General features: G+C 31.4%; 1 protein-coding gene and 1 long non-coding RNA gene across 2 annotated transcripts; both read right to left on the bottom strand.

Annotated features, from left to right (window-relative positions):
* Positions 1–40,526: 40,526 nt before the first annotated feature.
* Positions 40,527–44,192, bottom strand: LOC127705344 (uncharacterized). The gene is made up of 3 exons (XR_007983842.1): positions 43,361–44,192; positions 42,236–42,341; positions 40,527–41,149 (listed from the first exon to the last, which is right to left on the bottom strand). It is a non-coding gene; the product is annotated as an uncharacterized LOC127705344 (long non-coding RNA).
* Positions 44,193–45,993: 1,801 nt separating this feature from the next.
* LOC127705603 (low-density lipoprotein receptor-related protein 1B-like) lies at positions 45,994–62,630 on the bottom strand. The gene is made up of 6 exons (XM_052209935.1): positions 62,482–62,630; positions 56,608–56,691; positions 56,119–56,296; positions 51,040–51,267; positions 47,142–47,263; positions 45,994–46,253 (listed from the first exon to the last, which is right to left on the bottom strand). The coding sequence occupies exons 2-6, from the start codon at positions 56,666–56,668 to the stop codon at positions 45,994–45,996; spliced, it is 849 nt and encodes a 282-aa protein (XP_052065895.1). The 5' UTR covers positions 56,669–56,691; positions 62,482–62,630.
* Positions 62,631–72,089: the final 9,459 nt, after the last annotated feature.

The raw sequence follows: 72,089 nt of genomic DNA, 5'->3' as shown, positions 1-72,089 counted from the left end.
CCAAAAGCTCAAACACATCAAACGAAAGGAAAACAACTCTCATATTCCTGACTTGGTACATGCATTTCTTTATGTAGAAAAAATAGTGTATTAAACCTGGTTGTATAGCTAGCTTAAACTGCCACTTGTATGATAGTCGCAGATGATCTCTCTACTTTCCACTCCACTGGTATTTGGTACCCGCACCAAAAAAATCTAGTTCAAAGGTTCCAAAGTCAAACTTCTCTTTGCCTTCGACATTGTAAACGTGCATTGCTTTCGAAAGTGTCAAATTAACATCCAATATATTTGCTGCCTCTGAAATAGCCAGATCGTCAAAATAATCATCATCAATTGGAATCGACTGCCAACTTCATATCATCTTCGATTTCGGTTCCGACTTAAGATTAAACTAACTTATGATTATACATTTTGACAATGTATTTTAATTTAATAACAACAGCGTGTATTTTTGTAAAGAACGTAATTCTTGAGCTTACTGCTCCTAGCCGTGTATTTAAAAGTAGAAAAAACAAGCGTCACCAGACCGTGTTTTTTTTATTTTTTATTTTAAACATAACACACCCACTGAACGCGTAATACTATCCAATACACATTTTTCCATGTGTTCACTTTAAACCAATGATATTTAGTTTATACACAATATGATAAGTAGCTTTAAATAGCCAGCTACACGCACATAACTAAAACAATAAAATACTGATAATATAAAGGACCCTATTTAATGTTAAGGGAATCATAGCAATTGCACAGTGTTACAAACGGTTAGAACTTTTATTTGAGAATGAAATATGAAATTTGCACATGCTATGTTTTTGTGCTTGAATTTAAGTTTAACACAGGGAAGTTGAAACACATCCGTGTTACTTAAATACATTGGCAAAATACAAACGTTAAAACTGACAATTTATAAGTATTCTTTGATTATAGTTTTTTTTTGTTATAAAGAGTGTTTCATCTTACATATTACATGTATTAGTCGAATTCTTTTTGAATAAAATAATAGACGCACTTCTTAATTTTTCTTTCGTTTGGCACATGGAATTCTAGATTGGAAAATCTGTAATTGACAGGATGATGGTATGCCGATTTACTCTTTAACGGTAATTCTATTTTAAATTATTATTTAAGAAAAGCGCTCCGGACGAATGAAATTTATAACGTGCTACTTTCATGTTTTAAGCTTAATCAATTAATATTATTTTTTAATAAAAAAAATTGTGTTGTATTCAATTATTCCTAATAAACGGTTTATTTTGAAATTTTGTGACCTCATTAGCACAAAACTACTTGTTCCCCTATGTTTTCAAGGTTGATGAGAAGTTTTTGTTGAATAAATGAATATCATTTAGAATTGCGTTTGTGAATGTATAATCATGGTGATTAGTGGTTTCATCTCCTATTTGTTTTGGAAAAGCTTTGGGATCATTATACCGTTATAGCAAACGAGCAATCCATCTTATTTCATCCTTTCTCGGTCGACTCTTTTTTTCATATTTATAATCTTTTTCAAATGGATGTCTTTTTACTTTATTTTTTTTTCTGCCCATTATAAAATTAAAGACGCCTTTGAACAGTTAAAGTGTATTTGAATTATGATGTATTTGATATAGTAACAATCGATAGAATAGCTAAAAAAGGGACAATAAGGGTTCAACAAGTAGATTTTCGCAAATGACTGCTTTCTTCTTTCCAATGATATTATTCAGTGTTTTTTTCTAGTAAACGTATTCAATGTATGTGCATCTCTATAATATTTGAGTTAACCGACCCAACTTCCATTTGCTATGTGTTTTTTTTAATTTATATTTTTATCATGGTTAAATTTCTCTGTATTCAATTATTTGATTTTAAAATTGAAGTGGTACCATTAATTTGTGTTATGCTTATAAAACCATTGATACATATGTATGCAGGTTTTCATCACTTTCTTTATATTCGTCTTGAGCGTACCTAGTAAAGGTAAATCCAGAAAATTCTTCGAACGCATGAAATTTATGAAGTGTTGTTGTCATTCTTTATAAAGGATATCTACATTGTGGTATATAAAACGCAATTGTAGGGCGTCTAAAGTGAATTGTGTTAGGTGATTTTTTTTAAATATTCTGTTTGGTCAGTACTGCTAATGATATTTACTGTCTTTTTCATTGTTTTTGAATCCTTAAATCTAAAGTCTATGAAATATTTATAGTCACTATTGGGAAAAATTGTCTCTAAAACGTCGTGTATGATGCAATAGGTAATAATGCATGCTTATGGAAAATGTTGATACCTTCTATTGAGTAATATCTATAATAAGCCAATTATGATGCAATGGGGCATACATGCGTTTGGAAAATGTATATATCTTTTATTGAGTAATGTCTATAATAAGCCAATTATGATGCAATAGGTCATGCATGCGTATGGGACATTGAAATAGTTTCTATTGAGTATTGTCTATAATAAGCCAATTATAATGCAAAAGGTCATGTCATTGATACTGAATTGCTTTATTATGTTTGTCTGAATATGTTACAATCCTGTCGCTGCTACAGCTTTTACTTGTTTTATCAACAAGGTACTAGTACCATGACACATACGTGATTTCCAACATAACATACTTTAATTAATGTAAAGGTGTTTTGTAACGGAATTGACTTTTGTAATTCGTTTCGAATAAACGGGAGTCTGATGGGATAAAAAGAAAATGATAAATGGGTATAACGAATTTATTTTCCTGACGATTTGATAAGTTTTGAATAAGAATCAAAAGATACAGTATTTTCTTAAAGCGTTTGCTAAAAAAATAACTTTTTTTTATCATTTATCATTCTTCGGGTCAGGAGCCTCTAGTTCAGTGGTTGCCGTTTGTTGTATGTTGTGTTGTAAATCAAGCCGTTAATTTTCATGTTTGAATTGTTTTGCATTTGTCACTGTGGAGGCTGTTGATGCTTTCTATGTGGTATGGTATTGTTTATTGTTGGAGGCCGTACAATAACATATATACAAAAATTAGAATATGTGATATTAGTTCCAATGAGACAACTCTCCATCCAAGTCACAAAGTGTAAAAAGTCAACAATTATAGGTCAATGTACGGCCTTCAACATTGAGCCTTAGCTCACCGCGAACAAACAGCTAGTATATAGTTGCTAACTTTAACGTCATTTCATCTCTGGTATATTCACATATTCAATTTTGGGTATACTTTGGTAAATATGAAGTTTTAGTGTAGTTTTGTTATTCATGTGTTGTTTTTATAAAAAGATATCTTAACTGAAACACATACCAAAGTTAAGATAAGATTAGTGTCGTTATAATCATAGTCTCCAATGTTGTTGCCACATTAATGTACATGTGTCTCTCAGCTATATGTTCTGATTAAATATTTATGTGTGTTTTGCCCTATCGCATGGCGTTAACTTTATAAACATACTGCCTTTTGATGAAGGTGTTAGGGTAGATTAACACACGTGGGAAAACAATATCACCCAAGACGAAGTCGCGGGTGACATTTTTTTCACCGAGTGAGTTAATCACCCTAACACTTCATCCAAGGGCAGTATATGTCTTTATTATGCTGAATGCCTTATAATTCAAGTATGCACTATGTTTTTTGAAAGGACAATCATAAATTAAAATATTTTACTAATAACAACAACAAAGCAATAGAAATGATGTAGAAATAAGAATCGGTAAACCTCGGCCTGAGCGGGTGTTAATTGTTCCGGATCGACAAACTTTATTATTACTTTGTTTAGGCATTAACACCCGTTGCTTAAATTATCACATGTTGCTATGGATGGGCGGGGTTTATGAAAGGTTAGTAAAAATTAACAAATGTCGCGTGTCCAATGAAAGGAATAGATGATATATAAAATGTGCATAAAGTATAATAAATCCAAATTAAAACGTTAAGATCTGCAACTACATTAATAAAGTTGTGCTACTGACAAAAAAAGAGCAGATTTAAGACGAAGAACGACATAAATCGTCTAAACATAAATTATTTTTTCAACTTAATCAATTTATTTTTTTTTTTTTGAAACATGATGTTGATTTGTATCCAATGATCATCCGCTCCATACTGATACTGTAAATTAAATGTTCAGTGTGTTTCTGGTTCGTGTTATTTCTCCTGTAAATATTGTAATTTCGTTAGTCGTTTTATCTCATCACTGGTCGCTATGTAAGTTGACGCAGTGATGAACTCATTGATTTTTATACGATCTACGACATACAATTTTCAGGAAGGCTATGACAAAATACTCCTCTGTCTAGTTTGACACTATAAGAGGTGCAGTTAAAAAACGAAAGGATGTAACTGTACCAGTCGCCCCTTCCGGTAGTTGCTTCATGTGTGCATCTTTGAATGCTCAAATAAAAATTTGGCAGTTAGGTGCATTATAAATGTTGCCTATGCATTTATAAATGTTCTGGTCATCTTCATGCAATTTTTTGGTGTTTATATATTGACGGTCTTATAGTGAGGTGTATGTTATGAAATGAGATATCTTGAGTGTTCCTGATTCACAATAATGTTGAATGGTAAATTGCCTCTATCGTTAGCTATGATGTTTTCCCTTAACTCTTTTGTAGTTTACAATTCTGTATAAACGTTGAAACATACGTGATAGTTCTCTAAAGTCTCCTTAGACTACTGAAATCATTTAAATTGAAATCCCGATTCTTTAATCTGTTACTGTGTAGATGTTAGAAGTGACAAAGTTGGCTTGATATTACAATCCACATTTGATGCTGCAACGTAATTGTATTATCGTTCCAAAAAGGAAATTCGGTTTTGATGATATTTCACTTTGATCTTGATTCGTTGTTTTAAAAAAGGTATCTTTAAATATAATTCTAATTTATAAGTTTGCAAGATACATGCCCAGCGGGCCATTTTTGTATCGATGATTTTTAACAAGTTCTTAAAATTTCATTCAATCAATTATCAATATATTTCTTCACGATTTGTATCGACATATTCCATTAGCTAGTTTAGCTTTTGTTATAGCTTCTATTAACTCAAGTTTGGATAAAGTTATTTCCTTTACGCATGATTAAGGTCTACACTTGTTTCTTAATAAACAGCGTTGATTGATATTCGTCGACAATTGAAGTGTTCTGTATAAGTATATAGGATCATGCGCGTATGGACCATAGAAGTGTATTCTCGTTTGTTTCTTAACGGTGATTATTTGACAATATACTTATTTATAGAACATGCATAATATACATAAACCAATGTGTTATGTTCATTTACTCTACATGCGTGCTTGTTAGTTAGTAAATAAGAAATAACAAAAGTTTGCTCAGAAAATAAGAGAAAGAAAAAATAACTTCACAAATTGTGTTCATTAACCGAACCATACGCGTATAAATAATTATGTTATACAATATTAGTATATATGCATATCGCTGGTGGTCGGCAATGTTGCATATTTGGAAAATATGATAAGATTCTGACGGAAAAAATCATAATCGGCGAAAATTTATTACGAAAGTTTTAAAACGGTTCGACACAATCACTTCCATTGCTAATGTTTCTCCCTGTTGTGATTCCAATTTAATAACCGCTTTATCAAAGTTATGCGCATTCATGTTTCCCTATTCAACGCAACCAGGCTGACAACGTAATTTACCTTTGATTTTTCGTTAGCTAAGCTAAATCTTCGAAAAAGACAAAGTATGTGAACCTTCGTCAAGTAGTTTTCGAAAACAGTCCGGTTTCCTGTCCTTGTGAAATTGCTGTTTACATCAGATACATTTTGCATGTGCAATGTTGATGAAGTGTAAAATATGAATGTGTTATTATCTTCTTCTTCCATATCAACTGATGTAATTTTCTCCTATGTGTGCCTTGTCTCTTCTTTAAGTGTTTTTTATGTTGATTATTTCACGTACGGCATTTAAATCTAGACCAGCATGCCGACATTTTTTTTTAATTTTCGAGACAAATGAATCAGCATTGTTCCTGTGTATTTAGAGAATAGCGTTATGTATGGTCTTCACTGTTCGTAGATTTAACTGATGTGGTCAGAGTTTACTTCTACATTTATAAACACACCACATGCCATTTAAATGCAAATGGTTGCAATATATACATGATCCAGTTATCAGTCTTGTATTCATAGCCTTGTTTTTATTTCTCCTAATGTTGTGCGCATGTTTGCTTATCTCAACAACAACACTGGTGTAAAAGAAACAGTAGTTGTTTTCAGATTATCGTACATGTTATCATTACATGAGCCTGCTTTTTTCTTATGCTTCTTACAGCAATTTCATCAATCCATTATTTTTTTTGTGTTCCCGTTCTAAACTTTCCCTTATTTCCGCGGGTAGTTTTTCCAAATGTTATGTGTATATGAAGGGATAAATATGTAATATATAAAAACAAATCAGTATTGTATATCTCTCTCACTCAGGATTGATCAAACGAAAGACCGACCATAGGGAATTCTCACTTTGACCAATCCTGACTCCCAAAGGTGCGTTATACTATAAGAAAAAACATAAAATATGCATTATCTGACTGTTATACCGTCAAGAAATACTATTTTTTGCAAAGAGTTGCAGGATTGGTATTCTATTTTACCTATCATTTTGGAATGGGTTATTCTTTTATTATGCGTATAGGTTGAAATACGCCCTACGGCTCATTTATAATGTGAAATAAAACTCAATAATTAATATAACTAAACATTTCTAAATATATGTCCAATTACGAAACAAATAATAATAATTGTAATTGCATGGAGCCAGAAGCAAATGAAAGTCATGTTGTAGGTATTTTATTATATTAACTTTATAAAGGGCAAGCTGTTGGTTTTTTTTTCTCTTGTTACCTGACATTTTTACCACGGAAATGGTAGTTTTTATTTTATACTTAATTATTCAAAATAACTGTTTTCTCTATTTGAGCTAGTAGTACATCTGGGATAAAATGTTATACACCCTTCCCTATTATAAAGTTCTGGCTGGCCCCAAATGAAAACGAGAATAGTTCGTCATTTGATAGAATAAAGGAATGTACAAATTATGAAAAAAGATAAGAAATGGCACGAAGTGAGCACAGAATTTTAATGAACATGTAACATGCAAAACGAACATTATTTTGGTATTTCAGTCTAATAAACGGATCGAAGAATCTTTCTGTCTTAAAGAAGGAACATTCCAAAGTAAAACCAAAATTGAAAGCAACACACGACACGAAAACTATCAAATGAATTAATTAAATTATTTAGGTAAGTTTGCGTTTTAATTAGGGATGCTTTGAAGAACATTTCATATTAAGTTGTTATCGTCCGCATTGATTCTTCAAAATAATGACATATCATACTGAGAGAACTAACTCCATATAGGTGTACAAATTCTCAAATTCTGTATTCAGCAAATTTATTCTATCATCTGAATCTGTATGTCATAACTTATTTTGTGTTTAGACATTTTATACTGTGGATTCATTATTATTCGTTGGATACCAATTTTCGTGGGTTTCGTGGGAACAGGTGGTCCACGAATTTAAATGTTCAACGAATTATACATTTTCTGTTGCCTTGTACGTAGACATTGGCAAAACCACAAAATGAAATATCCACGAAAATGCAAGTTTTCCTCAATCCACGAAAATTGATATCCACGAAAATAAATGAATCCAAAGTAGTCAATTTGGCTACTATTGGGCTTTAAATTGTTCTGAGGAAGCGGTATACACGGTTTAGTTATTTTGTATAGTTTGATTAATCATTCACTGTCAAGTACATAAGAGACAAAATATACCAAACGGACAATCAAACTCATAAGTCAAAAATAGACTGACAACACCGTGGTTAAAAAAGTAAAAAACAAACAGACAAACAATAGTACACAACATAGAAAACTAATGACTGAGTAACTCGCATCCCAGTAAAATCTGGGGTTTTGATTAGATTAAGCAAAAACAAATCAGAGTAACAACCTAAACCCGAGGGAAACACATCAACTATTAGAGGAAATCAACAGAACAACAGAAACAACAAAGACATTGAACTACAACAGAACCGAACGATATCATTCATAGAAACGGACAGTTGATAACAACTGCCATATTCCTGACATGCTACAGGACATTTTATGGAAACAGTAATAGGATGAACCTGGTTCAATGGTTAGCCAAACTTCTCGCTTATACCGTATGGCAATAGTACAACTACCGCATAAATGACAACACTACGTGATAGGAATACAGAACAAACACACGCAAGACAACTCGGCACATAGACATTAATAAACACATAGTTTTATAGTACATTACAACATGTCAACCACTGAAGTATAACAGACATCTCCCGTCCAACATGTACAAAATGCAAGTACTCGCTAAGCGTTTTTTATACGTACCGGCCGACAAAGCAGCCAACACTGTGGTGATGGTATGACGTAAAAACTACATGGAATTCCTTTAGATTCAAATTACACATTTAACTACATTCAAGTCGGTACGCTCCACAGAGAGTCATATGGCAATAATAATGTCACTTCCACAGCTCAGCATAGCCTTCTCTGAACATTTGAAGTTACCGACGATGTATTGGTTACCTCAACTACACAAAAAACCCATAAAATATCGTTTCATATCGGCCTCTAGTTAATGTTCTACTTATATTCTTTCTTTGCTTTTAACGAGTTCCTTAACTACCAACAAAGAACTTATCGTTAATGAGTGTAAACCTATATGAAAATAGTGGAATTAACATTTTTGTTCAGTATAAACATTCTTTGAATGTTTTAGATAAATTACGTGTTCTTGGTGGTTCTTTTGATTCGGTTGACAGTAGATCAGCAAAGACCCTTCGAAACAACATCTGATTTAAATATTTAATAACACGTTTAGATATTTAGATGATATATTGGCTCTCAATAATGACGACTTCAGTATGTACACTAAAGAGATTTACCATGCCGAACTGATTTTAAATACAGCTAATACTAACAATGAACGCTGCCCTTTCCTGGATTCTGATATTTTTATCTTTAACGGGAAACTTAATACCAAAATTTATGATACAAGAGATGATGTTTCATTTCCTATTGTTAATTATCGATTTTTAGGTGGTGACGTTCCTTTGTCGCCATCTTGTGGTGTTTATCAATCTCAACTTGTTCGATTCGCTCGTGTATGTAACAACGTATTTGATTTCAACGAAAGAAATCTCTGTATTACTGAAAAATTATTACACCAGGGTTTTCGATATCACAAACTCAAAACATTTACTAAATTTTATCATCCGTACAAGGACATCATTCGTAAATATAAAATCAACATGCAGACATCTTATACGTTCAGGTATTTTACATCCAATATTGTATGATAATATTCTTTACAAAGCACAAAAATGTCGGCATTCACCTCAAAAGCTAACCAAACCTTTAAACAGACTTATTAGAAAAGCATATAGTTACGATACTGTTGTCAAATCATTAAGGATTGCATACTTTGGTATTAATATTGATTTGCTCATAGGGTCTTTGCATCGGAAATAAACACATTTATTCTAAAACCAGTTGTTGGCATGATACGGGTTATGTTCTTCTCATATATTTTATGATGGTATGATACTAAACCCCTAACGATAGGGATTGTACTTGGTTTTCTTATGATGAAGACATAATCTTTCAATCAGGTTAATTGAGGTTTGGAGCTGGCATGTCAGGAACTGCTAGTAGTCCTTTGTTCATTTATGTATTATTGTCATTTTGCCTACATTCTTTTGTTACCTATTCTGACACCGGACTCGGACTTCTTTTCAACTGATTTTTACTGTGCGTATTGCTATGTGTTTCCTTTTCTACATTGACTAGAGGTATAGGGGGAGGGTTGAGATCTCACAAAACATGTTTAACCTCGCCGCATAGTTTTACGTCTGTCTCAAGTCAGGAGCCTCTGGCCTTTGATAGTCTTGTATGTTTTTTAATTTTAGTTCATTTATATGTTTTGGAGTTTAGTGTGACATCCATTTTCACCGAACTAGCACACAATTTTATTTATGGGCCAGCTGAAGACCACCTCCGGGTGCGGGATTTTTTCGCTGCACTGAAGACCCAGTGGTGGCCTTCGGCTGTTGTCTGCTCTTTGGTCGGGTTGTTGTCTCTTATTGACATATTCCAAATTTCCATTCTCAATTTGAAATTTTACTTTCCAGTCTTTATACTACACTTCCATAAAATCTTATCAAACAAAAGGTCTCCATCTGATATTATGGTCGCTTTATAAATTGGATTGATAATTATTTCCTATATCTTATATAAAGCCCTTTGAAAAAAGGAAAGGTAAATATGCTAAATATTTTTACTGAAGGTGTGATGAGATGGTAAAATCTGAAAAATTGTAATATACAGCGTTAAACTATTATTTGACATATAATTATGTATTTCAAAACAAAATTTGTGTCAATACGGATCACCTTATCTGAGATAAACCTTATACTTGGAACATGGGTTTAATCTTTAGTAACTATCTCTCTTTTAACACATGTCATTTTAAATTGTCAGATTGTATCTTGCATGATAATTGTTCTAAATTATTGCTTACTGTTGTAATAATAGGCGATACAATATGTTAACTAATTAATTTTGTAAATCTCAAAGCTTTTTCATTACCATATGTGCACGACTCATATTTTTCTATTGTCGCTTTCTATTTTTTGGTTTTATTCAGTAGACTAGTATAAATTTTTATTTAATCAATATAGTTGTAAATACATTCGTATGTATTTTTTAGTCTTCAGCTTTAAACTCAGAATCAACATTTAGTTAGTTAAAAACAAATTTTATGTCAGTACGATTCACATTATCTGAGATAAACATTATACATGGATCATGGAATTTAATCTTTAGTAACAATCTCTTTTTTGCACTTGTCCCTTTAATTTTTTAGATTGTATCTTTGGGGGATGATAATTGTTATAAATCATTGCATACCTGTAGATTAATATCAACTTAATTGTATTAATACAAATTACAATAGGTTAACTAATGCATTTTGTTATTTTAAACGCCTTTTAATTTCCATATGTGCACGACTTATACCTATTGATTGTGGCTTTGATTTTATTTCGTTTTAATTAGTAGTATGAAGTTTGATTTAATTTATATAAAATATCTTCATATAAAAGCTCAAGCCAATTGTTATGTGAAGTTTCGACATACATCTTTTCTGGCTGTCAACATCATGAGAAACTTGTTTTGACAGTTTTATCGATTATGTCATATTCCATATCAAGATAATTGATTTGACAAAAATTTGTGTGATGGATAATAAACGCATAGCAATGGACGCATATACTGTTTAGGAAACCCGTTTGCCAACGTGATAAATGTATATTTCCTTTTAACGGGTTTATGTAAACATGTATCTCATATATATTAAAAGTTCATTTTTAAAACTATTCACGTAGTAAGTTTTAACAAATGTGTACATTCAAATGAGTTAATGGTGCTTAGACATACAACAAAACAGAGTTGAACCTAGTACTAATTGCATAATGTTAAAATATTGACTGACAATTGTCACATATGTATAAATTTAAATGAAAACAAATCGAAATGATAACTTGCGAAAAAATTTGATATACATATTTTGGCTTTACAGAACATTTAGGAGATTATATCCGTTCTTCTTTAGATATTTTAAAAAGAAACCAAAAAAAATTCAAAAGGCAGTTAACATGAAGATATTCTTTTATTAATTCTAGACATGGTTCTATATATGAAAATATGACAATATGTATGATTCCTAATGAGACAACTCTCAGCCAGTAAATGTACATATGCACACACAAAAAAATATTACTAAGTAATTATATTTTACTTAAATTAAGTATTCTTTTTTTATTACTCATTACTAGGAATTACTTACCAATTACTCACTGTTACTAGCAATTACTTATATTTTACTACATATGAAAATAGTTACTTGAAACAAGTATTTGTTTTACTGAAAATGTGTGTCTATTAAAAAAATTACTTAAATTAAAACAAATACTAATAATGATTGTACTCACTTGAGTAAATGAATTACTTATACCTAACAACAAAATTATTTTCATTTTCCTGTGTTTAAAGCTATTGCAAATGGATGATATTTTTGTTAGAGCATAATGTTTTTCTTTAATTGTTTAACATTTCTTACCGATATAACATGTTACTTTTTTTATTCTTCCCTTAGTTTATTTATTTTGTATTCAAAATTATCTATTTTGTAAAAATATTTCCTTTCTCTATTGGTACTGTACAGGTATACCTAACAACAAAATAAGCTTCATTTAACTGTGTTTAAAGCTATTGCAAATGGATGGTATTTTTGTTCGAGCATATTGTTTTTCTTTAATTGTTTAAAATTTCTTACCGATATAACATGTTACTTTTATTATTCTTCCCTTAGTGTATTTATTTTGTATTTACATTGTGTCATAGGTCAAATTTATTTGTTCAGTGTATGTTCAATGGTGTTAATATGTCCTTTGAATGAGTTAAGCTATTTCAGTTGATATTTTATAGTGTGTCTTTCTGTGTTGTGATGTTACACTATTGTTTCAGAAAAAGGGTGAAGGTTTGGTACCATTAAAACGTTTAAACCCGCTGCATTTGTTTGCACCTGTCCTAAGTCAGGAATCTGATGTTCAGTAGTTGTCGTTTGTTGATGTGGTTCATAAGTGTTTCTCGTTTCTCGTTTTTTATATAGATTAGACCGTCGGTTTTCCCGTTTGAATGGTTTTACACTAGTAATTTTTTTTGGGGCCCTTTATAACTTACTGTTCGGTGTGAGCCAAGGCTCCGTGTTGAAGACCGTACTGTGACCTATAATGGTTTACTTTTATAAATTTTTACTTGGATGGAGAGTTGTCTCATTGGCACTCATACCACATCTTCTTATAACTAATTAGTCCTTATTTAAGTAATAACTTACTGTTTTTAGTAAACATAAATTACTTAGATTAAGTTATATAACTACACATATTCATTTTTTTTATTTATTTGATAGAAGATCGTTTCCCTTAATAGCAGAGTATCGTTTAGTAAATACACATCTAAATAAAAAAAAGACGATTGCGTTTTAATTAAAAAAAAAACATCGAACACTGCAGAAAAAAATCATCTACAATAATGATAAATGTATATATTTTTTTTTAGAATAACAAACATTTAATATAAGGTATTTGAATAATGTACCCGAAAGATTATTTTATTCTTAACCAGAGTTAAACAATATTTCTGAGCATTTTTTTAAAAATATGTTAGAGCAATTTTGTATTAGTGATAATTGTTGCTGTTACATTTTTTTCTGTTTAGTCTAATACAATAATTTTCAAGATAAAAAAGACGACACGAAACTTGTTAACCAGCTTCGTCATGAAAGGGCAACATATGTTATGGATGCGTCTGATAGTTTTTGTCAAAATTAAAACAGACAAGTTGTTAACAATTGTAGCAGTTTTTGCTTTGTCGTTTGTTGTCTGATCTTTAATGCTTTACATTTCTTGTGTTAAACCTTTATGCTTTGTTACTTGTTGTTTTAAAATGATGGCAATATCTCACATTGCGGATATAACCATGCGTATGTGCAGTGGTACTATATATATTTTTTTTAAATCTTAATCAAAGACAAATATTAAAACCTACAATATGGAACGCCAACACTGTCTTGTTATGACCATTTTCATTATATGATGTGCATTTACCTTTATATGATGTGCAAACACCTTTATATGATGTGCAAACATCCTTATATGATGTGCAAACATCATTATATGATGTGCAAACATCATTATATGATGTGCAAACATACTTTTATGATGTGCATATATACTTATATGATGTGCATATATACTTATATGATGTGCTTATATACTTATATGATGTGCAAATATACTTATATGATGTGCAAATGTACTTATATGATGTGCGAATGTACTTATATTATGTGCAAAGATCCTTATATGATGTGCAAATATACTTATATGATGTGCAGATATACTTATATGATGTGTACATATCATTATATGATGTGCAGTTACCATTATATTATGTGCAAATATCTTTATATGATGTGGTTGTGTTATTATATTATGTGCTTGTAACATTATATGATGTGGTTTGGTTTACTTCATTATATGAAGTCGAAACGTCATTAAATGATGTGCTTTCATCGTCGTTATGGTCAATGAACATGATTACGATTAGAATGATTACTGTCTACGTCATAACTGATTCCGATCTGCTTCTGTAAACTATAAACCCAGCTCAAACATGTGTCTATCGCTAGCGAGAGTGCAATTAAAAGGAAAAATGAGACAATGCAATTTAACAAAATCAACGTTTCAAACATTTCGGAGGGAGATTAAGATCAATTAATACAGGAGCTAATTGGAGAAATTTGCGGCTGTGGCGAAAATATGATAAAACAAATTGTGAGGCTCTTTATAGCTTGTTATTTGGGTTAAGCAAATGCTACGTGTTGAAGGTCGTACTTTGACCTATGATTGTTAACTCTTACAAATTATGACTTGGATGGAGAGTTTTCTCATTGGCTCTCATACCACATCTTCTTATTTCTATTCATTGCAAAATGCACCATTGAACTCACAGTCAGTTTTAAAAATATTTCACAACAATAGCTTTAAAATTATCTACTCGTGCATAATATGGCGAGATGGTTTGTTCTATAAAATGTTATTGAATAATATAAATGGTAAGATGTATAATGTAGTGTTACTCCTACAAAACCATACAAAGACGGAAATATTTGTGATATGACGTATACATGTAGTGTTTTGTACTTCCTTAATTTGTCTTTGAAACAATCTTTTTTCCACAGAAAAAGCCAAAATATCCAAATTTGCAGACCGCATGCTTGGTCCACGTACTGCCCGCGAAATGCGAAATGGTCAGGTTGGGTAATGTTCACATATTTGTATATACAGATTGTTTTTTTCAACTTATTTTAATGGAAATTTATTAAATTGCTAATACAATTCTGCAACTTGAGTATGACAACAGATTTGGAGTGGCGTCAACGGTTTCTGAGATACAGAGGTGTTGATTCCTGGTGAAGTGTTTTGGATTTTATTTTTCATCCGATTAGATGGGATTTTTTTCATTGTGTACTCATTTTGATCCTTTTCGGTAATGTCAAAGGATTTTACGTAGTTCATACGGTTATTTAGTTAAAAGGAAAAAAAAACCACTGAAAATCACACTTTGCCACACTTTTTCAATTTAGGGTATTTGATATTTTTATTTTCCAACAGAGATGAATGGGGTGATGCACGTCTTTTGCATTATGTTCCTCGTTTTCGTCTCTTTAAAGAAAAAGAATTAAATGCATTAAACGTGTCCAAATCCTTACTGTGTCCACCTTATTACTGTGTCCACACTCTTTGTTTCAACACTTGCCCAATTGTTCCGCGCTTTCGCTGGCATCTTCTAGTAAATATAATTCGAAATACTTTGCTTGCTTGTGACAATTGTGTTCGACAAGGAGTAAACTTATCACCTTTTCTATTTTCTTTACTTTTAATTGACTAAAAAAAATTCTTAGTGAGTAAAAATATTACAGGACTTAACAGAACTATACCAGAAGATTTGGAAAGAGAATTAGAAATATGTCTTAAATTTTGTATACCTCCTGACTAAAGACTTTTGAAACCTCTCTCTCTTGTTTTGTATATATTGTAAAGTTATTATTGTTATCTCTGTACTGATGTCATACATTGACTTTAGGAGAATAAAGATATAGCTTTAGAGGCCATAATTATACCGGTATGGATGATTGATTGATTAACTTGTTGATTGATTTATATTTACCGCCACTTTCAACACTTTCATGCTATATCGTGGCGGTGAGTTTATATTGGTGGAGGAAGCCGAAGTTCCCAGAGAGACCACCCAATCTTCGTTTGGAAAACTGACAATTCTGGTCAATTAAGTTAGGAGTCGAACTTACCTGCCACATGCGGTATTCGAACTCACACACCTAAGTGTCGACAGACAAGTGATACAGTAGTTCGACTATTCACACCACTCGGCCAGCGAGCGCCCATTTCTTTCATCCGAAATGATTTAAAGGAGATATGGAATGAACTTCAACTCGGTGTTTTTCATTTGCTTTCAGCTTTTTATTATGTTTTCGTGCATATATTTCAAAACTTCAATATAGATGGTTATGGATGGATGCTCGATGTGCAGCGGCAAATTGATATGCATATTCATACAAGAACATGTTACAGCTATTTTCCTGATGTATGTAGTTTAAAGGTTTGGTTGGCTTGCTTGCTTTGTTTGTATAAATGTTTGTTCAAGCATTCAATAACATCATACAAGCTGAAACCCAGCCTATCTGTTGATTAGAATTGTAAAACTTAATTAGAATGCATGAGCAAACAGTTATATAAACAAAGCAATCAAGCCAATCAAACCTTTAAACTACATGCATTAGGAAAATAGCTGTAATGTGAAATGAATATTAACCCTTCTTTGTACTAGACCGACACCCTGAGCCGGATTTTTAACATGCTAGTTCACAAGCTTTTGCTCTTATTCCTTAATTTCGCGGGCTTAGCAGGAAAGCAGCAAATATCAATTTTAAAGTCTTTGGATTTGACCCGGCCGGGGGTCGAACCCATGATCTCTCCCACTCTATGCGAACATGCTACCATGAAAGCACCACCACATGCAGTTACCCGCAATATAAAAGGTTTTGTGGGAAGCCGCTCATTTTTTGGTGAGGGGGGGCAACATTTTTGAAAAATGTTTGATACATGTACCAAATTTCTTGAAAGATATTTTATATTTTCAGAAGGGGAGCGAAATAGTTTGTTTCCATTTTAAATCAGGGAAAAATAAAACAATAATGAAATTAAAAAAAAAATAATCTTGTTCTTTTGTTATTAAAGTCCATCAAGGAAATACACGTGCTCCTACCCACACTACAGTCGGTGTCTAACAAATGATTAATATATAATGTACAGATCATCTGTCTAAGCTTTGGTAACAAAGATCTGACAACACTTCGTTTTAGTTTCTGTCCTGGTTAATATTATATCAGCCAATAAAATTTCAGCCTTCATATTTTTGAAGGTGTGTATCAATCCGACAAAACCAGAGAATCCCCATGGTCTTGAATTGAGCGTTTTCAGATCGGCGTAAGCAAAGCTTGAACACACATTACCTGTAATCTAATCAGATTGGTGTCTAAATGAACTTAAACACTGCATTTATTTATTGTTTACTGAGACCTGTTGTTCTCGTACAGATAGAGAGTTGTATTTTGAATTTTTCAAAGTGAAGATTTACGGCAGCGGCTTTTAATATTTTGCGTTTATCCTGGAAACTATAATAGATTTAAAAAAACAAATAGTGCAATGTGTCTGAGTAAACTCTATAGTTAAGGTCCTTTTGGGGCAATTTTGGCTCTTCAGAGTTTTGTTGTTTTATTGGCTATTATCTTGATAACTTATCTATAGAGAAACCTTTTCTTGAAAACTGGTATAGACAAGAACAGATATAATCAAAGTAGTGAAGTACTGATCATCGGATGACCGCAAATTCTTGTGGATGGTCACAAGCACTTGTCCCAGAAAAAAATCATATCTGTACCTGAAAGTAATGTTAATGTATAGAGATATGTTTTTTTTCTGAGACAAGTTCGTGCGTGGATGATGAATAAATGTTCGGGAATTCAACCTCACCGTAATAACTATTATATTGTAGTGGTACAAATTATATATTATTAATCTGTGAGCTAAAGAAAAATATTTTCATGAGTATTCATTGAAGAAATGAACTTATAACAAGCGATAAGGAATGTTATTTTGCACTCTATAATCTCCGTATTTATAAATCGGTTACCAGTCAAAAACGAAAGCTACGTAAGTAGAAATCTCTTTGGTAACAATACATCGGAATGTTAAAATAAATAAATAAGTAATAATTATGGTAATTTTCTTTCATTGGTGTGGGGACGTGTGAGGCATTTCTCTTATTTTTTTTCAAGTCTACACCTTGAAGAAGGAAAAACAGTCAATAAATACCCCCTTTTCCAAAGATCTACAAATTTCAACCCCCCGCCCCCTCTTTCCAAAAAAAAAAGCCACCACCGGACAATTACACACAAACGCACATACACACATTTTCAATACTTTTGTTCGTAATAACAAAAAAATCGTATTAAGTTTCTAAATGCATTATAAGTTTAAAATATTGCGTCAGTAGTGAATTTAGAACTTCAAGTGTGAAAGTTGTTTGCGACTTCACGAACTTAATTTGGATTTTCCGGTTATGGTCTCATTAATATTTACCACACCTTCATTCGATATTAGCTTCAGATGAAAAATTGTCTGCTAGTGAAATTGATGAAACTAAGGATTTAACAATTGAGGCGAGCGGAACCAGGCGTAAAAATTGATGCCTACGGATTTTGAAGATATCGCCATAACATTAAACCGCAAATCTATAACTATATAAAATTGAATGCACCGTTCCATTAAAAAAATGATGAAATTAAAGGCCCCTTTTATTTCTTCCTATACCTCTTTTTGGGGTTACAAATGACTGGTCCCTTATATAAGCCATTACCCTATCAAAGTCCGATTTTTTCCCATTCTTTTGTGTCTATCTTGAGAATATATAAAGATAAACTCGAACAGCTAAAATAATCAGCAAGGCAAAATTTACATTAATGTACATACTAGAAATTCGTGTATTAACTTCTTATAGATTATTTTTTTTTATGGTGTACAGAAATTGACAAATATAATGCCCTCCCTTGTTAAAATGAGCATAGAGCATGAAATAAAAGAATTATTTCTTAAATTTAATAATTTTAACCGTATGTTCATTATTGCAGACTCCGTATGTTTATTATTTTAGACCAATCGATTAAAACAAAACGTTGCAATTCATATATTTTGAAATTTTACCAACAATATCAGGTGTGATTTTTTACATCTTAAAACGAGGTACTAATATGCCAAGGTTTATCTCTTTTTAAATCTCAACCATTTTCCAAACGACAGCTAAAAATTTCAACCTGATTAATTGTTACTCCGCAGAAGCAGATCGGAATCAGTTCTGACGTGGTGAGTAATCGCTTTAATCGTAATCATGTTCATTGACCATTAGGACGATGAATGCACATCATCATAATGATGTTTCGACATCATGATAATGATGTTCTGACATCATATAAAGATGTAAACCGAACCACACCATATAACGATGTTAGCACATAACATAAGGATAAGTTCACATCATATAAAGAAGTTTGCACATAATATAAAGACATCTGTACATGATATAAGATAATTTGCACATCATATAAGACCATTTGCACATCATATAAGATAATTTGCACATCATATAATATAATTTGCACATCATATAATATAATTTGCACATCAGATAATGTCAAATTGTCATCATATAAAGGTGATTGCATATCGTATAAAGGTGATTGTACATCACATAATGCCGTTTCTACATCGTATAAGGAAAGCATCACATAATATAAGGACTCAATTACATAACATAATAGAAAAAGCACATCATTTAATGAATTGTGGACATGATATACAGATGTTTGCACCTCATATAAATGTGTTTAGACAGCATATAAGGACAACTTCACATCATATAATGACAAGTGTACATCATATAAGGACAAATTCACATCACATAATGAAAAGTGTACATCATATACGGATAAGTTCACATCATATAATGTCATTTGCACATCATATAAGGGTAAAATGACATCATATAATGGCAAATGAACATCATATAATGAGAAATGTCATAATAAGACAGTGTCGGCGTTCCATACTGCAACATAAGAAATTAAGTAACAGATAAGTGTGTAGTCGTTTTATAAAGATCATCCAAACATGATTTATTGCAATATGCATGACAATATTAGACCTGCACATGTGCATATTATACTATATATTTTCTTCGTTCATTTACAGATGGAACCAGAGTGCTGCAATATAATTCGATTGACAAACAAAACTGAATTATAGATCGAAAGGTAAACATAACGGGTTAATTTGATCTTTTGAAACAAAATGTTCATTGACAGCTGAATATCCGGTGGTTCTTTTATGAAATAAGCTAAGACATTTGCACACGAAACTATATTTGCCTGTGATATCTTACGAGCATAGACATACCTTTGTATTGCTTAATTTTTTTTTTTCACTTGACTGGACGTGGCTTAGGCGGTTTGCTCATCATAAACCAGTCCATCTATAGATGAGTGTGTTGGGACAAATTCAGCAATGAAGTGCCAATGGGTCATTGTCTATCATAGTGAAGGAAGGAAAACTAGGGTGCACTAATTATAATTTGTATAACTATATTTGGAAAGTACTTTTAACATTATTATCAAACTTAAAAATGTTTCAAACATAATAGTACAATACTTTAAAATACTTAGCTAAAAGGAGCTCATATAAATGCTTTCAGTTTTAAACTCTTCTATTTTTCCACTCTGTTCTTTCTGTTTATCTGTTTGGTTACACTGATAGGTGATTAACAATCATTATAATTATACCGTCAGTCATCCTTATCACACACATATTCAAATTGACTGTCTTTATGCAAATAAAACGTAAGCTCCGCCCGATCAGTTGAAATATCGTTGGTAATAAAGGTTGGTAATTATTCCGATAAAATTGAGAATAGAAATGTGGAAGGAGTAAAAGAGACAACGACCCGACCAAAGGGTAGAACATAGTAGAAGGCTACCGATATGGGTCTTCAACACATCAAGAAAATCCCGCACCAGATGGCGGGCGTCAGCTAGCCCTTTAGAAAAATGTGTACTTGTTCAGAGAATAGGGACACTAAACTCCAAAACATATAAATGAAGTTAGTAAATATTTTCGTAAATATGTTCACTGGTGTGAAATATCGAAAACCCTGGTGTAATATTTTTTATAGTAATACAGAGATTTCTTTCGTTAAAATCAAATACGTAGTTCCATACACGAGCGAATCGAAAAAGTTCAGATATATATACACCATAAGATAGTGACAAGGTAACGCCATCGTCTAAAAATGAATAATTAAAATTAGGAAATAGAAAATCATCTCTTTTATCACAAATTCTGGTATTAAGCTTTCTGTTCAATATAGATATCAAGATACAGGACAGGGCAGTGTTCATTGTTGGCATAACCTTTATTTAAAGTCAGTTCAGCGGGATAAATGTCTTTAGCTACATACTGAAGTCGTCTTTATTGAGAGCCAATATATCATCTTAATATATAGACGTGGTATAAAATGTTTGTATTAGATGTTGTCAAGATGGGTCTTTGCTGATTATAGTCATTAATTGTAACTTATAATGATACAAAAACAGGTCCGCGATAAGTGGTGCACAATTAGTCCCTATTGAAATTCTGATAACTTCAAGATATAGCGAAAAATGAATAAAACTCATCTCATATTAGTTTCTCTAATTTTGTCGAGCATACAGGTACACTTGAAGATAGTACATGGAAAAAAAAATAGAAATGCGCGTCTCAGTATCAGTAACAATTAATGTACGTTGTAAAAATATATGATATTCATATTCATATTTCATGTATTTATATACAATTCCTTGGGTTTTTAATGAAAGTCTGCGATATATCAAATGGATAACGAATAAATCGGAGCTTTATAATTTATAACCTACATAAAGAATGACGAAACGGTTGTAAAGAATGTAAACCGTATGAGATGCGTTAAATGTACTTACAATAATAAAAATGTGAGTGCAATGTAATTAACATATGTTCTACCTCAGGAATAGATTAGTCGGCAAAACTTTTAGGAATTTTTGGTCCTCAATTATCTTCCACTTCATACTTTATTTGGCTTTAATTTGTTTTTTTTTCAAGCGTCACTGATGAGTCTTTTGTAGACAAAACGCGCGTCTGGTGCAAATACAAAATGTCAATCCTGATATCTATGATGAGTTTATTTCCACTTACTTAACTCTCACTGAAATATTCATATGATATTTTATAGGACAGGTGTTATATCATTTCTTACTTCGATTATCAGTTGGTAAACTTTTAGCAAATCTTTTTTTTCAGTTGACACAACGTTTCTTAGAAGTCTGGGTGCATCATCTATTAGTTTAAGTGACCTCAACCAAGCTGAATTTAAATTCTGGGAAGAACTAGTCTCCAACGTTTTCGGGTCATCTTCATCAAAAGGAATATCAAACGAAGACAGGAAAATGGGATTACAGTTATTGAGACAGAAGGCGCTAATATTCTTTCTCAGTGCTAATCTGATTTGCGTGATTGCACTGGTGGGGTTTTATGCTTTTTCGAAGCAGACTTTATTTAGTAAATCCACATTTAGCATAGTGATGGCAGAAATGCTAGAGTTATCACTCCTTATTTAAATATCCGGTCGTACTGTGTACAGAATTAATGATACCTTGAATCGTATAAACACTGTGACGTAATTTAATATGAGCAAAGCAGTAATAACTTTATGATACGTCTGGTGGTATTCAATATAACAACTTTTGTATTGATAGTGTTACTGCATGTTGACCCTTAAAATTCATAAGGAAATTAAAAAAAAATATCGATTGTGCAAACAGTTTTCTTATTTCACAAAAAAAAGAGATACGTATATATAATAGAGTAAACATGTTCATAATAACAGTTATTACTAATCAGAAATTACAAATGAACGACTACAATATACAAATATACATTCTACATGTTATATGATTGACTGCCGCATATCAATACTTTAAGGATTTGATATCGATTCACTTTGGCAAATATTAAAAGTGGTCACAAAAGAACAAATTTAAAACATGAAATTGAGATTTTGATCATATTTGCAGCTACTTACATGCATATTAATAAAAGAAAACAAATAGAAAATTATTTCAATGAGGTATAACTGTCAATGAGACAATATTTGATCAGTGACCGAGATTGTAAACAATTATAGGTCACCGAACTTTATTGTATTCTTTATATTGATATAGTTTTTAGTACACTTGAACTTAGTTTTAAGAGAATAAAGTATATATATATCTACCGCATGACTTTCCTTAATGAGCAAAATGCATACCTTTCATAAAGCCATAAAACCAATGATAACATGTAAAATAATTCACAATAAAGAACCAAAAAAGGGAATTTACGAAACAAATAATGACAGACTGTAATCAACGACAACGCTCTTGACAAAGGACTGGAACGTACAGAATTTGGCGGGCTGAACAAGCCCATACACACAATATATAAACCAAAGACATGTTTAATGGGGTAACAGAATATGAAACAACAGTCAAAATATAAAATTATTTCCTTTATCAAGAAAAACGTTGACGAAAATTGTCATTGTTCAATTTCAAACTATCGGCATACAGAAAATGGATAAACAGAATATGTTAAAACCTGTCACATGCTATAGGTCATTATTATGAAGCTGCTGACCAAACAATCAATCATTCCGTTCTTTAGAGCCAAAGTAAAGTTTGAGTATTACGGAAAGACGAACGGATGGACGGCCAAACGGACGGACGAACGGATGACTGAATGAAGTGGCGCGAACGAGCTGAAAATGCAATGGCAAAAAAAAACAAAAACAAAATTATCAAAAGACAAACAACCATATACAACACAAAAAAATAAAAAAATAATAACTGAGCAACACACACAACACAAAACAACGGACTGATTTCTGGTACTTTGGGATAATGAGTATATTCTGTTCCACGTGAGGCATCCGTCGTGTTACTCATGTAATAACAAACCTTGTAATAAGTCTAATTCGGTAGATCACATTTAAAGTTCCTTTAACTATGATTGATAGCCAAGTATGCTGTATTATACATTTGATACAATACACTCATGTACCTAATATTTTAGTTCTTTGCCGCTTCATACCAGCTAAGCTATATGTTAATTTAATGTCTATCTGACAAAATCATTCGGTATGATGTAGATGTTTATATATTTACTTTGTTGTTCTTTGTCCATAGTGTACCTTCCACATGTGCTTCATAGTTGAGTGCTTGCACCGAATGAGTAAGGTTGTGCTACATATATTTCCGAACGTGTCAAGCCAGAGACCTAAATATGATAAGTGTTTGATTTGCTTCTTCGTACCACATGCAGCGTTTGGAAGAGAACACAGATAAACTGACTCTTAATTAGCTTTAATAGTGTACCCAAGCAGGAAAGTAAGGAGGAACTTTTCTTCTTACAGACAGTTAACATTATAAGGCAAGATGTAGAAAATACTATATTATTTGTTTTATCGTGTGGGGATAATTCAAGGCAGAGCATTATCATTGTATATTACAAATTAAAAAGCATTCATGTTCAATTTATCTGCCATATTAAAAATTGGGATGCTTGTGGGTTTTTTCTGTAAAATGAATACCTTTTCAAAATATCGCAGGCTTCAAAACATAAAGTCAGCCACAAAAAGGGGAAATTGTGAAACTATTCAAGAGGGAAAAAATGAAATCTGATTTATGACAATTCAAACAAAAACAACAACCAGCAGCGGACAACAACCAACAATGACCAACGAAAGCCATTGCATTCGTGCTTGTCATTTTAGATATGCACTCTGAGATTAATTGATATGTATTGTAACGCCACTTTAAGCACTGGCTTATTCGTGGGGATCAGATTTTATTGGTGGAGAAAGCCAGAGTGCCCAAAAACAACCATCGACTTCCACCTGGAAAAGTAACAATCTTTGTCAAAAAAGACATGTTACGTGCAGGTTTGAACTCACTATCTAATTGTTGATATGCTCACAATACAGTAGTTGAATTACTGAGACCATTTGGTCACCGAAACCCCAAAAATTTGAAAAAATCATAACCTACTACAATGTCAAAATATAAAGAATATCAGGGTTTAGGACCATAACTTATCATGAATATAAAGACAAAATATTAAATTACGCTATAATTTTTTTTTTGAATACAAGACAAAATTAAAATTAGAACCAAATACATATCTTATTCACTTATCTTACGGTGGTGTTAGAATGATATATTTTAAGAATAAATGTATTTAAAGGACTTAATATTTAAAATTATCTTACTATGGTGTTAAACGTATACCCTTTAGGAATAAACTTATTCAAATGATGTATACATTTATAATGATCTTACTATTGTGTTAAAATTTCTAAACTTATACAAAGGGCATACACATTTACATAGATTGCAAATAAATGTAATAATAGACATTATTACCATAAACATTAGGATGCACAATACTATTTTTTAAGAATTATATATGTACATTGAAATCTAAAAACAGACACGGGTATATCGTTTCGACACATACACTTCTTTTGAAAGGGTCAACGGAATATCATAACGATGTTGCCAATACCAAGTGGTTGCTGTAAAAAACTCCAAAGATGATGAACATGTAAAATATAAAAAATGTGTCAGATATCAATCAAAGTTGAAATGAGGTGGTAATAAGCAAGTAGCTTTAATTTGTCTGTAAAATCTTTCCAAACTATAGGAAAGGTCAAAATCAGATGGAGGTCAGGCGAACCCTGTCTGGAGGACACGTGTATATTAAGTGTTTGCAGTTTTACTCAACAAAATGGTTTTACGCTTGTTTTGGGAAGGAGGGGCTGGCTTTTTCGATCCCCTGCTCTTCCAGTGTACAAGTCTCGCTTTCCACAATTTTTTTTTAAATTCTGTTTCCCACAAACTCTTAGATTTTGTTCTTGTGAAATACAATGTATCCTGTTCATTTCCGTATACTTATATTTGTATGTGTTATCTTATTTAAATAAAGTAGGAGATTTCGTTATCATGATAATTCGCCCAAATTAAAGTTTTATCATCATTATTCATGTTATTGTCTGTGTGTAAATATACTGCGAATATCAATTGATGTTTGTACATTTATGATAGAGACAAATGTCATAACAATTCACGTGATATATTTATTTGTTGTTTACCTTCCTGATGGGCGAATTGACGTACAGAACAATTCTATGATGTCTTGAGTTCGTATGTATGATATGTAATACTATGTACATTTAATATATAATTTGGAAAACTTAGAAACCCCTATATGGAGTTATTGCCTGTAAGTCTTTGCCAGTGTTTTTAGTGTAATCTTTAAAACTATAAGAGCTAGCCTAAGGATAAAAGTGTAAATTGCAAACAAGATCTTTTCATCCGAATATTTGAAGATGAATTATTCTTCTCGTTTTGATTTAATTGACCCTGACATATCCAGTTTGTTTGATTTTTATATCTTTTTCAAAGTTATCATGGATATTTTATTGGTTGTTAAAGTAGTTAATTTTAATATGTTATGGGAGAATTTAGCCACAAAATTTCAACACTGAGAATTGTGTTTTTAAATTGTGTTAACCTCTATTGAAGTTATTGCCCATGATATATCTAATTTTCCAAGTTTGTATAAGTTATCTTTGAAGATAAAAAAAATTAGGGTTAATAATTGCAAATTATTAAAGTATTTAATATAGTGAGATATATCTACATTTTTAAATATTAAAATATCTGACAATCTGTTTTCGGTTGTTACTTCTGAAATTCTATGTTTTTTTTTATTTTTCTCGCAGCTTTCGTCTACCTTAAAAACTATAAGAAGTAGGTTAAAATGATAATTGCAAAATGTTCACCTAAACAAATGTTAACTTGACTCAATATTTCTGCAAAATTGACAAACTATTGTTACTATTTTTTGTATTTTTTGACAAATAGCCGGAAATTTATTGCAGATACAATGAAATTAATGAGCTTAAGTAAATGTTAGCAAACAAAACAGATGCATGAAGGTGATATTGTGAACATTTATATGAAAATGACATATTTGTCAGTGGAGCGTGTCAGTTTCATGGGAGTCTCTAGTTTTGTAAATATCAGAATTAAATCTTTTTTTTTTTTTTATCACACACTTTCTAGATGTTTTGTTTTAATATGTAATTTGAAACGTAAGAAATTCAACTTAAAAAGAAGAAAACAATTGATAATAAAGAAACAGATTTTTTTTGGGACATGTTTAGTACAATTTCTTTTTTTTAGAATGCAGAATCAAAGACTTCTCTAATTTATTATTGAATACATATATATATTAAGAGGTTACATAATACTTAGTTGTTCTAATTATATTATTTTTTTAGTGTTAGTGTGTAACATGGCATCGTCAACCCCCTGTGCAGTGTATGCGATCTCCGTAGTAGTACCGAACCATCCAATATCTGGTGTTTTGAATGTGACGAAGGGCTTTGTTCCGAATGCAAAGAACATCACAGGATATCAAAGGGAATCCAAAAACATTGCACTGTGCCAATACATGAGTACCAGAAAAAAACATGTGATATTTTACAAATCACTCAAACATGTGACAAACATAATGAGGAGTACACAATTTATTGCAAAAAGTATGAAAGCCTTTGCTGCGGTTGTTGCATTGTAGAAATCACATGGAATGTCGAGACTTCGAACAATTGGCTGATGTAATTCAAAACACTAAACTTTCAAATGCCTTCTATGAAATGGAACAATCATTGGTAGAACTCTCAGTCAATATGCGTATAATTCGAAATAACAGAGAAAATAACATGAAGAGGATATCTAAAAACAAAATACAGATCGAACAGGTTATCAAACAAACCAGGATTACAATCAACAATCATTTAGACACCATACAAGACGACATTATAAAAAAGTTAAAAGCAACCAAAGTAAATGAAAGTAAACTTATTAGGGAACTACTGAACTTATTGAAGGAAAATGAACGAAATATAACTGAATACCGAACAAACATTGAAAACATCAAGCAATATGCTACAGATTTTCAGACATTTATTTTTATGAAGGGATAGAAAAAAATGTCTCAAGCAAAGACGAATTCCTCCAGTCGATGATTAACAGCGAAAACTTTAAAGATCGCGAACTGTCTTACAATGCCAATGCCGCTATGCAAGATTTACCAAACTATATCACGAATTTTGAAGAATAAATATTACGACAAAACCATGCATACTAGTTCTTAAAAGTAGAAAAGACAAACAAGCCCACATAATGCTACCGCATGTATTATCCGAGTAATTTACAACAACCAGTTTGGAGCTGTTTCAAAATATTAGTACCATAAGATGTTTCATTAGGGGCTGTTGTATGTTACCAGATGGCAAAATTGCATTTGCGACTGACTTAGGTAAAGTTGTAAGAGTATTCAACTTTAACGGCACCAAATACTTTGAAGTGAATACACCAACATTTGCATTCGACATAGCGTCAATCAGTCACGACAACACACTTGCTGTAACATCAGGCGATTCAGATACGAAATGAATTACAATCATCGACATACAATACAAACAAATCAAGAAAATAATACCAGTTGATTTGTATTATTACGGCATAGGAGTGACTGATGGCAAATTAATTTGTTCTGCAGTAGGAAAAGGAATTCAACTGATCAATCCGAACAACAACTCAACAATTGATATAGTCTGCGAAGAAATACCGGTGTGCTGTTACGTGGCAACATTTGGTTACAAAATATACCATACAAATAACCAATTAAACACTGTAACATGTTATGACCTTCAATGAGCAGTACAATGGAAATTTAAGAATGAAAACGTCCGTAGGTTTCCAGGTGGTATATCAGTAGACAAAGATGGTAACGTGTACGTAATAGGGAACTCATCAAACAATGTAGTTGTTTTATCAGCTGATGGACATAAATACAAAAGATATTAACAACTAAGGGTGATCCTTCCAGTCCATATTCACTTGATTATAACAGAAGTATTAATCAGTTACTAGTTTCTGATTTTGATGCTATGACAATGACTTCTACCTTGATTTGAATATTGATGATTTAACATTACTTTACATTTACATTTACTTTAAAAATGCCGCCAAATAATTATATTCACCCCACTGAGGTCGTTATATAAGAATGTTCTACTGTAACAGGATTAGATAATAATTTACATATGTATATACTTGCATATCTAATATACCTTTTGACAATTGCATGCAATTGTTTAACTATTAAAAGGTCTTCCATTAAAGTGTACGTCAACCGAAACCCTTATCATTATGTAATGTATTAAGCAATCTAGGGTATTAGAAGATGGAATTGATATGCATGCTTAAAAAAGAGATTTTTTTGTAAATGCCTGATAACAGATGCAGGATATTACCGTTTGGAATAATAAAGTATGAATATCTACAAATAGAAGAATATGTGAGTTTTACATCAATGTGATAGAAACCGTCACTACAAATAAGATAATAGTCAACATACGGAATTCAACAAAGGTCAATTGTCTAAAAGAGGGACGAATGATACCAGAGGGACAGCCAAACTCATAGATCGAAAAAAACTGACAACGCCATGGCCAAAAAATAAAAAGACAAACAGACAAATAATAGTACAGAGGACATCACATAGAAAACTTAATACTAGGCAACACGAAACCCACCAAAAACTGGGGGTGATCTTAGGTGCTCCGGAAGGGTATGCAGATCCTGCTCCTCATGTGGCACCCGTCGTGTTGCTTATGTTATTACAAATCCGGTAAATTCTAATTCGATAGGTCACATTCGTGAAAAGGGAAGGGTACTGTAGTTACGACATAAGGAGCATATCCGATATCATCTGTGAAACGGTTATTCCATAACGGTCAACCAACTCGTGATGGCGTCCGTAAAATTTACGAAGGGGTGATTTCAACTTCACCATTTGGAACTCTTGGTTTAATAGTTTCCTTGTGAGCAGCAATCCTCTATCAAGGAAATCATGATAGGAAATACAAGCCCGGGGATATCGTATCAATTGGGAGACATATACTCCGTATGCAGGTGCTGCTGGAATGTTGCTACATAGAAATGGAAAGTTCACAATTGGGAAGCTGAAATCATCTCTTTTGTCGTAAAGTTTTGTTTTCAACCGACCCTCATTGTCAATTTCTAGATGTAAGTCAAGATATGAGGCAGACTTAACTGTTTCCTTAGTATCCTTTATCTCTAGTTCGATGGGATAGATTCGTTCAAATATAGTCACCAAATTTTGTATTATTTAGTGAGAGAACATCATCTATATAGCGGAACGTAAAGTTAAAGGGTATTGCTAACTTCTTATCTATCTTCCTAAGAAGTTCCTGTATGAAGTCAGCCTCATACAGTACTTGCAACCTTAGGCGTTACTGTTTGACTTGAACTTGACTGATCGGTGAATGATCGGTGACGGATGTTTCACTGATCGATGACTGATCGGTGATCGATGACCCATAGAATCCGTCAGATACGTCAAATAAGCTATGTGAGAGCTACCGAGACAATGGTCAGCGTTCGATCAGTAAATGAATTATATGCACGGATCGGACGGATGCGTTTATATAATGAAAATTCTTATGTAAAACGAACTCCACAGTACTTACAATCAATAAATGTGGACCTCTAAGAAGACACCTTTACTCGTTAGTTTGCAATCAATTTGGTCGCAATAATACATAAAAAAAATACACAATTTACTTTTCACGCATTATATGTATTACTTCATATCCTCTTATTTTTCGGCACAATAAATGACATAAGTGCAAAATAATGTCATGCTCAGATTGTTTGTGTACCATTAAAAAGCGTTAAATTTTATCATTTAAAATAGGTACTCTATTTAATGTTGTTAGATGATGAAAATAAAAATAGTATAACAGTAAAGATACTTGAAGCTTTGTTTGGATTTCTAAGAGTGTTGTTTAAGCTTTTATTTCAAATTACCAATATTTCTTCATTGATAAAGAATAATGCAATGTTATTTTGTAATTAGTTATTTTATAGGCCTCAAGATCAGTGTTTTTTTATAGAATTTTAATAACATCAAAATTAGAATACTTTAATTTTGTTTTGTGTTGAATACGTAGTAGAGAATTGATAAGAAGTAGTGGATTCGTAAACGATAATCAGCGAGCGACTTTAGTCGCAAGTTGATTATCGTTTCCGAATTCACTACTTCTTATCAATTCTCTAGCTTAACCCATTTCTAGTAAAACGACTGTCTGTTTTAGGTTTTGACAATGAATCAACGATATTTCATAAAAATAGTTTCGTATTTTGTCTTTTTTATTCTATAATAGGTGGAAATAATTTTATCCACACGGTTCGCATCTATATTTAGACATTTGACAAGTTAACATAAGTTTAAGATAACTTAAATGGGGTGTTAGTTCCCCTTTTTAACACCAGATTTTATTTTTGTATATACATATTTCATTAAATGCTTAACCATTACAAACCATTTAAATTGAATAGATTTTGGTATATTTAATTTATTCAAAAAAATTTATTATTATACAGAATTTATTTATCTTGTTTTGAAAAGTTAAAAAAATTTAATTACCAAAATTTAGAACCTTCAAAATTTATATATATTATATTTAGCAACATGATTTGGTATATTGAAGACTAAATAACGTTAAGCCGTTCATAGTCAAATAATTATTATTAGCGTTGACGCCTTAAATATGCCATTTCATAATGCTCAAATTCATGTTGCTTTCTTAAAGTACTAAATTTATGTGCTTACGATTTAAAATAAAATGTTGTTTAAACTGTTTCCGTTTCATTAAGTTAAGATTATTTTAAGGTTATTACATTTGGCATATATCGTTCACCGGTCAATAAACTATTTGTATCTGTGGTACGCATTCTAAATCCCCATCAGAATTGCTCTTGCTACGGATGTACCATAGGCGGATCCAGGGCGGGGGAGGGGAATTTGGTTGATTATATAGGGAATCACTGAAGCGTGACTGGAGCGGCCCCCCCCTTAGGTCAGTCAGCCCCCCCCCCCCCCCCCCCTTACAAAAAGTTCTGGATCCGCCACTGTGTACATTGAATAAATATGTTGATTTCACAAACTTACCATGAAGCTGTTTATAGCCGTGATCGTCTAGTCGTTGGTAACAAATGTCATAATGGTGAAATTAACAGTGCAAAGTTCGAACCATGTATCCGAAATGAAATGTTTTTCATTGTAATTTTTTTATAGACCAAAATATTGTTTTAATCCTAGAACATGTAGATTTATTATATATTTCATTTTCATATAATGGCGATGATTTTGTTTCTGTTTTTACTGTCAAAGAAGTAGTTTTAAGCCATTTCTTTAAAAAAAAAATAACACCCAAAATAAAACAAATTCAATAAACATGAACAAACCAAGATACATATATTTCATTAGATTACAATGAGGCAGAATACAGTTAAATGACATGTATTGACAATTAAGCGCTTTAAGAGTACTATTCATATAAAGATTGATGTCAGCCGTCGTGGTCTAGTGGTATCATGCATAGACTGAAAACTCTATTGATTTTGAAGAAAATACGCGCGGTTTCGAATCATACACGTGCCACTCGTTTTTGAGAGGATAAAAGATCGTAAGTTAAAAGTTTAAAGTTATAATATAAGTTCTCTTAAGTTAATAATTTGGTCAGTGGATTCTTGAAAAATAATCTACAGTAAGAACAATAGACTGACGTCAGAGAAATGGGTTAAATATGCAATAATTTCTTTATTTTGATAGGAATAATGCACAGTCATTTAATTTCAGTATTTTGTTTTCATTAAAGTAAAAGAATATCAGAAAAAATATACTAAAATGTTGTTTGCATTGTTTAAAATTACCAATTTTTCTCTTTTTGATAGAAAATAATGCAACGTTATTTGTAACTATTTATATCAAAGTCCTCCAATAAGATTTTTTTATAAGCATTTTAATAATGTAAGTAGAATGGTACTTAAACTTTTGTTTTGTGTTGAATATGAATGCAATAATTTCTTTATTTTGATAGAAATTATGAACCGTCATTTGATTAAAGTACTTTTTATACATCAGGATTGGTTGTTTTTCATAATATATGCTGAATTTCAAGGAAAAGATACTAAATTTGTGTTCGCGTTGCTAAAAAAAATGCAAATATTTATTTATTTCAATTGAAATCATTGACCGCCATTGGATATTTATACTTTTTACAGTCTAGGATTGGTTGTTTTTCATAAAAGTAATAGAATAACAGAGAAAATATACTTAAATGATGTTTTCGCATTGTTTAAATTGACCAATTTTTCTCCTTTTGATAGAAAATAATGCAACGCTATTTGTAGCTTGTTATATCAAAGTACTCCAATAAGAATTTTTTATAAGAATTTTAATTTTGTAAGGAGAATAATACTTAAACTTGTTTTTTGTTGAATACATATTTTGATAGAAATTATGAACCGTCATTTGATTTCAGTACTTTTTGTACATCAGGATTGGTTGTTTTTCGTAAAATAAGCTGAATTTCAGTGAAAAGATATTAAATTTCTGTTCGCCTTGCTTAAAAATGAAATCATTTCTTTATTTAAATTGAAATCATTGACCTCCATTGGATTTTTGTACTATTTACAGTCTCGGATTGTTTTTTTTTCATAAAAGTAAAAGAATAACAGAGAAAATTTACTAAAATGTTGTTCCTATTGTTTAAATTTACAAATTTTTCTCCTTCTGATAGAAAATAATGCAACGCTATTTGTATACTTGTTATATCAAAGTCCTCCAATATGATTTTTTAGGAAGAATTGTAATAATGTAATGAGAATAATACTTAAACTTTTGTTTTGGGTTGAATACAGATGGGTGCAATCCTAACCTGTACAGCAAGTTAATTTGATAACCAGTCATTTGGACTGGTCAAAGTTAATCTGTGACAGGATTTAGGACTACTCTGACCAGTCCTAGGACCACAATCTAGTTAACTTGAAAAGCGGACTTGGTCCTAGGACTGTTTTTTTGTCTGCCGAAAAAGTTAACTTGGAAACAGGTCCGCTATTGATATAAGTTAACTTCGAAAACAGTTCTGCCATAAGTTAACACAAGTTAACTTTGATTTTGACAACTCCGATCGAACCAGACCTGATCTCAAGTTAACTTTTGGCCTGGTCTGCTCAACACTAAGTTAACTTGTAACCAGAACCGCTCCACATCGATTTTTTTAATGTTTTTGTTTCTTGGTATAAACATAGAAAAATAAAGTAATTTAATACTTCCGTGATATTAACATTATTAAATACATGTAGTTCCGTGTTGAAGACCGTATTTTGACCAATAATGGTTTACTTTTATAAATGTTGACTTGGATCTATTTGTAAATAAAGTACGCATAAAACATTGCTTGTTTATATACAAATTTATCCGTGATCTGCAATTCTATATATTAAAAAAACGATAATGGTTACAATGCTAATGAGCTGAATATATATTCCAATACATATCAAATTCTTTAAATCGTATTAACCATATTTGCACTTTATAATGTAAATCTATATAGCCGCATAGTAAATCAGAAATATTTTTATGTCGGGATAGAATGTATAATACAAGTGACAGCAATATTGGAACATAATCACTACACAATTTTACCAACATAAATTTAGAGTGCCAGCATGTCCTCCTTTTGTTCAATATATTGATACGTAACACAACTTCAGTAGTTTTGATACCCAAGGCTGACTCGTATAGCACAATTATTTAACCGTTTCAACCAAAACTTGCCGTATTTGCACTTTATCATATAAATCTATATAGCGGCATAATAATTCAGTAATATTTTATGTCAGGATGTATTGTATAATACACATGACAGCAATATTGGAACATAATGTGAATACAAAATTTTGTCCGTATAAATCTAGATTGCCAGCATGTCCTCTTTTTAATCAAAATATTTTCTCGCAACAAAATTTCAGTAGTTTTGATACCTCAGGCTGACTCCTATAACAAAATTATTGACCGCATCAACCAAAACTGACCATATTTGCACTTTGTTTTGTAAATCTATATAGCCGCATAGTAAATCAGCAACTATTTTTATGTCAGGATTTAATGTATAATACAAATGACAGCAAAATTGGAACACAACACCTATAAATTTTTGTCAGCATAAATTTAGAGTGCCAGCATGTCCTCATTTTGTTCAATATATTGATACGTAACAAAATTTCAGTAGTTTTGATACCCCAGGCTGACTCGTATAGCAACATTATTTGACCGTATCAACCAAAACTGACCATATTTCCACTTTATTTTGTAAATCTATATAGCCGCATAATAATTCAGTAATAATTTTAAGTATAATACAAATGACAGCAATATTGGAATACAACAACTACAAATTTTTGTCCGCATAAATTTAGAGTGCCAGCATGTCATCCTTTTGTTCAATAACATGATATATTGATACATTACTAAATTTCAGTAGTTTTGATACCCAAGGCTGACTCGTATAGCAAAAATATTTGACCGCATCAACTTAAACTGACCATATTCGCGCATTATTATGTAAATCTATATAGCCGCATAATAATTCAGTAATAATTTGATGTCAAGAATGAATGTTTTATACAAATGACAGCAATGTTGGAACATAATGTGAATACAAAATTTTGTCTGTATAAATCTAGATTGCCAGCATGTCCTTTTTTTAATCAAAATATTGTCTCACAACAAAATTTCAGTAGTTTTGATACACAGGCTGACTTCTATAACAAAATTATCTGACCGCATCAACCAAAACTGACCATATATGCACTTTATTTTGTAAATCTATATAGCCGCATAGTAAATCAGCAACTATTTTTATGTCAGGATTTAATGTATAATACAAATGACAGCAAAATTGGAACACAACAACTACAATTTTTTGTCAGCATAAATTTAGAGTGCCAGCATGTCCTCCTTTTGTTCAATATATTGATACGTAACAAAATTTCAGTAGTTTTGATACCCCAGGCTGACTCGTATAGCAACATTATTTGACCGTATCAACCAAAACTGACCATATTTCCACTTTATTTTGTAAATCTATATAGCCGCATAATAATTCAGTAATAATTTTAAGTATAATACAAATGACAGCAATATTGGAATACAACAACTACAAATTTTTGTCCGCATCAATTTAGAGTGCCAGCATGTCCTCCTTTTGTTCAATATACATGATATATTGATACGTAACTAAATTTCAGTAGTTTTGATACCCTAGGCTGACTCGTATAGAAAAAATAGTTGACCGCATCAACTTAAACTGACCATATTTGCACATTATTATGTAAATCTATATAGCCAAAAAATAATTCAGTAATAATTTTATGTCAAGAATAAATGTTTTATAAAAATGACAGCAATATTGGAACATAATGTGAATACAAAATTTTGTCCGTATAAATCTAGATTGCCAGCATGTCTTTTTTTAATCAAAATATTGTCTCGCAACACAATTTCAGAAGTTTTGATACCTTATTCTGACTCCTATAACAAAATTTTTTGACAGCATCAACCAAAACTGACCATTTTTGCACTTTATTTTTGTAAATCTATATAACCGCATAGTAAATCAACAACTATTTTTATGTCAGGATTTAAATGTATAATACAAATGACAGCAATATTGGAACACAATAACTACAAATTATTGTCCGCATAAATTTAGAGTGCCAGCATGTCCTCCTTGTGTTCAATATACATGATATATTGATACTTTACTAAATTTCAGTAGTTTTGATACCCTAGGCTGACTCGTATAGCATAAATATTTGACCGCATCAACTTAAACTGACCATATTCGCGCATTATTATGTAAATCTATATAGCCACATAATAATTCAGTAATAATTTTATGTCAAGAATGAATGTTTTATACAAATGACAGCAATATTGAAACACAAAAACTACAATTTTTTGTCCGCATAAATTTAGTGTGCCAGCATGTCCTCCTTTTGTTCCATATACATGATATATTGATACGTAACTAAATTTCAGTAGTTTTGATACCCCAGACTGACTTGTATAGCAACATAATAGACCGTATCAACCAAAACTGGCCATATTTGCACTTTATTTTGTAAATCTATATAGCCGTATAGTAAATCAGCAACTATTGTTATGTCAGGATTTAATGTATACATGGTATAATACAAATGACAGTAATATTGGAACAAAATGAATACACATTTTTGTCCGCATAAATTTAGAGTGCCAGCATGTCCTCCTGTTGTTCAATATATTGATATGTAACAAAATTTCAGTACTTTTAATACCTGAGGCTGACTGGTATAGCAAAACTTTTTGACCGTTTGAACTAAAACTGACCATATTTGTTTGCACTTTAGTATGTAAATCTATATGGCTGCATTATATTTAATCAGAAGTTTGTTTTATGTCAGGATGTATTGCATTATAATACAAATGAACGCAGTATTGGAAAACAATGAATGCAATATCTTTTCCGCATCAATTTAGATTGTCAGCATTTCATCTCTGTATTCATAATATTACACAATCACTAAAGTAAGTAGTTCAGGAAGGTGTGTATTCTATAACAAAACTATTTGACAGCATCATCCAACACTGACAAAAGTGACATGTCTGATTTCATTTTTACTTTATAATGAAAAGTATAAGAAGTTCTCTTCTGGGAATAGTATACTGTTATTACATTATGTCGGTTGATTGATTTTGTTTGTAGCTAAACCTCAAGTGGCAACTATTTCATTCATGTGCACAACGAGTATATTTTTCGGAAGTCCCATATATCATTTTCAATCGGGAAAGACAAATCTGACGAAATTGACGAGAATGTTCGTAATTATTCAACGCCTTATGTATCCGGACACTGTACAATTTTCGTTAGAATATTTTGTCGAAAACAGAATCGTAAATCAAAGGCAAACAAGGTGAATTACGATGAAATATCTATGTAATGCATAAAGTTAAATTTAGGAAGAGACTGTAAAAAATGGAGAAGGAAGCAACGTTGACAATGATGGTGATATCCCATGATATAAAAAATATTGTTCCGATGCGTTGGATAACCTTTCTATCCGTCTTCTAATTAAATAAAAACTTTCCTTTCTTTAATGATAGCTGTATGTGATCACAAGTGTGTAATCTTATAGCCATTGTTTAATGTATATAAGAATATGAATTGGAAAATAATAATTTTTTTAATGTGTATTTTATACAGTCTAACGAGTAAAGAAATTTGCTATACTGGGAAAAAAGAACAATGCGAGTATTGTTTACATATTAAAAGCTCAGGTCTGATATCAAAAGTCTTAAACACGGTAATCTGTCATAAGCAGACCTGTTCCCAGGTCTGGTCAATAGCAGACTTGTCCACAGGTCTGGTCAGTAGCAGACCTGTCCACAGGTCTGGTCATGAGTAGACCTGTCCACAGGTCTGGTCTGGTGCAGACCTGTCCTCAGGACTGGTCAAAAGCAGACTTGTCCACAGGTCTGGTCTGGAGCAGACCTGTCAATAGGTCTGCAGCAGTCCTAAAAAAGCAGACCGTAGGTCTGGTCTACCAACGACGAAGTTAACTTGCTTGTCTGCTTAAAATTTTTCAAGTTAACTTGAAAAGCAGTCAACAAGTCTGCTCCAAGTTAACTTCTGTACAGGTTATGACCGCACCCATCTGTACATATGCAATAATTACTTCGTTTTGATAGAAATGTTGATTTCAGTACTTTTTGTACATCAGGATTGGTTGTTTTTCATAAAATATGCTGAATTTTAGGGAAAAGATATTAAAGTTTTGTTCGCGTTGCTTTAAAGTGTAATCATTTCTTTGTTTTAATTGACCGCCATTGGATTTTTGTACTATCTATAGTTTAAGATTGGTGGTTTTTCATAAAAGTAAAAGAATATCAGAGAAAATATACAAAAATGTTGTTTGCATTGTTTAAAATTACCAATTTTTCTTCTCAAGATAAGACTTTTGTTATAAAAAAATTCACACTTTTGTTTTTATTGAATAAGAATGCAATCATTTCTTCATTTGAATGGAATGTATTGGATTCTGTTAGTTTTTTTAACATCATAATGGTTTTTTTCACAAAATTAAGTGAATATCAGAGGACAGATACTGAAAGTCATTCGCATTGTTTAAACATAACAAATTACCCATATTTATTCTCTCAGCAAAATGATTTGTAATTTGATATTTTTATGGCCTCAAGATATGTTTTTGTATAAGAAATTTAAGACAATACGGATAAAAATACTAATTTCATTTCATTTTATTTTATTTTCCAGAGCATTTTTGTAAAATAAAAAAGTCACAATCGCGATAAACACCGTTTTAGCACTGTTCGGGTTTAAAATATATTACCTAAATAAAAACCATCCTTTTATAACAATATTTAAATTTAGTTTTATCTCCATATTTCTTTTCCTTTTTAATTTTTCTAAACTTTGCTGAATAATTAATAATGATTTTTTGTACTTGAATGTTTCGTATTTTCCATCCCGCAATTTAAATTATTAAATAAAACGAAACTAAGATTCCGTAATTTGTGTTAGCTCATCATGTGATGTAGAGTTCAATCCGTCAGAAAGGTCAATCGGTCCGATCCGTCCAATCCGTCCGATTAGTCAAATATTTTTACTATAAGTCTGACGGATCGGTGACGTGAGTTTGACGCGAACATGACTGATCGGTGACTGATCGATGACCGCTGTTTGATCGCTAAAATAGTAACGCCTAAGGTTGCAAGAACTGTAATAATAAAGAAACAAGTCGGCAAGAAGAGGGACACAATTGGTTCCCATTGGAATTCCGACAGTCTGTTGAAAAAACAGGTCCTCCAAACGTAACAAATATGTTGTCAATCAAGAAATCAAGCATCTTGATAATGTCAGTTTCAGAGACTTTTTTGTTTGAATCAGAGTGATTCTTTACAAAGTAGAATTTATATCTCCCCAAGACAAGATACTTGTATCTACGTTCGCCATTCTTTTTAATGAAACAAAATAATACCAACTCTTTCAATTTGTCTTCTAAATGATATGTCAAGTACTAAATTGTCCAAGGTCTACAATATTAGAGAATATCAAAGATCATCCATAACAGCATATTTCTAATGTGAGGTATTATTAAATCTTACTTTTTGATCAATACGGAGTATAAGAGAAGGGATAGGAATGTAGGATCCATGTAAGATACACATTCAGAACATGGAATGGCAAAAACACTGAACGCAAAGGAATAGCACTTTTGTTGTTCTTCTTCATATTGAAGTAAGACCTTCATCACGGAGCAAATAATTTCCACTCACTTCAATCTAAAGACAGTTCTAAGCACCTGTTTTAGCGGAATTAGTCATGGTATAAGTTGACTATCTGTCTATGTAGGCACTGTGTCGTAACAACCTCGGCCAAAGTTGCTGCGACTCGAAAGCATGTAATGTCCACTACGCTGACGTTACACATAAAGACATAAAAAATGTAGTACTTCTGTTAACTTATTTGTTAATTGTATGCGATTGGAAAATATCAATAGACATGTTCTAATTCCTATTCAGAGATATTATATCTTCTGCAACCGTTCCAGATTAATGGAGATAAAAGTAAATTTTATCGGTAAAAACGATGAATAGAGTGACTTTTACCTCAAATGTGTTTAATTTTTATTGAATTGTGTACATTGTATGGAAAGAAACATATGGAAAGTAAGATAAATACATCGAGATTGCAAGATTAGTAATGTTTTACGACAAAATATTTGCTGTTTATGCATTGACCTAATTCAGCATTATAACGTTAATTTTAACTTATTTCTCAATTAATCTAGAATGGTTGCATACACATATTACATCTCACAATCGAAAATAGTAACATGTGTATCTACATTCTATAATTCAACGAGCACGTGTTAGTACCTCCTTAATCTGAACGAAAAAACAACTATTTTTGAAATGAGAAGTAAAATTATTATAAATGACTACATACGGTTTATAAATCGCACCAATACGCATACAATGTAGTTCTAGGGATTTTAACATTTGTCCATCTTTACTTTGATAAACAACGTGCTATAATTGTTTTATTTAACTCTGAAATTCTTTGTTTAAGTCAGTGGCTCCACTTCTGAATTTAGGCTACTAATTGTAGGCAAATATTTTCTTTCTTCGCAAGACTCTGTTGGTTTGTCTTTTTATCCAAAAATCAAAGAGGTTGAGCATTATGCATTCTCCTACAGATCATTTTTTTCCTAGCTGCATTATTCACTTTTAGGTTTGTGTATCTGAAAATATAAATGAGGCTGTCTAGAACAACACTAACACTGGCGTATGATGTCTAAAACCGTGCAATCTTATCTTCTTCGTATTTATCTTATATTTATAGAGTCGCATTCATTTTTTTAATTTAAGTAACTGCGAAAGAATTTCACAAACCCCTTCAAATACAGTGAAACCTGTTTTATCCGACCCTCGACGAGACTAAATATTTTGTTCTGTTTTGGCAGATATTCTGTTCAATCAGATTCACAACGCATTAAGTTTGATATGACTGGACTGAAGAACATGTTTGGTTGTAGGTTTATGCAATATTCGGTTTAGACAGGTTTCACTGATTATTGTTAAACATGAAATTGAGCAACCGGTTAGTTACTTTTTGTAAATACTTGACGGGAAAAATAAAGAAAAACACGACGTTAAAGTTAATGATGTTTATACACTGTGTAAAACGATAACCTTTTCATGGAAACAAAAACTTTAATATAGACTAATGAAGCGTTTGAAATATTCTTTTAGAAAGATTGCAATTGTATAAATATGTCCACCTTGCTGTAAAAAACAGAAAAGGCACCAACGGGGCAATCAAAGACAAATATTAAAACATATATGCAAACCTAAAGATTGAGCAACACCAATCCCTCCGAAATGCCAGGATAAACTCAGGTGATCCGAAAAGATAAGTTTGAGTTTCACATATGACTAGTTAATAAATGATATGTTATTCTTCGTTACGGGTAAATAGCCACTGATGAGTCTGTGTATGTTAAACGCCAGTTGACGTACATGGTGTTAAAGCTAGATTTTTTGAAGAAATTTGGTGCAATGCATTGCACATTGCAGACTATCAAGAATGCAATTATAGCGTTTGCAATTGAATTGTTATTTCAAAAAGATAGATTAACTAAACAAAAACTTCTCAACAACAAAGATATTTTAATAGAACGTATTGGTTCGAAACTGTCTATTTTAATAAACTTTATGCAATTTCCCTGTTTGGACTCCTAAAGGTTCGGTATTCCTTGTAATTCATTAAAAACCTAACAAAACATTACTTAATAGTCAAAATCTCTCTCTCCCATGGTCTCGCGTACTTATATTTGATTATGCAAAGTGACTTGTTTGTCTTTTTTTCTGACGACATGTTGATGTAAACGGCTAGCCTCACACTTCTATTTTATCGTGCTGTTGTGTCCATTGCTGAAAAGAGATGTGAAAGGTACTTTATTTACGACAAATCACATTACAATTGTCGTTAAAATATTCTCTTATTTAATTGTAAAAGAACGAGGCGGGAGATATCAAATGGACATTTAAAACTCATTGATCGATGAAAGTCTGGTACATCCATTGCAATTAACGAAACACCACAAGATACTACGAAGCAAACTAAATACTGCCATCGCAAACCCTACAAAAAAACTGTGGGGGATCTCTATTGATCCGGAAAGGTGTACAGTTTCAGCTCAGCTGGTTAAACTTATCCTGTTGGTCCTAATAAATACAATTTCGTTCAAATTACGTCCATTTTACAATCTGTTTTGGAAGATTGTCATTACTTTTTATTATTAACAGATATTGTTTATTACAATCATTGAATGCAATTCTGGTTGTGCAGTAGATAGTAAATTTTCAGTTTTTGTATTATTACAATAATCATTCAAATCTGCCGTACCACGTGATCTCAAACTTACACAAAGTGCAACTGAAGAATCAGTAAAACGGCATCAATTTCAGGCAACTAGATTTTCGGTCAAGATGCTCATTTCGACCTTTCATTTTCTTACGGTGATAATCTAGCTTATTAAATTGTAAAGTCAAATACACCGAATACAAATAAATAATTTAAAGTGAAATGTTGTCGATCAAATATCAAACGAAATAACTACATGTTGAAAAATTGAACTACGATATCAATGTGAATGTCAGTAAAGGCGATAGTATGTAAAAATATTTTTTAAACAAATGTGTTTGGTGTGTTATTTCTTTTTTTAATAAATATACGCATATTCGATTTTCTTTTTTTAATTTTATTGATGAATAAACGAAACACATCTAATTTTAATTTTGAATAATTAAAACACTACATTAACAAAAATACTTCAAACATTAGGATATACAGACAGTTAACTCTATCATGTATATGATAACGCTATATTACAACACAGAAACACAGAACAAACAAAAAGCGATTGTTAACTAAATCAATTTATACGTACTTGACCTGGGTAAATGGAACCTGCCGACCTACAATACCATGTCGCCAGCTGTAATACAGAGTATATATATTATCATTAGCAAGGACTCTAGTGATAAATACACAGCTATAGTGTATCGTCCTGAAAACAAGCTGCACGAAACTTAAAAAGAATAAATTGTTATTGTTTACTGCAAAATGGCGGATTGCTTTTCATGAAACGAATACAATACGGAATGGTTGAAATAAGATTTAGTTTATGTTATTATTATCTTTATACATATCACCAACATTGAGTGGGTATCCGATATTATTGAATGTTACATATTGCTTAAAGGAAGCATATTTGAATTTAATTGTAACTATTCCGGGTGACTTGAATTTAATCGCGATGATTACGTGATGTCTTTTATAAAGTATTGTTTGCTCAAGTATATACAGTCGAACCTCGTTGTGTTGAACTCGGTTGTGTCGATAACTCGGTTGAGTTGAAGTAATATATCGGTTCCGGTCAAAATTCCCCTTTCATCAATACTTATGAGTGTACATGGCTCTGTATTAAATCGTGTAAGTATCTTCGTTGTGTCAACTTTCACATGCGCCATTACAATATGTCATATATTTAGTATTTGCACTTCATTTCAGTAGTTATTTCCGCAGATATTTCTTTTCTGATTTATACATTTAATGTAGTACTGTAGTGTTTGCTTGCGTATAATAAGACATTAAAAATATTAAGTTTTACATTACAGTTATTGATCGGAAAAACATCAGAGGTCGCAATCTGCTCATTTTCGGTTATATTTATTTTCTTCTTTGTTGTATTATCGTCGATCCATTTATACATCAGTGAGATATATATTGAAATAAAATAAATGTCATTACTTATCTAACCTACGTATGTTTATTTGAATTTGTACTTGTTTAGGGTAGCGCTATCTTTATTTTCAAATTTGAATAGAAAATACATATAAAACCATAATGTTAAAACTGTATAGCGGAACCTCGCCATGCAGTCATTTTGGGTTAATTTTTAATACATATATAAGTAGTAATGCATGTGGTCGTTTAATTTTATGTTTCCTTTTTTGTGCTTCTTTGTTATATATTTGTTTGTTTTGTTCTGATTGAGATTGTGACACGGTATTGGTGGCTGTATCCCTATTTTGACAATTTTACCTATTACGTCTGTTTTGTTTACTCATCGTTATAAATAAAATGGAATTTGATGCAACAGTAATACAAGTGAGAGGTTTAGCGCTATAAAACCAGGTTCAATCCAACATTTTCTACATTTGAGAATGCCTGTACCAAGTCCGGAATATGACAGTTGTTGTCCATTCGTTTGATGTGTTTTATCATTTGATTTTGCCATTTGATTAGGGACTTTCCGTTTTGAATTTTCCTCGGAGTTCAGTATTTTTGATATTTTACTGTTTATAGTAACTATAGAAAAAAAAGACTTTAATGATTCGAATTTTATATTCATCAAAGGGCTAAGTGAAAGATAAGATTAAAAAAATATAATACTACTTACCGAATGCAAAGTTAATACTTATGACGTTGTCATTCATTCAAGTCATTCATAACGAAAAATATTATACTGTTTTAATGATGCATAATCATTATTAAAAAGTATTGCTTAAAAACACACAGAGAAACAGTCCTGAGGTAATATTTTTTTTCTAATTATATACATTTTTTTCTTATATCAGGAAATCAAACTCTTAATAAAATTACTTTAAATTAATGTATCAAAAAGATAAGTGCTTAGATGCGAATACAGAATTTCAATGTTGTAATTTGTCGCAAAATATGAAATCGTCGTTATTTCAATAGCTACAGATGCTAAAGTAAAATACAAAATCAAATACTGTAATATAAATAAAAAGCTTGTGATAGTATAGAATACAATAACAAAGCAACAAGCAATCCGCAATACACAAGTTAAAAATTTATATAGAAAAGATAAAGCTATTAATACTACACACATCAAATCATGTTAGCAATGAATACAATAACAAAGCAACAAATATTTCTCGATACGCAAATCAAACAAAATATATTAGTAGCAAAGCTAAAGTAAAAATACAGCATAAATCAAAATATGAATACAATATTTAGATAATTTGACATCATACTAAATTAACAGTCTAATAAAATCAAAGCACATATGACACCCTACTACCTATTTGCAATAGGTGCATGTTTTAAATTATCTTTGTCGTGCATTTTGTTTGTTGACTTGCATAGTCATTCATCAATATGATTCATAATTGATGTAACTAGGAGAAGAGTGATTAAACTTTGCAGATTTGACATTTTAACGGATAAAATTTGTCTTTCTATTTAGAGTACTTATAACATTGCTTGTGTTAACGAATCAAATGAATTGTCAAAAAACAAACAAACAATATGCCCCTTTTCATTTTCAGGAGTTAGTCATTGTTCGTGATGTGCGCTTTTTCTTATTTTGTTTTTGGCTTTTCAATATAGGCCTTATTGGTTCATATCTGACTTCTGCCTATTTTAATCCTCAAATGAAACGGTTTCCCTTTGTTAATGTCTATTTTTTGAAATGTGTAATGATTCTAAAGACATGCATGTGTCAGCTTCTAAATATGTGTAATGCTGTAAGCCTTATGTTAAGCTTATCTACATACCTGTTAAATAAAACCCGTATATGCCTCTAATATAGCTGGTGTCGTTATACAGGACAGTCGGTGTGGATCCTTGTGATTTTCTCGTCATCAATAACTGATTGTTATTTCCAGTATAGTAAATGTAATTCCCAATTACACCAAGAGCAGTTTGTGAATTTATTGAAATGATTGTTGTAACATTAGAACCATCCACATTAACTGATTGTATGCCGTCATAGTAAGTCATCCAATACAGCCTTTGTTCAGAAAGGTCTAAAATATATTAAAACAATTTCTTAAACAATAATATTTATTCATTAATTAACAATCGATGTGTGTATTGCGTTCAGATCAAAAATGTATTGTTGTAATCGTGTTACACTCTAAAAAAAAATTGGATCATAAAACTAAGAGCAATAAGAATACACATCACAATCAATTATCAAATGTGTAGATAATATCAAGATGATTTCATACAATTTTTATATTAAGTAATGTCAAGGCGATAAACCATACCTTTAGGTAGGTACTTGATCAAATGCATTGACAGGATAGTATGGTTAACAAATTGTGAAATTGTATCATGTTTTCTTTTCTTGAAGAAATTTCTCGTTTAGAATACTGACCTGGCATAACCAACTGATTAATAATGTGTTGAACGAAACCTACACAGTCAAAACTCAATTTGGTGTACATAACATAATCTTTAAAAGTTATTCAGGTTCTTTACTGGTAAAAAATTACGCGACTTAGTCCCTGTTACATATTTATATACTGTATTCAATTCATCACAATAATTTACACTGTCTACATGCTAACTGTCAGAATTCTTCAGTACTTAATGTACTTATCTGTTTCAATGCATTTCCTGTTGTTAACTTGTCCTTGAAAAAACACAAACAAACGAATAGACAAACAAGTGCATACACCACTTCATATGAAATTGAAACGTGAGCAACACAAATCCTACCAAAAAAAATTGCAATTGGTGTAAATAAAACTTGTAATAATGAGAAATTAACTTGCAATTGTTTAATCAATTGTTTTTGCTAAATATATTCACATACATAACAGTGGCACACAGAAAAATATGAAGATTATAATTGAAATTAATAAAAAAAAAAACATCAGTTCGCACACACCACTTGTCATGACACTTACCTATATCCATGGAGCTTACATGAGAAAAGCCGCCGTATGTGAAGTTTTTTATCATACTTATGTCAGTTAAATCGAATCTGGATTTGGATATTCCTGTAGTGTAGTAACCTAAATACATCCAACTGAAAGATAATGGAAATCCATTAAAAGGACATAGCATGTGGTGTGTGTGTGTGTGTGTGTGTGTGTGTGTGTGTGTGTGTGTGTGTGTGTGTGTGTGTGTGTGTGTGTGTGTGTGTGTGTGTGTGTGTGTGTGTGTGTGTGTGTGTGTGTGTGTGTGTGTGTGTGTGTGTGTGTGTGTGTGTGTGTGTGTGTGTGTGTGTGTGTGTGTGTGTGTGTGTGTGTGTGTGTGTGTGTGTGTGTGTGTGTGTGTGTGTGAACCTTATGTTATTTGGTACTTATTGTTGTGGAATATATATAAACATGCCTATTTAGTATGTATGTGTCTGTCCCAAGTCAGGAGCCTGTAATTCAGTGGCAGCCGTTTGTTGATATGTTACATACTTGTTTTTTGCTCATTTTTTTTTTTTACATAAATTAGGCCGTTAGTTTTCTCGTTTGAATTGTTTTTCATTTGTCATTTCGAGGCCTTTGATAGCTTATTATGCGATATGAGCTTTGCTCATTGTTGAAGGCCGTACGGTGACCTATAGTTGTTAATGTCCGTGTCATTTAATCTCTTGTGGAGAGTTGTCTCATTGGCAATCATACCACATCTTATATTTTCTATATCTTTTAAAAAAGGTGGAAATTGTCAGCTTTTGAATGTTCTTTTCAAATTATTTATGAAAAGTATTTAGTATCTTATCAAGATTTTTGGAATAACTGTAAGATAGAAGATAACTGATATATAATTTCAAAACACACAGAAAAATCACTTCAGAAATTATAATAAATCTTGGAACAGTATTTTATTAAACTAATTCATACAAGATATTTGCTAGGCCAAAAATCAATTATTATTTTTTATAATTAAAAAGATAAAGACTACACACTCAATACATAATCTTAATAACTCTTACATAAGTTGTTTATAAGTAACGTGTTACGAGGAGCATTTAATCTTGTAATTAACATAACACTTGTTTACATTTTAGAAATATTTAATTCGACTAGTTTCATAGCGAACATGTATGATTATGTAAATATTAGTTGTGGTAGGTTTGCCAATAAGACATTTCTCTACCAGATACAAATATACTTCCATAGTAGTCAGTGTGCAATAAGTGTGTTCGCAGAACATTTGTCATTTGTACTTACATCTTAACAAATTTGAAATTGATATTTTTTTAACAAAATATAATTTTATTATTTATTTCCATATCTGAAGTATGACGGTCTATGAGATGAATATCGAATGACATATATCAAGAACTCTTTGTCAATGAATATATATATAACTAGCGTGAGTGTTATATTTCAGTTGCTTGACAGACAGTGATCCTGTAACTAATAAAAGTTAGGCATTAAGGTAGTTCAGTGGTATACCGCCATCTTGAATTGTACAATCACAGTAAATAATCGGTATAGGTCTGTGCTCAAATCTGCAAATTTGTCTCCAAATTTGCAATGTATTGGTTACACTGTTTATTTATATAAAGAAAACTGGGTTATTCATTGCATTATCGAAAATGTTCTAACAATTACCAAATATTTGTGCTTTTAGAATCAATTTTTCAAATAAGCCATTTAAGGGGAGATAACTCTTTTAGTACAAAATTTATACCGAACATATGGGGAAATTTTCATTATTTAATTATAGCAAGAAAACAAGTTCGGTGACACCATTTTTTCTTTTTTTTTTTTCTTAAAATATATTATAAAACCTATCTTCCCATTCTTTATTTCAAAATTCTGTCTCATAGATTTCTTTTTAGGCACAAATATATGCTGTTTCATGAACAATCTAAGCAAATTTTAACAATTTTGAACGACTTGTACCCTTAAAAATAGGGCGGTTACCCACACTTTTTTTCTTTTTTGAAAAAAAAAACATATTAGTCAAATCTTCATTTTGGCAAAATATAAGAAAATTCTTTTTTTCTATACCCCTGAAACAGCTTAAATCAATATAGAAGTAAAATGTTATTACAATGAAAAACAAACTTTGCTTTGTGAACAATGAAAACAGGTTCGTGATCAACCTGATCAAGTAAACATGAAACACGGACATTAAATGATTCTGAAGACAAAGTTATCAAAGGATCATTGAATAAATAAACTTCACTAATGAAAGCTTTTAATCTAGATTCACACCTATCAGTGTGTAATACCACCATTGATTTTCCCATTTTACTCTTCGTGACCATGGTGAAATTTGCACTTTTCAAAATATGTGCAGAATTTATCGTTGTTTCAAATAAAGAAATACTTGGCATGAGTAAAGTTTTTTTTTCTGGCCAGTACTATAGATAAAATGTCACATGACATTTCATTGCTTATAAGAAAATAACCATCACTGGAAGTTAACATATCAAATTATCCCATCTCTTTTTCATGTATACAAGCTTTAAAAACCATGTTACCTCCGGTTTCTAAATTTATTCTCACTAGAAACACTAAATAAAATACCAAAGATATATGTTGATGGCCCATTAATTTTATGCTGCAATGAAATGTAGAATTAATATCTTACAACCGTCAAATTGAATGGAATATATTTTTCCGACCCTTTTTCGTATGCAACCGATTGTGACGTACTTTGATTTGTTGGTATTACACCTCAACTGCATACACAAACTAGTTTTACTGGTAGCAGTAAATATAACTACTAATTCACTACTGTTCATTTCTGTCAAATAAACAACTATCGACGATTATACTGCGTTACTTCATTTTTGAAATAATTGGGCAAGAGATCAAGGCGGTCATCTGAGAAAGGAAAGTTATCTTTTGCGCTTTTGTTGGTTTATTGACATGCATTTCACATGCATACCGTATGTTTCCTTCAAGTAGCTTAAATGGTAAGAAAAATGTGTTATATACTATAGATTGTTTTTCTAGTTTTTTTTGTTCTTTCGAACGTTTCAGTGCTACAAACATTTTTAAAAATCAGTTTATAATTCACTTGTTGATTGCAATACCTTCATGGAAATTAAAGATATGCAAGATTACAAGTTGTTCATATCAATTTGGGCCAACTGGATTTCCGGGAAAAAGAGTTGATATGTGATTATAAATGAATAGTTTGGATCCTATTCTATTTGTTTTGAGTAATTTCATTTAACAAGAAGTTGTGTCCCCGAGATGGGAAATAGTTATTTTATTGATTTTTGATACTTATCTTAAAATTTATCAATTCAGTATTAATGTGCAGTTTTGGAATCCGGTTAAACGACGGAAAGTCCTCAATACAGTTGTATGTGTTTTGATCATCATTTATCGAAAGTTAGTAATTTTTATATTCGCAAAATAGGTAATATGCATGTAATAAATTTAAAGTTTGAACCCCCCTAAAAAAACAAAATGCATTTGTAAAAAATAATACTGCAAATTCTCACCGTCCAAATTTCGTATGATTATAATATCTATAAATTACATTGATGGATCACTTTTCTATATTCATAGTTTTCATTCAAAAAAGCAACGCACTATTGTTTCAGTCACAAAAAAAACATCAAAGAAAATAGGCAACTACTAAGTACAAACTAGGAAACGTGCAGAGAATAACAAAATGTAATACACTACATAAAATTTATGCATTCAGAAAATGCTTTCCTGCTAAAACAAACCGGTTTGATCTCAGGTGATTTAAAATGGAAAGAAAGTACTGCACAATTGTTTGGATCCGTCAAGTATGCAAATGACAGATTGCATTTAGTAACTTTTGATATTTAATCCTTTAAAGAAATTTACAATATTTTAAAGACAGTGTTAACAATATGTACTTATATTATACCTGTTTGTAAGATCTAGTCGTATCATAAATGTATACTGATTTAGACTTGTAAATACAACTACGTTTGTTCCATCTGACTTGCATCTTGAAACTTTGTTACTATCACTATAATAATAAGGAGTAACCCAGTAGACATGATCATTGGATGAGTCAACAGCTACTCCTACTGGATTAGCCGATGTATTCACAACATGTTCTAATGTTCTGCTAGGTGAGGGATATGGGAATCTAGATAAGAAATCAAAAGTTAACGTAAATAAAGGCAACAGTAGTATACCTCTGTTCGAAATTCATAAATCGATTGAGAAAATAACAAATCCGGGTTACAAACTAAAACTGAGGGAAACACATCAAATATAAGAGGAGAATAACGACACAACAGAAACACTAAAATGAAACACACACAGAAACGAACTATAATATAACGATTGCAATGTTCCTGACTTGGTACAGGACATTTTAAGAAAAACATGGTGGGTTGAACCTGGTTTTGTGGCTAGCCAAACCTCGCACTTGTATGGCAATGTTAAATATAACACTAAGATGACACCATTACATGACAGGATTGCAGTACAAATAAATGCAAGAAAATTCGGGACAGAAAATTACGCAAATAAACAGTACAATATAGTACATTTCGACGACGAAACACGAAGTGAACAAAACACAAACGACAATGCAACATACACAGAAACAAACTATACGATAACAATTGCCATTTTCCTGACTTGGTACATGACATTTTTTAGAAAAAAAATGGTGGGTTGAACCTGGTTTTGTGGCTAGCCAAACCTCCCGCTTTTATGGCAATGTTAAATATAACATTGAAATGACAACATTACAGAACAGGACTACAATACAAATAAATGGGAGAACAAACAGGACAGATAAACAAACAAATAATAGCTATCAAAGGGTACTAGGCTTATAATTTAATACGCAGACGTGCGTTTCGTCTACAAAATATCCATCAGTGACGCTCAGATAAATTAAGGTCGAAAGCCAAAACAAGTACAAAGAAGAAGAGCATAGAGGACCAAAAATTCCAAAAAGTTGTGCCAAATACGTCTAAGGTTATCTGCCTGGGACAAGACAATCCTTAGTATTTAGAATAATTTATACTTTTGCAAACAGTAATCCACAAAAATGACCATATTATAGATATACATGTTAACACCGAAGTGATGACTAACTACAGAATAAAAACAAATATGTAAAACAACCTAAATAAGCACATAAAAAACACAGATGAACAACGTATTATATGTTAGCCAAAGAAATCGACGCACAAAAGTGACGTCACATTTAAATTTCTACATATTTCCCAAAAAAAAGGATAGAGTTCAAGATTAGGTTTGTAAAACTGATATTACATGTATTAATAACAATGAAAATTACAATACTTATTAATATAAAATTGTGGTAGTAATTAGATAATTCTTATATTATCTAGCTAAACTGTAAACCAATACATCGTGTAAATTTAGTTGACCCAAACTAAAATCTTATAAATGAACTGGGTGGTTAATTATCTTTACCCTAACACATGAATAGAACAGAAAAAATAAGATAAACAACTACAAACGATAAGACATTTGACAATATCCGATGAGAATAACAAATATAACATCAAAACTAAATACATGAATATTGGATAGACAAATACCGTGACACGTCTTATAGCAATGCGAATTCACACTAAGCAAAACAGTCATAATCGGGAATAAGTCACGTTCGATACTTAAAAGATCAGACGATGTTATGGCAAACCACAATCTAAGACGTGGTAAAAATGTCCTTAGTTAGTTTGGACAAAGACACATCGTATGGATCAACCAATACGTGATTGTGTCCATAAAATTTACGGGGTGTTATTTTTAATCTGTCCTCCTCATAACTTTGTTGGAGCAGTTTCTGAGTAAGGAGCACACTTCTGTATATGAAGTCCGTATAGTGTGAACGAGCAAAACGTATCAGCTGAGATATGTAAACACCATACGAAAGGGGCAGAGGGTATGTTACTGCTGAGAAATGTAAAGTTGATAATTGGGAAGTTGAATCACTAGCGATGGTATTACTTTAATTAGTAGTTTATGGTATCAGACCTCACTAAATAAAGATTTATTCGCAAAAGCAAAACACATCCTCACTAAATTGGGAATTTAATTTGCCTTCCTGTAACAAAATCAGAATATAAAAATGATCAACAGCTTTCATGGCAAATATATACACTGCAGTCACGATCAACAATGATCAACAGTTTTTAATTACTCCAAATATTTTTTTTTAGTATGTTTCATCAACAGAAATGGACAAATGCTTAAATATACGAAAAGTCAACCATAATTTGCTTGTCTCCCCATTTGAAATGATTTAAGTGATAAATTAGATGAAATTAATAAACATCTATATGATATATAAATATAATCTAGACTATTTTGAAAACAACGTTCAAACCTATGATTGTGTTGGATTAAAACCGCATTTTTTATACGTGTGCATGTAAAACAAATGTCGTTGTAGAGGGGTCTAAATACAGCACAAACAACATTTTCCAAAAGACCAAAAAAGTGAAAAAGTATATTTTAACAAAACGCATTTGACTAACAGGTCGAACAAGTGATGTTCTTAAACCCTGCTGACTGCCATTGACGATTTCCAAATAAATTAATCACATGATGTAACAAAGTGGATCTTTATATTAATTTAATAACAAATAGAAAACAATAAACTTGCGGCAAAGATGGTCAACCGCAAACATGAGGTGCTACATTTTGTACACCATATCCAGATTTCGACAATGTATATATATACAAACCAATCGAATCTAAAGCCAGATATATCATATTTTTTTGTATTATAGTTTTCAGGAAAAATCGATCAATTCAAACACGCCTGATAAGATAAAAGCCCTCCACCCCCCCCCCCCCCCCCCCCCCCCCCCCCAAATGAAAATAAAAAAAAACTGTTGCCAGAGACAGAGATGCAAATTTATACATTTCTCTAATTATGTGGCTAGGGGCAGAGATGCACATTTATACATTTCTCTAATTACTTGGCAATTAAACACTTTCCGGACCCATTGTAGAAAACAATTTAATCAACGTGTGGTTGCTTGTGGTTGCTTATGATCTCATAAGATGATTGGATGAATTTATCTGTCATAACCTTTATCAGCTCACAGAATGAACTAAAATGTGCTAACAGGTGTTAATGAAATTAACTTTTAATTTTGACATGATCAGACTAATCCTTCAATATACAGAAATGTTTGCCATTTCCAAATGCTGAATACAAATAAACATCAAGTTTGATAGTCACTGTAATAAGCACGGTGTGGAATACCAAATATAACATACAATACAAACATACATATTTGTATTATATTTATTTCTAAGTAGCATGCATAGCTATGACTACCTACGTTAGTAAAATATGTAGACAACGTTGGCATTGAATACAAGCTGTTATATGTACCATTGATAGATTACAAAACTGATGTATACAATTGATAATTTTTTTGTCTAATTCTAAATCAGAAGTACTTGTGATTGCAGTTTATTATTAGTACGCTGTTATATACAATTGAAGGTAGGTTAAATGGTTAAGCGTATATTTAAGTATTAGTATCATCAATTGATTAAGAGATAAAGATAGAGGTAACCACAAAACTATTGTTGAAATGTCGTAAACTCTAAAAAACGAGCAGAACCGGGTTCGTCGACTCCCACCAAGTACGATTGAGACAAAATGCTATGGATTCCAAATGCAAAAATATACATTGTAGTTTCAGATATATATTATTCAATGACTGCCAGTTTATTGGAACTTAAGAAAAAATGGCCACGAATGTTTGAAATTGACAAATGTAGCAACAAATGCAACTAAACCTTAAATTTGTAGTTTTATAAATCAATGACGAGTCTAAAATTGTTTAAAAAAAACAACATTTACCTCGCCTTTTTTCTAATGATTATGTGAGATATTATCATATCTTTACATCCGTGTTCTATGTATGGATTATGCTCGACATTCCTGATAATTGAGTATTTTGATATTTTGTTTTTGAAAATTCAAATATAAAAAAAAAATTTCGAGTGCAACAATTTTCATTTAATTTTCTAAAAATTGAATATTGAATAAAACGTTAACAGCAAAACTTACAAAAATAATGTATTCCAGGAAATGAAAAAAAAATAATTCCACGGTTAATTTGTCATTTTCTTTAATGTCAATTCAAAGTTTAAGATATTGCACATATCAGCATTTCTTAATTTAACCGGAAATTTAAATCTCTAAACAGCTTCCAGATTCCTACAAACAATTCTAGATGGGATGTATAGCAAATATGATGAATATCATGGATATTCATAGATAATAAGCAATTTAGAAAATAATAACATGAATAATACGAAACAAAATTGTATCTGCAGATTTGAAAACATTATTATTTGTTTGTGATTATTTTTTATACATGAATTTTCGCTCCGTTTATTAGAAACTTTTTCAATTTAACTAATCAAAATAATACACAAAAAAAACGAAACATCTTAAATGCAATTTTCATTAATACATATTGTATTTTTATGAATGGACCTGATTATTCACAGCTACGCAATGGTCATAAAGTAACTGTTAATTAAACAAAAGTTGAAAAAGGTGTTTTTATCAGATCCTGTGTCTACGCTATATAAAGATGAATCTGGCAATGCTCCATTTCTCTTTCAAGTTTGAAGACCTATTGGGATCCTTTGGCTTTGTCGTAATGTTACAAAAAAAAGAAGGCTGAATTTTTATTGGTTTATGTAATTATTATAGAACAGAAAATATAATGGAGCGTTGTTTAAGATCCATGTTAGCGTGTTGACTTTTCAAAATAGACTTTTGAAATTTTTTCTTAATTTTCTACTTATGCATGGTTGAAAATATCGAAACAGGACCAAAGCTTGTTTTTGGAGTTGTTTTTACCATTTTGCTCATAGAAATTTCACTTATTTATTACTTCAACCTATAATTTTATCTAATTTAATTCTTCATAACACTTTTATGTATTCTATCAATGTAGACAAGTAAACTTACCGCACAATGTCCATTGCATTATATCTTGGAAAATAAACGTATTTGTTTTGAGAATCGTAGTCCAAAGATAACACTCCATGACTATCCCCATGCCCGATAAGTACAGCCACATCTTTTGTATCAACATCAACTTCCATAATTGAAATGGCATTTGCAAACAGAACTTTTTCACGTACAGCTGAAAAAATATCAAAACTAATATCCACACTACTATTAGAATTCAAATAAACGATATAACGTTAGTTGTCAAATACCTTATAAGGCTGTCATATTAAACTTTCAATCCATGGGGTAATTCGTTAAATAATTCAAAAGCCGAAAAATTTTATTCTGACGGAAGATGCTTATGCATTTACAATTTTCAAATGATTTTCTTTTTCATTTTAAAAGCAGGGTTTTAAATAATGGTGGCTTGGCGTGTAAAAATGTATTACAGTACACAATATGAATTAAGTTTTACATAATATAGGTATACAATAAATAACTTACTTGCCGCATCTTGCATATGATAAGGTATAAAACATATGCTGAACCACATTCTTACGTCCATTGTTCTCTATATGCTGTGATTGACTGAAGAAAATGATGTTTTTCCAAGAATACTAAACCATTTAAAGGTAATAAATATTCAAATATTACTACTGTACCTTTTTTAAACTTTAAAGTTTAAATGTTTTATGGTAAACTAAATAATGTTCAGACACGACAATGGCCTGTTATTATTTACAACACTTTAAAGTATGTTCAAAATGAAAAAGAATCAAGAAAGGTGGACCACTTTACCTGGAATTCGATGTTAAAATATCAAATATTCTTTTAATCCCAAAATACTTCACAATGCATCATATATAAAAGCAGACAAGAACGACTTAAGAGTAAAATAACAAAAATACCGAACTCAGAGGAAAATTCAAAACGGAAAGTCTTTCATCCAATGGCAAAATCAAAAGTTCAAAATCATCATCCAAATATACAACAACAGTCAAATTTCAGTCTTGGTACATGCATTTTGGTGGATAAAACTTGTATGACAGTCGCATAACATTCTACTACATTGACAACAATATGTGAACAAAATAAATAGACATTAAAGGCAAAATAATGTCAAAATTAGGGGTACAGCAGTTAACATTGTGTTATAATCCTAATCAATATAAAAACAAACAAATATGTCAATAAAGACAAAAACAATGGCAAACAGACAAGCACATATTAAGCAAAATTAAAGACATAAATATAAAAATTCACCGTAGAAAGTGTGTTTTCCTATTGGCTTTGAATATTTTTCTAGCATTTTGTCTGATTCATTATAACGTTTGTTTATCTGAATATAGAAATGAAATGAAAATAGAATATGGATACGTGGAAAGAAAAATTTTCCCGGCGTTAGGTTTACCTTGTGTGTACCTAAGGCAGGCGAGAACAATCAATTTAGGAGCGCTATGATTAAATGTATGGAACAATCCTTTGTCATTCAACTATGAATACTAATAGAGTGTTTATTTTCAATATGAATTTTGTAACAAAAATAAAATCACAAAAATACTCAACAAAAATCCAAGAGAAATTCAAAACAGAAAGTCCTTTATAAAATGAACAAAAAACCAAAAGCTCAAACTCATCAAACGAATGAAAAGAACTGCCATATTCGTGACTTGGTACAGTCTTTTTCTTATGTCAAAAAAGGTGAATTAAACCTGGTTTTATAGCTAGCGAAACCTCTCTCTTGTATGACAGTCGCATCAAATTCCATTATATTGACAATGATGTGTGAAAAAAATAAACAGACATTATAGGTAAACATGTAAAAAAAGGGATACTGCAGTCACCATTGTGTTTTAACCTTAATCACTATAAAAACAAACACATGTCACTAGTAGCAACATTTCAACGTTGATCTGAAACGGTCATTGTGGTCTGATCAAGTTTAAATCGACTGGTTTTACCACTAGAGAAAAACTTTATGACTTTTTTAGATTTTCAAACTCTTTCACGATATACTATGATACGTCTGTTCAATCATGTCAAAATAAACAAGACAGATTTTGCTTGCGTCCGTTTAAATAATGGCAACAGTAATATACCGCAGTTCGAAATTCATAAATCGATTGAGAAAAAACAAATCCGGGTTAAAAACTAAAACTGAAGGAAACACATCAAATATAAGTAATGTCAACATAAACAAGACAGATTATGCTTGCGTGCGTTTGAGTCTGTTATGGGGGATCGGGACTATTCGACTGCGCATAATTTCACGCACGAATTACCATGCACACGAAAAGTTTGTGTCGTAAATTCACTATTATTTAAATATTTTGATTGATTAAAAATGTTAAATTATTGTATTATTGTCACTAAAAAATTATTATCGTTATTATGTGTATCTGTTACAAGCTCAAAATTATATTTCACCTAATTTCACCATTTTCCCGCCAAAATTTTGTGATTTAAGGCAAATTGTTTTTTTCCTTATCGGTGACCTTTATTTTTATTTGCTTATTCTTTGAAGCTATATTACAGTTTTGGACCAAGTGTCACAGACAGTTTTTTTTTTATTCCGATAAAAGTATGTTTACACCTCTATTTTCCCTATCATTTCATTGAAAAATGGTCCCTGTTACAGACCTATTTAAAAGTAATATTTTGAGCTTAAATGGTCCGGGACCCCCAAATTGATTCTAAAGGTGGGTATGGAATCTTTTTTGCAGGTCAGTGGGCCCAATGCATATGGCCAAAACATTGGGTTGAAACTAGAATAACCAGAGATATGACATTGTTAGAGTTGTTTCCAGTTGTAGCAGCACTTATGTCCTGTGGATCATATTTTGTTAACAGAAAAGTTATTGTTCATGTTGATAATCACGCTGTTGTTCAAATCATTAATATGAAAACTAGCAAATCAAGTTAAGTTATGACTTTAGTAAGACAAATGGTTTTAATGAACTTTAAAGATAATACGTCAGTTAAGGCAATTTGTATCCTTTCAAAAAAAAAAAATGCTGATTGTCTTTCTCGTTCTCAGTGGGAAAAATTCAGAGGCCTCGCTCCAGAATCAGACCAGTGTCCAACCAAAATTCCAACACAGATCTGGAACATTTAAGTCAGGTGGCGGATTATAATGTCAACCAAGGTGTGTCAAAAAATACACAAAAATCATACAAATTGGCTCTGTCAAAACTTTGTAATTTTAGATCATCTTACAAATTGAAACAGCTATGGCCAGTTGATGATTTGCTAAATTCTATAGCTTTTTTGTCACTACAAGGTCTCTCAGGGGGTACCATATCATCTTATATATCAGGAGTGTTCATATCATCATATAATACAACGCATTTAGGATACTACAAAATTCTTTATAATTGGCAAGGAATTAGTGGGAATTAAAAGAATACAAGGATGGAAACGTAATGACATTAGAGCACCAACTACAGTGCAATTGTTATCAGATATGATACGTTGTTTAGATAAAGTATGTGAAAATAAATATGAAACTGCTTTATTTTCAGCAGTTTTTTTCAGTTGCCTTCTTTGGTTTGCTTAGGGTAGAAGCAATCACCTCTTCCTAAAAAAAAGTCTGTTATAAGTGGCTCCAACTTGACAATTGCTGATATTTTAGTTAAAAAAAAAGTCCTGCAGCTGAGAGTAAGGTGGTCATTAACGACTACTTAAAGGTACGACCTACCTGTAACAATAAAGATTTTTGTATACATTATAATGGTATGCTTTTAACTAGATACCAATTCAGCAGTATACTGGAAAAGGCTTTAAATTTTCTTCATGTCAGTAAAGGTCATTTTAGGTCACATAGTTTTAGAATTGGGGGTGCAACTGACCTTGCCAGGCAGGGGGTCTCAGAGGAGGTAATTATGAATTAGGCAGATTGAAATCGCATGCTTATTCTCGCTATAATAGGTTGCAATTTTTCTAGTTACAAAAAGGCTAACAAGCTACAAGTTTTCACAGGTCCCAAGATTTTATTGATTGTTGGAAGTTCCCTTGTTCATTGGGCCAATGTAGAGACAAAGAAATATGGCAGGACCGACCTTGGACTGAGGTCCAAAGGAGTCACAACATACTGGATTGGTCAACCTTGTTTACAGTTAAACACTTTGGACTCCCTACTGGACGCGAAAAGGACATTTTTTACCTTCTCCTAATTTCAGGATTATTCACTGTGGAGCTAATGATTTGACAGATTAAGAATTGGCAGGGAAGGGTTTAATTGAAAATGTAAAATGTTCTATCCTACGTTACAGCCCTTGGATGGTGTAAACGTCCCAAAAAAACGTGTATGGTGTAACGGTGTATGGCATATGGTGCAATGGTAGAAGGTGTGTGGTGCTATGGTGTATGGTGTAAGGGGAATGATGTAATGGTGTAACGTGCGATAGGGAATAATGTGAATGAATGGTGTACGACATTTATGCAAAATATTGATAAGAACTGATTTTTAATTTTATACATTAATTTACAATATTGTGATCAAAATTCGTTTTTTATAATAAATAAATAATTTTGTAGTTGCACGCTTTCTTTGAAATTAAATTGCATTATAGTGTAATGTGTAAGGTGTATGGTGCAAAGGTGTAACGTGTATGGTGTAATGGTACAGGGTGTACGGTGTAATGGTGTATGGTGAATGGTATAATGGTGTATGGTGTTAGTGGGAAGTTTACACCATCCAAAGACTGTACAAGGCTTTATTCAAAAATGTTATTATAAACTAGTCTTCAATGCTAAAGCGCAGATACCTGCATTTTTGCACCCTTAAATGCGGGTCCAATAATCGAACAGAACAGGAAAAGAGTTAATTCGGTGGTCAAAAACTTTGTAATAGAAAATGGGGGAAAAGCTATTCCACATGAGAACATTGGATCAATTGAAGTGTCTTTATATAGAACAGATGGAACTCATTTATCACAAACTGGAAGTCATTTTTTCTTAAATAATATACAATGGGGGGGAGGGGGGGGGGGGGGTGAGTCTTTTCTAACCACAACAAAATCAACTTTTTCACAATGTTTCAATAATTTAAATTTTGTGAAGGTGAGAACCCAAGTCAGATTTGGTTCTCATGTGGCGGTCAAGGGTAACTGGTAGTGATTGGGGGATTATTTCACTGGGCCCTTGGTAAAGGCTTTTTCTTATTTAAAACATGGTGTATTAAACTTGGTTTTATAGCTAGCTTAACCTCTCACTTGTATGACAGTCCCATACAATTCCATTATATTGACATCGATGTGTGAACAAACCAAACAGACATAATAGGTAAAAATGTCCAAAATAAGGGTGCAGCAGTCAACATTGTGTTATAATCTTAATCTTAAAAACAAGCAAATATTGCAGCAAAGACAAACAAAAAGGCATATAGACAAAGCACATTAAAAAAAGACAAGAATACAAAACTTTATCATAGCAAATATTATAGCCGTTTTTATGTAAAGCACTATTATAACAGTTGTATTTTGATAACAAACTGAAAAACATTCTTGTATCTATGCTAACCTTTCTGCATTAATGATCATATACATGTGTATCTATGAAGGAGATGGTAAAGTAGAAACTTTAAACTTTCTATTCAAAGTAATGTATATGAGTGGACACTGAAGCTGGACCTTTCATACTCCTGTACATTCTGGTCAGATAAAACCAAGCTGTTATACTTAACTATTATATAAATATTGCTGCTTATTAGTAACATCTACATGTTCTTGTTGAGATTGCCATAAGTTCAATCAATAGTTTATCAAAGAGTTACTCTCTCATTTTCAGGACAATTAAAGACGATGTATGAAATATTTTTTTCTCAAATATCCGAAACGACTCATTTGTGAAAGGTACAGTGCATGAATCTAAATCAATGTTTCGAGTAAAAAAAAACACACACACAAAAAGAAAACATATCATGAGAAAAAGGAACATGCAAAATTGTATACACGGTTACTGTTATACTATTGTTCCCTTTCCTATTTGAAGACCAATATTACATATATAAAGATAGAAATGTATGCGTTTTACCTTTGCAATTATGTTTCAAGAAGCATACATTAGCAGTGCAGTTCATAACAACAGATTGGAAAAAGAATGATTGAAGAACAAAATCATATGTTCAATGTTAACAAATAAAGGGGATAAACGATATCGGATGGCAAGTTAAATTCGAGGTACAAAGACACAAGTATTTGGATTGAGTAGATTTGAAATTAAAAAAGCACAAGATTTGTGTAAAGGTGATCAACTGCATGTATGGATACCTATCGTTAATACGACCAACAATCATATTAAATATCTAAGTGTTATATAAGTTTATATTATCAAACAAATAGAGTATCGTTTTGTTTATATATATTTATAAATACTCACATTCCACAGCTGGTAAATGATAAGATATTAAACATATGATGAACCATAGTAGAACGTCCATGATTCAGTTAATGTAGAAAATAGAAAAATATGACACCTTTTGTGGAAAACCAATTTTAAGATAGGTCGGGAACACTTCCTTATAAATGTATGCTTAAATAAGCGTATGTCATCGCTTATAAAATTGTGTGTTTATGTACGACGCAATTTATTTTACCTGGTTTTTTAAACATTCCACTTAATCGATAACAATGCATTTAAATGACTACTTCGTGTATATAATCGATTGGAAATACAAGTTATTTGCTGAAATACACATTTTTGCATGCGTTGCGGAATAAACCATTTTTCTTAGTTTTTCATCTTTTCTTTCATTATAGAGTAAATTATATAAAGTTTTTGTTCCATGCTCAGATTAACGATTAGGTGTTTGTTTGCCAATAAACGAGTGTTTGATTAATCCAAAATATAGCCATTAATATTATTGATGATTAATCGAAGATTTCAGATATTCTTCTGCAAGACAGCAACGAAACAACAATGAAAAAACACAATTTCCCATAGGATGAACTCTCATCCAGATAGTTAAGAATAAGGAATCCTGGTTTTGTTCAAAAGGGGAAAACTGAATTGACGTTATTACCCATGCATTGTTTAAATTACTTCGAAATTTTGCATAATTCCAACATTTTGATTTTTTATTCAAATGATCTATTAGACATATACGTACTCATTTCAACACATTTAAGTTGATGTAAGTGAATATCTTCAGAAAGTTTAACTTCACAATTACGTACACAAATATAAGTGCATATATATATAAAGAACGAGGCCATGCTTTCTTTCAATCAATTTAAAATATAGTGGATGTTAAACTTGCATAAAATTCTTTTCCGTGATAGCTTTAGTTGAAGGTTAATAAGACACTCCTCAACTATCTGTTTCACGAATATTTAACTAATAACGTTCAGTTTGAGCTTTTAAGAAGAAGTAACCAAACTCATCATCGTCTCAAAGGACAGCAAATATGGTAGATGTAGACATTAGTTCATAAATTAGAGTTTCTATATCACTGTCATCATTCTGGTCTTCGTCAACCGTTTCAATTTCCAGAACAATTTTAATGCCGTCCCCTCTCCAACTCCGTACTTTTCAGTTCACTCTAACACCTCTGAACGTGGATTTTATCTCAAAATGAATGGGGTTTTTTTTTCTCAGTAAGTGGTTCTTCGTCTTCATCATAACGTTCCCTTTTTACGGGTCTTTGATTTTTGCTTTTTAAGAGACAGATTCATTCTTTTCTCGGTGCAACATACATGTTTATGTATGCACTTCTGCTACTTTGACCATGTTGACATATAATTGTTTACTTTTATTACATTGTGACTTGGGTGGAGAGTTGTCTCAATGGCACTCCTATCACAGCTTTTTATATCTACTTATTTTATGTATTTGACATTCTTAATAATAAGCAATTTTTATTGTTTTAACATGGCTCAATCATACAGCATAATATATATCAACGGTTTGCTTGACTTGACACGTATTGAACCGAAATGAAAAAGCAGCACATATGTCTTAGGGTGCAGTTAAATTAAAGCGCATGAATATGTGTTAATATAGTATCACATTGGAGCAAAGACCCTTTTCTCTTTCTCTCTTTGATTGCAGCAGTTTATTTTTTTTTTTTTTTAAACAACTTTCTTCTGCTGTTTTTTTTATTTACTTTTGCTAAGTTCTGAATAACACTTTTATTAGTGTGAGTGTTTATTCCATCACCTGTATTTAAGGTTGAGTATCAATTGTTGAAAGCAAATTCAAAATGTACAACGAAAATTTAGTCGAATTTGCCACTTGAAGATAAAAGAAAATGTAATCTCAATTATGACCAAGTAAACGGGTACATATATTAACTTTGATTACATTCGATGAAAAATCTGATGAGAAATTGTTTTGTATCAAGTATGTAAGTAAACTATTTCGGACGTTAGGCACCACATGCCAAGTTCTACAGACATATTGTCGAAACGAGTAAAAAAGCATGGTGTGACATAATGACCAGACATTAATTATTTGTGCTATAATTTTAATTTGTTGAAACACTATTTCATATGACTTATCATATCTATAACTTTAAAGTAAAAAACGGCGTTTTGTGATATTTTAACCAGACAAAAATACAAAGATCGTGTTTATTTTCCCTTAAAACTCTACTTATTTTTTTATACACTTGAAAAACATCCTGTCAATTTTTGATATAATTTCAGGTGCTAAAAAAGACTGTACATGCCTACTGTTTTCATCAGACACATATAACAAATACGCCACAACGGCAAGTGTGAAATATCAACTGAGTTCATAGACGAACAATAAACGAATAATTTTGACATTTTTTACGAATTGAAGACATAGTAATTTTTATGTTTATTGTTTAATTTTGACACAGGAAGGTTGGATATGTAAATTGGGATTTGTGTCTTTAGCATTCGTTGGAAGTTTGAAGTGATCTTTATAGAATGAGAGATTTGTGTTTGTACCCTTACTTTCTCTCCTATCCGATAAATCTTTCCGCTTGTCCTTGTAAGACGCGATCAGTTAACGATAATGTCATAAGTAAAACATATGTCATAAACACCTAAGACTGCTTTTAAGGAATACCCCTTTTGTAAGTTTAAACAAAGACGAGAATGACATGTAAACAACGCTTGTTATATGTTGCGGTTTAACTTGTTCACACGTGCAAAATCAGTGTTATTAGGGATCTTTCGAGTTACAAAATGAAAATGTATCAATTTTAAGGCAAACTCTATTTCTACTTTAATCGAGCACATTTTGGTTTATACAATTACATGTATATAGTTATCAAATCCCAAAGGTTCGATTAAATACAATGAATGTGAACTGGAAAGCAAACCCGTAGTATCCACAAAACCGTATATCATAGTTAATAGAAACCGTACAAGACATGTTTTGTATTCGTGTCTGACAATGTTTAATAAAATCTATAAGAATCGGTTCGATTGTTTGGCAAATTTTCTATCACAAACTGTTCCCTTGTTAGAAAGCTAATGACTGTATATTTTCTTCAATCATTGCAAGCAGCTGTAGTTTGGTTTTGTATTTCAGTTTTGTCAAGTTAATTTTCATTTATTGTAGGTATTTGAAAGTCTCGGTTATTTGCCAATCTTAATAAGATAATTTATACTGCTGTCCATGTTTATATGCCACAAGGACGTGAACTTTGATAAAATTTGTGAAAATTGCGGCGTTGGATCTAAATCTATTATATTTCTTTCATTTATTGAATACACTTATTATGTTTTTCTTAATTCTCCTCGAAACAAGTTCCTTTCGGATTTGAATTCGTGTATTTGTCTCGGTTGTTTTGTATATTCGATTCCTTCATGTAAGGAGTTAAGTTATAGATAAAGCATATCTAAAGGTTGATCTTGTCGTACAACACACCAAGGAGTGTCAGGAATGATCAAATGAAAGACCGACCTTTGGGAGGTCTTTTTTGGCAATCCTGATACCCCGAGGTTTGTTATACGACAAGAAAAACCTAGAAATATGCATTAGCTGACTTATATATCGTATAAATAATGTTTTTGGCATATACATTGCAAGATTTGTATCCCATTTTACCGGTTAAAGTGGGATATTCTTTGGCATGTTTTAAAAGTGCTGTTAAAAGTTTTGCATCATTCAATTTATCTCACATAATATCCCTTTTTTGTAGCGTAAATTGACAATCATACAGATTTATTGTTTCGATTGATTGATATTGGTTGTTTAACGTCGATTTGAAAATAGTTCATGCACCAGAACGAACAAATTAACAATCATTCTAATAGGTATGTTATGTTATGAATACAGTACAGGATAAGGTTCGGTGAAATTTGAAATGCCACCGATTTAATGGTACAATAAATATGTGTAACGCTCTTTTGTTCTGACATATCATTTATGGCAGTTTGTTTAAGTATGTGCAAAATGAAATAGAAGAAAGGACGACTATGTTACAGAAAGTTTGATGTTAAAATACAAAATTGTGACTTAATCGAATTTTTTTTTTTTACAATTAAGAATTGAATGCTTCTTTTTGTAAATTTATTGGGATGCAAAAGCATTGACCGAAGAATATTTTGTATTATAAAAATGTGCGCACGGTCAACGCTGTTATAACCCTATAAAATTACTAAACAAAGTATTCAATACTTACAATTAAGTTTTGTTACTAGGATCATTAAAACACGATTTCTATCAAATATATGGATGTTATAATAATCAGATTGTAAAGGAACCATAACAAAATAATTAATACATAAGATCACCGGGCACATTAAACTATACCAATAGTACCTCAACATATGCAAATAGATAAGCAAGTCATTTAAACAACTGTCGACTGTATTTCAAGTTTCCAAAACAATAAAATATGTTGTACGTCGTAATTCTCAATTACACGTCATCCTGTTTATGCTAAAATAAGCATTATAACATGACGTGTTAAGTTTTTGTCTGGTTTTATGATGTCTTTCCTACGACAAACAATCTAGTTTTTCGACAATGTAAAAGTAGAGTATTCAGAATAATTGTGTACCAGTATTTCATTCTGACATATAAATAATACTGAATAATTATTCGGCCATATACATTTACCGATTGAAGTGCAAATAAGGGCAACTTTGAAAAAAAATTAAAAAATACGAGCCAGTCTGAGGGATCGAAACAACTGAATTTTTGTTACGATTCAACATTTTAAATAAAAAAGAGGAAATGCTTGCACTCTAATTTTATGTTGGCACACTTTTGTAGAAATTGTGTTCCAATATTGCTACCATTTGTATTAAACAATCCGTCCTGTCAATAGAAAAACAAATTGATTCAATTATGAGGCCATATACATTAACATAATAGTGGAAGGAAGTTCCCCCGTGCTTGTATGCTCTTCTGTATTTTTTAAGTTATGGTGTATTTATTCTTGAAATTAGTTCACTAATTCGTGCCACATCATTCTCTCAATTTCAGGACAGTTTATTTACTAAAAGACACACACCACATATTCTTAGCCCTCTTTCCTATCCACGTTGATTTTTTCACTTATGGAAGCGGGATCAATATGCCTATATATGTACATCAGACCGTACTGCTGGTTACCGGAATGTAAGATACACCAAACCTGGCACTTCATTTCTGAGAAACAGGTTTTATGTGCACTAAATTTTTAGATTCAATCATTCATTCTTTTGTTATTCAAAATTAGCAGTAAATTGTGTGTTCTACAAGGATCACCAGTCATTCACCGTTCATCTGATACTTTTATTACTAAAATATATGCTACATAGTTTAAGATTTACACAATTTTAACTTAAATGTATACAATCAAGTCAATTTGATTGACGGTTCAGTGATCATGATACACGTTACACGTGATAATTATTTATTTAAATGTATTAATTAGCAGATCAAAGGGGTCGATTATACAATAGTAATTAGGTATAACTTATACCATCGGGACTTGAAAACATTCCATGTCGGATCACGGAAGTGACAGGTTTCGGAATACACAAGTTTGATTTAACCAAGATTGATTTAAACATTTTTCGGGACAAGAACAGTTTGCCGGATGCCTCAAGTTGTCGGAATACTCAGGTGTCGGATTAAGCAAGTTGCACTGCACTGGTAAATATTTAAGTTAAAGTTTAAAAGCTCAATATCATATAAATATTTGACTGAGACATAACAAGTTATATTGGAATCGAATGTACGTACATGAAGAGCAACTCTTTGTTCGATTGTTTTTTTTTTTTTTTTTTTAATAGAAATGCAACTTAGATAAATTCAGCATCCCCCTCTCTTTGAGATAAAACATTTCACCATAAACAATGCAGTTTTATATATTTCCATTAGTAATAGACCATGGATTTTTGTCATATCCTTAATTCTGTACAGCTTGATTTGGCAAGAATTGCTCAAAGATTGAGTTCTAACCATGCAAATCATTTAATCATTGTACTGCTAAGATAATTTTGATAACAATTATTTAATAGCAAAAATACATGAAACATAGTGAAGATACAACTCTATAAAAAACATTTTTCTCTGAACTAACTAGACAAATAAGCCATAATAATCCAATGAGAGTGTAAAGATAGAACAGTGTAGCTCTGACAAAACTAATAGAGTGTAGAAATCTTGAATACAAGTTGTATAGGGCGAAAGACCATTGTACTTGGATTTAAAAAATATAGCTATTTTAATTTTAACAAAAGTGGAGATATAACAATTTGATTCACGCAACCATATTTTAACATTATTTTGTATTTTTTAAGCGTTATGATTCAATAAAGGGCAAAACAAAATTGTAAAAGAAAAAATGTTTAATACATATCGAACTAGAAGTTTTAATTATACTAAAATTGTGTTGAACGATGATGTCTAAAATCAATAAAGCAGTAAACAATTAATAAAAATACACATGCGTGTTGCAGCTGGCGTTTTTCAATAGTTTTATATCCAACTTGGTGTATGACCTATGTTTGATCTAACTTCAAGGTTAAGAAACCAGGTTTCTTTTTATGTCTGTTTTTTTTTTTTTTTTTTTTTTCTTTTTCTTTAACAACATATTGATATCCGATTTTTAATAAGATGCAGCATTAAGGAATCATGTTTCAATTAAATGAATAAGCAGTGTTAAGTAAAGCTTCAGCAACTAGGAAATAATGAAAACGGTAACCAGCAGACTTAATTGAACCATAAAAATGAACAATACAAAATAATGATTATAATCAACAAAGAAAAAAACCTTGTCTTTGACATGTATGGATAAAGCAAAACAACGACACACAATACCATATCAAACATTAAGCCAACGGATAGCAAGATCATAGTATTTTTTTTTCTGATATGATATATGAAATCGTACCGTCTTTCATTAATGAAAACAAACTATAAAGTAAAAGATGCAAAAAACACATTCACGAATATAATGATTGATAGATCAATGTTATCATAGTTAATGGATTGGTGCTGTCTTCTTTGCACTGCAAACATCAAACCCAACTACTTTATGAAAACATAGTATGTTGCTTAGCTCGAGAACTGTATATTGTGAGCTGGTGATTTTATTAGACAATTGAATAGTAAAAATATACACTATACAATATCAATTCAATAATTCAGACTAGAAAAATAATCTCAGGTCAACTTTTTCTATTTGAAAAAGTGAAGAACTTCATTACAAATTTCGTGGCTGACCAGGAAAACCATTTTTGGGAAACATGTGTCTGTTTTGTCAATGCCAGGTAAACTCTAGTGAAGGATTTCACTAGGGAAACGAGCAACAAAAAAAACAAAAAACAAAAAAAAACATAATTATGTTTGTACATATGAATAGAAACAAATCTTGTCATTACAATTATGGCTATAAAATATTTGGCACAACAGTCGAAATACAATTCTATTTGTATAGCCATTCCACATAACAAATGAATTATCTATCAAAATACAAAATTATAGAAATGTATGCCCTTTAAACATGTTAAATATACGATGTCACAGTACGAAGTACAGGCTATAATTGAATGGATAAAGCAGTCGCTTCACAACCCAAATTGTTGGCGCTAAAAATTTCAAACGCCTGCTATCTACATGTATAACAACTGGGCAAGAAGACAGTCAATTCCCGTTATACGTATGTACCACCGTTGTTTTTATGCTTAAACGCTAGTGGCAACTATTTTATATAATAGAAGAAGTTTAATATGAAATCAAATTAGTCGCCAATTTGGATCAATGGAATGTTATATTAATACATGTCGTTTATATTGAGGACAAAACAGGACACTTGAAGGAACAATCTTTCGGTATGGTATCGAGCATATCGAGCATATCTAATGAAGGTTATTAAATATACACGTGTTGTTTGCATTAGTATGTAATTCCATTTTGTTTAACTAACAATCTTCTGAAGGTGTCTTCCAATCAGTTACAATTGCTTTGTATTCATAAAATTGATAATAATAAACCGTTGAGTTTCAAGTTTATAGAACTATGTCTTTGAACAAAATCTGATGCAATTCCTTTGGACAAATACAACGGGTTTGGTTGACCTATAAAGGTTATTTTTGTTTAAATATTTATAAATCTAATATAAATTTTGACTTCCAAACAATTGTACCTGACATGTTAAAAAACATAAATGTTTACCGTCTTAATTAGTAAACCTAAGTATATAGTACAGGTGAAGCTAAGCTAAACTAGAATTACAGATTGCTTTTTCTTAATTTCTTTTTTCCAAATTTAACAATTACAAATTACATGACATATTAAATACTTTGTTCCGTTTATTTTCTGTCTAATAGTAACAACCAAGACATGCGGTGTCCCCGTTGTAGCACTAACTATAAAATTGCCATCCAGCCTCGATGTGATGTGGTATGTCAGTCACAACTTCTGATCCAATTGTCAGTACCTCACATCTGAAATGAACAAATTGACTGTTTTGCTGAATAATATTCTAAATTCGTGGTAAACTTATCGGTGTGTCTAGGGGAATTATTTGTACGAGAGAGCCATGCAGTTCCACAACCTCGAAAATCCAATAAATTATATAATGTCCCAAACGTTAATTAATCGCATACTTCACCATACTCATGTAATATGTGCAATTGTTGTAGAATTAAATGTTTTTGCCGGTATGAGGGTAAAGTACCTTAGTCCTGTTTAATAATATCACAAACGCAAGTGGTTCTCTTAAGTCATATCGTAATTGTATGGTTAGTTGGATATATATATGGGGACATACTATGACCGCCAATAATACAACTGTCCACCAGAAGCTCATAAGATGATATGTGAATATCTATATGACAATTTATGTCTTTTAGCAATGAGCAATTTATTTCTGGTTCATTATGAGATATATGATTATTATCTTGAATTTATTTAAAACCTGTTTCAAACTTAGACAATTTACAACTTGTAAACACGTTTTTATTGCTGCAGATTGTAAGTAAACTCCTTGGTGTATTTTGTAAATGATGCTGTATCACTGATTCATTGATTAACTATGTCTTCTTTTTTTAATCTCAGTTCTTTGATACTAACAGTCAAGGAAAACCCTTTTTTAAGATGGCGTTGACTGAATAATACTTTCTAACACAAACCTGATTAAAGCAGTGTTGAAATTATAACCCATACAAATTGTCAACAGTCCACAGCGTGTAGCACACTCTATGTGGGATGTACATTGATTGTCGCCAACTACAACCATGTCAGCCTTGTTATTATTCATATCGCAGGTATCAAAACGGCCAGCAAATTTATCTGAAACTATATTAAATTTTAATCTTTCTACATTTTAATTCAGAAGAAAAAATAAAAGCATTTATAATTGATCATTAATAGACAAGAATTTTGTAAACAGAAAAAAACATGATCAAATATATTCATAAAGAGATAATCAGCATAGAATATAACAGCAAAATGAATAAAACAACAATAATTACTAAAAATAATTAAATGCCAAAACATGTCTATGAAGATCATTGAAATTCTTCATTTCTAAAAAGTACGCTGAATGTTTAGTGTATTTATTTTATGAA

This window comes from Mytilus californianus, unplaced genomic scaffold (genome assembly GCF_021869535.1).
Source record: "Mytilus californianus isolate M0D057914Y unplaced genomic scaffold, xbMytCali1.0.p SCAF_6, whole genome shotgun sequence".
Classification (NCBI taxonomy): Eukaryota; Metazoa; Mollusca; class Bivalvia; order Mytilida; family Mytilidae; genus Mytilus; species Mytilus californianus.
The sequence above is the reverse complement of the archived record's forward strand: the minus strand, read 5'-3'. Positions and strand labels throughout refer to the sequence as shown.

Excerpts from the sequence above, each read along its gene's own strand:
- LOC127705603 (XM_052209935.1), bottom strand. The coding sequence starts at position 56,668 with ATGGACGTAAGAATGTGGTTCAGCATATGTTTTATACCTTATCATATG. Across the intron at positions 56,297-56,607 it reads TCATATGCAAGATGCGGCAA|CTGTACGTGAAAAAGTTCTG; the intron begins GTAAGTTATTTA and ends ATATTTTTTCAG. Across the intron at positions 47,264-51,039 it reads CGACTAGATCTTACAAACAG|TTGGATGTATTTAGGTTACT; the intron begins GTATAATATAAG and ends ATTATCTTTCAG.